Here is a 72089-nt window from a genome sequence, read left to right as displayed (position 1 = left end):
AGAAATTCACCTAATGGCACAGTATTATCAAGCATAGAAGTAGTTTCATCATAAGTATCATGCAAAGCAGAAGTGGCATCATCAATAACATGCGACATATCGGAATGAATAGCGGGAGTAGGTGTCGCAAGTTTACTCAAAACAGAAGGTGAATCAAGTGCAGAGCTAGATGGCAGTTCCTTACCTCCCCTCGTAGTTGAGGGAAAAATCTTGGTTCTTTCATCTTTCAAGTTCTTCATAGTGATCAGCAGATATAAATCCCAAGTGACTCAAAGAATAGAGCTATGCTCGCTGGCAACAACGCTAGAAAATAGTCTTGATAACCCACAAGTATAGGGGATCACAACAGTTTTCGAGGGTAGAGTATTCAACCCCAAATTTATTGATTCGACACAAGGGGCACCAAAGAATATTCTCAAGTATTAACAGTTCAGTTGTCAATTCAACCGCACCTGAAAGACTTCACATCTGTAGCAAAATATTTAGTAGCAAAGTAATATGGAAGTAACGGTAATGGTGGCAAAAGTAACAATATTGGTTTTGTAGTGATTGTAACACTGGCAACGGAAAAGTAACTAAGCAAAGATCAATATGTGAAAAGCTCGTAGGCAATGGACCAGTGATGGATAATTATGTCGGATGTGATTCCTCATGTAACAGTTATAACATAGGGTGACACATAACTAGCTCCAGTTCATCAATGTAATGTAGGCATGTATTCCGAATATAGTCATATGTGCTTATGGAAAAGAACTTGCATGACATCTTTTGTCCTACCCTTTTGTGGCAGCGGGGTCCTATTGGAAACTAAGGGATATTAAGGCCTCCTTTTAATAGAGTACCGGAACAAAGCATTAACACCTGGTGAATACATGAACTCCTCAAACTACGATCATCACCGGGAGTGGTCCCGATTATTGTCACTTCGGGGTTACCGGATCATAACACATAGTAGGTGACTATAGACTTGCAAAATAGGATCAAGAACTCACATATATTCATGGAAACATAATAGGTTCAGATCTGAAATCATGGCACTCGGGCCCTAGTGACAAGCATTAAGCATAGCAAAGTCATAGCAACATCAATATCAGAACATAATGGATACTAGGGATCAACCCCTAACAAAACTAACTCGATTACATGATAAATCTCATCCAACCCATCGCCGTCCAGCAAGCCTACGATGGAATTACTCACGCACGGCGGTGAGCATCATGAAATTGGTGATGGAGGAAGGTTGATGATGACGATGGCGACGGATTCCCCTCTCCGGAGCCCCGAACGGACTCCAGATCAGCCCTCCCGGGAGAGATTAGGGCTTGGCGGCGGCTCCGTATCGTAAAACGCGATGAATCCTTCTCTCTGATTTTTTTTCTCCTCGAACATGAATATATATAGTTGGAGTTGAGGTCAGTGGAGCATCAGGGGGCCCATGAGACAGGGGGCGCCCCCCACCCCCGTGGACAGGGTGTGGGCCCCCTGACGTTGATTCTTTCGCCAGTATTTTTTATATATCCCAAAAATATTCTCCGTGAAGTTTCAGGTCATTCCGAGAACTTTTATTTCTGCACAAAAATAACACCATGGCAATTCTGCTGAAAACAACGTCAGTCCGGGTTAGTTCCACTCGAATCATGCAAGTTAGAGTCCAAAACAAGGTCAAAAGTGTTTGGAAAAATATATACGATGGAGATGTATCGATCAAGTTTTGCTCGTGAGAGAGGCTTAGTCAACGGGTCTGCAACATTCAGATCCGTATGTATCTCGCAAATCTCTATGTCTCCCTCCTTGACTTGATCGCGGATGGAATTGAAGGGTCTCTTGATGTGTTTGGTTCTCTTGTGAAATCAGGATTCCTTTGCCAAGGCAATTGCTCTAGTATTGTCACAAAATATTTTCATTCGACCCAATGCACTAGGTATTACACCTAGATCGGATATGAACTCATTCATCCAGACTCCTTCGTTTGCTGCTTCCCAAGCAGCTATGTACTCCGCTTCATACATAGATCCCGCCACGACGCTCTGCTTGGAACTACACCAACTGACAACTCCACCATTCAATATAAATACGTATCCGGTTTGTGACTTAGAGTCGTCCAGATCAATGTCAAAGCGTGCATCAACGTAACCGTTTACGACGAGCTCTTTGTCACCTCATAAACTAGAAACATATCCTTAGACTATTTCAGGATGTTCTTGACCGTTGTCTAGTGATCCACTCCTGGATTACTTTGGTACCTCCATGCTAAACTTATAGCAAGGCACGCATCAGGTCTGGTACACAACATTGCATACATGATAGAACCTATGGCTGAGGCATAGGGAATGACTTTCATTTTCTCTCTATCTTCTGCAGTGGTCGGGCATTGAGTCTGACTCAACTTCACACCTTGTAACACAGGCAAGCACCCTTTCTTTGACAGATCCATTTTGAACTTCTTCAAAACTTTATCAAGGTATGTGCTTTGTGAAAGTCCAATTAAGCGTCTTGATCTATCTCTATAGATCTTGATGCCCAATATATAAGCAGCTTCATCGAGGTCTTTCATTGAAAAATTCTTATTCAAGTATCCTTTTATGCTATCGAGAAATTTTGTATTATTTCCAATCAACAATATGTCATCCACATATAATATTAGAAATACCATAGAGCTCCCACTCACTTTCTTGTAAATACAGGCTTCTCCAAAAGTCTGTATAAAACCATATGCTTTAATCACACTATCAAAGCATATATTCCAACTCTGAGAGGCTTGCACCAGTCCATAAATGGATCACTTGAGCTTGCACACTTTGTTAGCACCTTTAGGATCGACAAAACCTTCTGGTTGCATCATATACAACTCTTCTTTAAGATATCCATTAAGGAATGCAGTTTTGACATCCATTTGCCAAATTCCATAATCATAAAATGCGGCAATTGCTAACATGATTTGGACAGACTTAAGCATCTCTACGGGTGAGAAGGTCTCATCATAGTCAACTCCTTGAACTTGTCGAAAACCTTTCGCAACAAGTCGAGCTTTGTAGACAGTAATATTACCGTCAGCGTCGGTCTTTTTCTTGAAGATCCATTTATTCTCTATGGCTTGCCGATCATCGGGCAAGTCAACCAAAGTCCACACTTTGTTCTCATACATGGATCCCATCTCACATTTCATGGCCTCAAGCCATTTCACGGAATCTAGGCTCATCATCGCTTCCTCATAGTTCGTAGGTTCGTCATGGTCAAGTAACATGACCTCCAGAACAGGATTACTGTACCACTCTGGTGTGGATCGTACACTGCTTGACCTAAGAGGTTCGGTAGTAACTTGATCGGAAGTTTCATGATCATCATCATTAGCTTCCTCACTGATTGGTGTAGGAATCACTGGAACTGATTTCTGTGATGAATTACTTTCCAATTTGGGAGAAGGTACAATTACCTCATCAAGTTCTACTTTCCTCCCACTCACTTCTTTCGAGAGAAACTCCTTCTCTAGAAAGGATCCATTCTTAGGAACGAATATCTTGCCTTCGGATTTGCGATAGAAGGTGTACCCAACAGTCTCCTTTGGGTATCCTATGAAGACACATTTCTCCAATTTCGGTTCAAGCTTATAAGGTTGAAGCCTTTTCACATAAGCATCGCAGCCCCAAACTTTAAGAAATGACAGCTTAGGTTTCTTGCGAAACCACAACTCATATGGTGTCATCTCAACGGATTTAGATGGTTCCCTATTTAACGTGAATGCATCCGTCTATAAAGCATAACCCCAAAACGATAGCGGTAAATCAGTAAGAGACATCATAGATCGCACCATATCTGATAAAGTACGATTACGACATTCGGACACACCATTACGCTCTGTTGTTCCAGGTGGCATGAGTTGTGAAACTATTCCACATTGTTTCAAATAAAGACCAAACTCATAACTCAAATATTCACCTCCACGGTCAGATCGTGGAAACTTTATTTTCTTGTTAGGATGATTTTCCACTTCACTCTGAAATTCCTTAAACTTTTCAAATGTTTCAGACTTATGTTTCATCAAGTAGATATACCCATATCTTCTCAAATCATCTGTGAAGGTCAAAAAATAATGATACCCGCCATGAGCCTCAACACTCATCGGACCACATACATCAGTATGTATTATTTCCAATAAGTTAGTTGCTCACTGCATTGTTCCGGAGAACGGAGTCTTAGTCATCTTGCCCATGAGGCATGGTCCGCAAGCATCAAGTGATTCATAATCAAGTGATTCCAAAAGCCCATCAACATGGAGTTTCTTCATGCACTTTACACCAATATGACCTATACGGCAGTGCCACAAATAAGTTGCATTATCATTATTAACCTTGCATATTTTGGCTTCAATATTATGAATATGTGTATCACTACAATCGAGATTCAACAAAAATAGACAACTCATCAAGGGTGCATGACCATAAAAGATATTACTCATATAAATAGAACAACCATTATTCTCTGGTTTAAATGAATAACCGTCCCACATCAAACCAGATCCAGATATAATGTTCATGCTCAACGCTGGCACCAAATAACAATTATTTAGGTCTAAAACTAATCTCGGTGGTAGATGTAGACGTAGCGTGCCGACGGTGATCACATTGACTGAAGGAAATATGCCCTAGAGGCAATAATAAAGTTGTTATTTATATTTCCTTATATCATGATAAATGTTTATTATTCATGCTAGAATTGTATTAACCAGAAACTTAGTACATGTGTGAATACATAGAAAAACAGAGTGTCCCTAGTATGCCTCTACTTGACTAGCTCGTTAATCAAAGATGGTTAAGTTTCCTAGCCATAGACATGTGTTGCCATTTGATGAACAGGATCACATCATTATAGAATGATGTGACGGACAAGACCCATCCGTTAGCTTAGCATAATGATCATTTAGTTTTTTCTGCTATTGCTTTCTTCATGACATATACATGTTCCTCAAACTATGACATTATGCAATGATATGTCTCCATCGTATCTACTTTTCCAAACACTTTTGCCCTTGTTTTGGACTCTAACTTGCATGATTTGAATGGAACTAACCCGGACTGACGATGTTTTCAGCAGAATTGCCATGGTGTTATTTTTGTGCAGAAATAAAAATTCTTGGAATGACCTGGAAATCAACGGAGATTATTTTTGGAATATATAAAAAATACTGGCGAAAGAATCAAGGCCAGGGGGCCCACACCCTGTCCACAAGGGTGGGGGCGCGCCTACCCCCCAGGGCGCGCCCCCTGCCTCTTGGGCCCCCTGGTGCTCATCCGACCTCAACTCCAACTCTATAGATTCGTGTTCGAGGAGAAAAAATAGGAGAGAAGGATTCATCACGTTTTACAACACGGAGCCACCGCCAAACCCTAATCTCTCTCGAGAGGGTTGATCTGGAGTCTGTTCGGGGCTCCGGAGAGGGGAATCCGTCGCCATCGTCATCATCGACCTTCCTCCATCACCAATTTCATGATGCTCACTGTTGTGCGTGAGTAATTCCATCAGCAAATTCTGTACCAAGCATCTTTTAGATTTTCTCCCTCCCTTTGTTTAAAATTAAGACCTTCATTCTCGGGAGACAAAGGAGTAGATAAAGGACTATCCATAACGACAAGGCAAGCAAGAAAGCAACGAATGGAAAAGAGAGGGCGAATAAAACGACAAGGGTGAAGTAGGGGAGAGGAAAACGAGAGGCAAATGGCAAATAATGTAATGCGAGGGATAAGATTTTGTGATGGTACTTGGTATGTCTTGACTTGTGCGTAGACTCCCCGGCAACAGTGCCAGAAATGGCTCATTGTCGGGAGTCAAATCTTGACTTGACTTGGCGCGAATCTCCCCGGCAACGGCGCCAGAAATGGCTCATTGTCGGGAGTCAAATCTTGACTTGGCTTGGCGCGAATCTCCCCGGCAACGGCGCCAGAAATCCTTCTTGCTACCTCTTGAGCACTACGTTGGTTTTCCCTTGAAGAGGAAAGGGTGATGAAGTAAAGTAGCGTAAGTATTTCCCTCGGTTTTTGAGAACCAAGGTATCAATCCAGTAGGAGATCACGCTCGAGTCCCACGCACCTACACAAACAAATAAGAACCTCGCAACCAACGCGATAAAGGGGTTGTCAATCCCTTCATGGTCACTTACGAGAGTGAGATCTAATAGATATGATAAGATAATATTTTTGGTATTTTTGTGATAAAGAGAAATAAAAGATGCAAAGTAAAATAAACGACAATAGAAATAGCTAAGTGTTGGAAGATTAATATGATGGAAGATAGACCTGGGGGCCATAGGTTTCACTAGTGGATTCTCTCAAGAGCATAAGTATTACGGTGGGTAAACGAATTACTGTCGAGCAATTGATAGAATTGAGCATAGTTATGAGAATATCTAGGCATGATCATGTATATAGGCATCACGTCCGCGACAAGTAGACCGACACGATTCTGCATCTACTACCATTACTCCACACATCGACCGCTATCCAGCATGCATCTAGAGTATTAAGTTCATAAGAACAGAGTAATGCTTTAAGTAAGATGACATGATGTAGAGGGATAAACTCATGCAATATGATATAAACCCCATATTTTTATCCTCGATGGCAACAATACAATACGTGTTGTTTCCCTTTCTGTCACTGGGATCGAGCACCGCAAGATTGAACCCAAAGCTAAGCACTTCTCCCATTGCAAGAAAAATCAATCTAGTAGGCCAAACCAAACTGATAATTCGAAGAGACTTGCAAATATAAACCAATCATACATGAAAGAATTCAGAGGAGATTCAAATATTGTTCATAGATAAACTTTACCATAAACCCACAATTCATCGGATCTCGACAAACACACCACAAAAGAAGATTACATCGAATAGATCTCCAAGAGAAACAAGGAGAACTTTGTATGGAGATCCAAAGAGAGAGAAGAAGCCATCTAGCTAATAACTATGGACCCGTAGGTCTGAAGTAAACTACTCACACATCACCGGAGAGTCCATGGAGTTGATCTAGAGGCCCTCCGTGATCAATGCCCCCTCCGGCGGAGCTCCGGAAAAGGCCCCAAGATGGGATCTCTCGGGTACAGAAGGTTGCGGCGGTGGAATTAGGTTTTCATGGTGCTCCTGGATGTTTGGGGGTACGTGGATATATATAGGAGGAAGAAATACGTCGGTGGAGCAACGAGGGGCCCACGAGGGTGGAGGGGGCGCCCAGGGGGGTAGGCGCGCCCCCTGCCTCGTGGCTTCCTCGATTGTTTCTTGACGCCCACTCCAAGTCTACTGGATCACGTTTGTTGAGAAAATCACGTTCCCGAAGGTTTCGTTCCGTTTGGACTCCGTTTGATATTCCTTTTTTGCGAAACCCTAAAATAGGCAAAAAAAATAGCAATTTGGGTTGGGCCTCCGGTTAGTAGGTTAATCCCAAAAATGATATAAAAGTGTAAGATAAAGCCCATTAACATCCAAAATAGATAATATAATAGCATGGAGCAATAAAAAATTATAGATACATTGGAGACGTATCAAGCATCCCCAAGATTAATTCCTGCTCGTCCTCGAGTAGGTAAATGATAAAAGAAGATTTTTTGATGTGGAATGCTTTCTAACATATTTCTCAATGTATTTTTTCTTTATTGTGGCATGAATGTTCAGATCCAAAAGATTCAAGATAAAAGTTTAATATTGACATAAAAATAATAATACTTCAAGCATACTAACTGAGCAATTATGTCTTCTCAAAATAACATGGCCAAAGAAATTTACCCCTGCAAAATCATATAGTCTGGCTATGCTCTATCTTCACCACACAAAATATTTGAATCATGCACAACCCCGATGACAAGCCAAGCAATGGTTTCATACTTTTGATGTTCTCAAACTTTTTCAATCTTCACGCAATATATGAGCGTGAGCCATGGACATGCACTATATGTGGAATAGAATGGTGGTTGTGGAGAAGACAAAAAAGGAGAAGATAGTCTCACATCAACTAGGTGTATCAACGGGCTATGGAGATGCCCATCAATAGATATCAATGTGAGTGAGTAGGGATTGCCATGCAACGGATGCACTAGAGCTATAAGTATATGAAAGCTCAAAAGAAACCAAGTGGGTGTGCATCCAACTCGCTTGCTCATGAAGACCTAGGGCATTTTGAGGAAGCCCATCATTGGAATATACAAGCCAAGTTCTATAATGAAAAATTCCCACTAGTATATGAAAGTTATATCATATGAGACTCTCTATCATGAAGATCATGGTGCTACTTTGAAGCACAAGTGTGGAAAAAGGATAGTAGCATTGTCCCTTCTCTCTTTTTCTCTCATTTTTTTATTTGGGCCTTCTTTTTTTGGCCTCTTTTCTACTTTTTTTTTATTTTTCCTCCGGAGCCTCATCCCGACTTGTGGGGGAATCATAGTATCCATCATCCTTTCCTCACTTGGGACAATGCTCTAATAATGATGATCATCACACTTTATTTACTTACAACTCAAGAATTACAACTCGATACTTAGAACGAAATATGACTCTATGTGAATGCCTCCGGCGGTGTACAGGGATGTGCAATGATGCATGAGTGACATGTATGAAATTATGAACAGTGGCTTTGCCACAAATACGATGTCAACTACATGATCAAGCAACAAATATGACAATGATGAAGCGTGTCATAATAACGGAATGGTGGAAAGTTGCATGGCAATATATCTCGGAATGGCTATGGAAATGCCATAGTAGGTAGGTATGGTGGCTGTTTTGAGGAAGGTATATGGTGGGTTTAAGGTACCGGTGAAAGTTGTGCGATACTAGATAGGCTAGTAATGGTGGAAGGGTGAGAGTGCGTATAATCCATGGACTCAACATTAGTCATAAAGAACTCACATACTTATTGCAAAAATATATGTGTTATCGAAACAAAGTATTACACGCATGCTCCTAGGGGGATAGATTGGTAGGAAAAGACCATCGCTCGCCCCCGACCGCCACTCATAAGGAAGACAATCAATAAATAAATCATGCTCCGACTTCATCACATAACGGTTCACCATACGTGCATGCTACGGGAATCACAAACTTCAACACAAGTATTTCTCAAATTCACAACTACTCAACTAGCATGACTCTAATATCACCATCTCCATATCTCAAAACAATTATCAAGTATCAAACTTCTCATAGTATTCAATGCACTTGTATGAAAGTTTTTATATTATTCCTAAAAGCAAATTTCCATGTTGTTCTAAAGGACTTTCAAAATAATATAAGTGAAGCATGAGAGATCAATTATTTCTATAAAATAAAACCACCGTCGTTCTCTAAAAGATATAAGTGAAGAACTAGAGCAAAAACTATATAGCTCAAAAGATATAAGTGAAGCACACAGAGTATTCTAATAAATTTCAAATCATGTGAGTCTCTCTCAAAAGGTGTGTACAGCAAGGATGATTGTGTTAAACTAAAAAGCAAGGACTCAAATCATACAAGACGCTCCAAGCAAAACACATATCATGTGGTGAATAAAAATATAGCTCCAAGTAAAGTTACCGATAGACGAAGACGAAAGAGGGGATGCCTTCCGGGGCATCCCCAAGCTTAGCCTTTTTGGTGTCCTTGAGTTTTACCTTGGGGTGCCATGGGCATCCCCAAGCTTAGACTCTTGCCACTCCTTGTTCCATAATCCATCAAATCTTTACCCAAAACTTGAAAACTTCACAACACAAAACTCAAAATAGAAAATAGAAAATCTCGTGAGCTCCGTTAGCGAAAGAAAACAAAACACCACTTCAAGGTACTGTAATGAACTCATTCTTGATTTATATTTGTGTTAAACCTACTTTATTCCAACTTCTCTATGGTTTATAAACTCTTTTACTAGCCATAGATTCATCAAAATAAGCAAACAACACAAGAAAAACAGAACAGTCTGTAGTAATCTGTAGCTAACGCAAACTTACGGAACCCCAAAAATTCTAAAATAAATTGCTGGGTGTGAGGAATTTATCTATTAATCATATTCAAAAAGAATTAACTAAATATAACTTTACAAATAAAAATGGCAGCAATTCTCGTGAGCGCTAAAGTTTCTGTTTTTTTACAGCAAGATCAAAAAGACTTTCCCCAAGTCTTCCCAACGGTCCTACTTGGCACAAACACTAATTAAACACAAAAAACACAACAAAAACATAGGCTAGATAAATTATTTATTACTAAACAGGATCAAAAAGCAAGGAATAAAAAATAAAATTGGGTTGCCTCCCAACAAGCACTATCGTTTAACGCCCCTAGGTAGGCATAAAAGCAAGGATAGATCTAGGTATTGCCATCTTTGGTAGGTAATTCTTCAATAAGACACCTATAACCCTTAGGAGTTTCTTTCTTTTTATTAATTATCAAACTCCTAGGCACGAAATCAAGAAAATCATTTGTAGAAAATGGTTCCTTAATGATAGCAAAAAGATTGGGATGAACACTTATTGATTTTAAATCCGCAGTTTCCTTACTAGAGGATTCACCCTTATTTTTAGGAACATAAACAAGCTTGGCAATTTTAGTAGGAGGATTTGGAGTATTTTTAACGGAAGAAAAGGCGGACCCGAAGTTGGTGATAATTCCCTCAAGTTTATCGATTCTAGTAGAATCTTGATCTATTCTTTCATTAATTATGGGTTCTTTTTCCTTAAAAAATTTCAGAGTAATCCCACCTTAGATCCATATTGGGTAATTTGGTTGTGGATCTTTCTATCCAAATTCTCAATCAACTCTACAGTAGCAACTTTATTCTCAATAATTTCAAGCCGTTGCATCACATGTTCCAAAGTTAAAATAGTTCTATTAACTAAAAGAGGTGGTGGGCCAAACAAAACTATCATAGCATTATAAGAATCAAAAGTATGGCTACCCAAGAAATTTCCTCCGGTAATGGTATCAAGAATATATCTATTCTAAGGAGTGATGCCTACATAAAATTGCGAAGAAGAACGGAAGTAGATTGCTTCCTGGTAGATCTATTTTGCGCATTGAAAATTCTGTACCAAGCATCTTTTAGATTTTCTCCCTCCCTTTGTTTAAAATTAAGACCTTCATTCTCGGGAGACAAAGGAGTAGATAAAGGACTAGCCATAACGACAAGGCAAGCAAGAAAGTGACGAATGGAAAAGACAGGGCGAATAAAACGGCAAGGGTGAAGTGGGGGAGAGGAAAACGAGAGGCAAATGGCAAATAATGTAATGCAAGGGATAAGAGTTTGTGATGAGTACTTGGTATGTCTTGACTTGTGCGTAGACTCCCCGACAACGGTGCCAGAAATGGCTCATTGTCGGGAGTCAAATCTTGACTTGACTTGGTGCGAATCTCCCCAACAACGGTGTCAGAAATGGCTCGTTGTTGAGAGTCAAATCTTGACTTGGCTTGGCGTGAATCTCCCCGGCAACGGTGCCAGAAACCCTTTTTGCTACCTCTTGAGCACTGCGTTGGTTTTCCCTTGAAGAGGAAAGAGTGATGCAGTAAAGTAGCGTAAGTATTTCCCTCATTTTTTGAGAACCAAGGTATCAATCCAGTAGGAGATCACGCTCGAGTCCCACACACCTACACAAACAAATAAGAACCTCGCAACCAATGCGATAAAGGGGTTGTCAATCCCTTCACGGTCACTTACAAGAGTGAGATCTGGTACATATGATAAGATAATATTTTTGGTGTTTTTATGATAAACGGAAATGAAGATGCAAAGTAAAATAAACGGCAATAGAAATAGCTAAGTGTTGGAAGATTAATATGATGGAAGATAGACCCGGGGGCCATAGGTTTCGCTAGTGGCTTCTCTCAAGAGCATAAGTATTACGGTGGGTAAACGAATTACTGTCGAGCAATTGATAGAATTGAGCATAGTTATGAGAATATGTAGGTATGATCATGTATATAGGCATCACTTCCGCGACAAGTAGACCGAAACGATTCTGCATCTACTACTATTAATCCAGCATGCATCTAGAGTATTAAGTTCATAAGAACAGAGTAATGCTTTAAGTAAGATGACATGATGTAGAGGGATAAACTCATGCAATATGATATAAACCCCATCTTTTTATCCTCAATGGCAACAATACAATACATGTCATTTCCCTTTATATCACTGGGATCGAGCACCGCAAGATTGAACCCAAAGCTAAGCACTTATCCCATTGCAAGAAAGATCAATCTAGTAGGCCAAACCAAACTGATAATTCGAAGAGACTTGCAAAGATAAACCAATCATACATAAAAGAATTCAGAGGAGATTCAAATATTGTTCATAGATAAACTTTATCATAAACCCACAATTCATCGGATCTCGACAAACACACCGCAAAAGAAGATTACATCGAATAGATCTCCAAGAGAAACAAGGAGAACTTTGTATTGAGATCCAAAGAGAGAGAAGAAGCCATCTAGCTAATAACTATGAACCCGTAGGTCTGAAGTAAACTACTCACACATCACCGAAGAGGCCATGGAATTGATGTAGAGGCCCTCCGTGATCAATGCCCCCTCCGACGGTGCTCCGGAAAAGGTCCCAAGATGGGATCTCTCGGGTACAGAAGGTTGCGGCGGTGGAATTAGGTTTTCGTGGTGCTCCTGGATGTTTGGGGGGTACGTGTATATATATAGGAGGAAGAAGTATATCGGTGGAACAACAAGGGGCCCACGAGGGTGGAGGGCACGCCTAGGGGGGTAGGCGCGCCCCCTGCCTCGTGGCTTCCTCGATTGTTTCTTGACGCCCACTCCAAGTCTCCTAGATCACGTTTGTTGAGAAAATCACGTTCCCAAAGGTTTCATTCCGTTTGGACTCCGTTTCATATTCCTTTTCTGCGAAACCCTAAAATAGGCAAGAAAAAACAACAATTTGGGCTGGGCCTCGGTTAGTAGGTTAGTCCCAAAAATGATATAAAAGTGTAAAATAAAGCCCATTAACATCCAAAATAGATAATATAATAGCATGGAGCAATCAAAAATTATAGATACGTTGGAGACGTATCATGCAGATATTAAGTTTCCAGGTGTGGTTGAATTGACAACTCAGCTGCTAATACTTGAGAATATTCTTTGGCTCCCCTTGTGTCGAATCAATAAATTTGGGGAGAATACTCTACCCTCGAAAACTGTTGCGATCCCCTATACTTGTGGGTTATCAAGACTATTTTCTGGCGCCGTTGCCAGGGAGCATAGCTCTATTCTTTGAGTCACTTGGGATTTATATCTGCTGATCACTATGAAGAACTTGAAAGATCAAAGAACCAAGATTTTTCCCTCAACTATGAGGGGAGGTAAGGAACTGCCATCTAGCTCTACACTTGATTCACCTTTTGTTTTGAGTAAACTTGCGACACCTACACCTGCTATTCATTCTGATATGTCGCATGTTATTGATGATGCCACTTCTGGTTTGCATGATACTTATGATGAAACTACTTCTATGCTTGATAATACTGTGCCACTAGGTGAATTTCTTGATGAACAACTTGCTAGGGTTAGAGAGAATGAAATTATTGAAACTGATAATATTGATGAAAGTGATGATGAGGATTCTCCCATGCTTGTTACTAATAAAAGATATTGTTACTAATAAAAGAAAGATACCAAGAGCTAAAATTTCCACCATGCTTGCTAATTACACTTTTAAGGGTGAAATACCAAAGAAACTTGGAGATCCAGGAGTACCAACTATACCATGCTCCAATAAAAGAAACTATGTTATAACTGCTTTATGTGATCTTGGAGCTGGTGTTAGTGTTATGCCTCTCTCTTTATATCATAGACTTGATTTGAATAAGTTGAAACCTACTAAAATATCTTTGCAAATGGCTGATAAATCAACTGCTATACCTGTCGGTATTTGTGAGGATGTGCCTGTTGTTGTTGTTGTTGCAAACGTTACTATCTTAACGGACTTTGTTATTCTTGATATTCCCGAGGACGATAGTATGTCGATTATCCTTGGAAGACCCTTTTTGAATACTGCAGGGACTGTTATTGGTTGCAACAAAGGCAATGTCACTTTTCATGTTAATGGTAATGAGCATACGGTACACTTTCCGAGGAAACAACCTCAAGTTCATAGTATTAATTCTATTGGAAAAATCTCAACAATTACTATTGGAGGTTTTGAATTTCCTCTTCCTACTGTCAAGAAGTAATATGATATTCTTATTGTCGGGGATGTGCATATCCCCGTTGAGGTAACCTAGTGTTATTCCAAATTTCTCCAGTTTCATGCGATTCGGAATGAGTTTGTTAACAAGACTCGATCAACCTTGTTAGTGGATTCCTTTTGACGAGCATGAGATGGATGAAGTTAGAAAGCACAACCCTCTGTACCCTCTTTTTACTTTCTGTTATTTATATTAAATAAAGTAAAAGTAGTTTTTTCCGTCTGTTTTCTGAATTATCCTTGCATTAAAAAAATACCCCGAAAATAGAAGTTCTCCAAATGCCCTGAAAATGAAATATGATTTTTTTCCAGAATATTTAAGAATTATTGGCAATGAGAACACACCAGGGTCCAATTAGTTTTTGTTCTAGTGCTTTATTTATTGCAAATTTTTGCTGCTTAGGTGACCCTGTTCTTGAGCTTGCATGTCAAATTTATGTGGTCAAAAGTAGTTCTAATGCATGATATGGCCTCTAGGCACTTGTAGGAGTAGTTGCTATCAATTTTGTTGAGTTTGGTTCACTTTTATTTTAAGTTACTAAAAAATTTCAGAAAATATGAAGAGATTTTTGAGGGGCTCATCGAGCCGAAGCTCTAAGGATAAGCAAAGTGAAGAAAACAAGAAGCCCAAGTATAATCTCCCTCATACTATGGAGGTTCGGTCATGTGAATGGCCTTGTGATGAGTTCTTGAAAGAGGCCAGGATTTATGAAGATTTTTATTATTTGGCTGAGAATGCAGGCCCCACCGACTTCCTCCACGACCAGCACGAACAATATGTCTTACTCACCAATATTTTTGTGCAAAATTTTCATTTCCATGCTAGGAGATCACCACCTTCGGTGGAATTTTATTTATATGATGAGCATAAGGAGATGTCGCTTTTTGATTTTTGCCGGGTTTGTAGGATAACCTTTGAGGGCAGCATAGAGGAACCACATCGTAATGATGTGGAGGGATTTATTGATACAATTGATGCAGGGGAAACGAGGAAAGTTTTCGATGCAAGAATCACTAGCATACATTTTCCTGTTCTACGTTACTTTGCAATATTTGCTAGTAGATGCTTAATTGGTCGTGGGAACTGTGGAAATCTTAGTGCCCCTGATATTGTTATTTTGCGCCATGCTTTGTTTCGTGATACCACTTCCAGTTTAGGCGCTATTGTTGCTAAACGGTTAAATCTGAACCATACAAAGGGTCCCGTCTTGGGAGGCATCTTCGCCTCGCGCCTTGCTGCACACTTTAACATACCTATTAGGTATTATGAGAAAGAGGAAAAGTTGTTGCCTCATATTTTTCTAGTTTATAAGAGCATGGTAGCACATGATTTTATTGTTAAGCATAAGGAGAAGATGCTTAACTATAGACTGATATTTGATAAGAAACACTTTGAGACTATCACCTTGCCTGCTCCCTCTTTGTTCAACATATTTCCAGGCACGTACCTTGTTTTGCCGGAGGCCGTTCGGGCATACTAGAGCCTGACATTAGCTCCAGAGCCGGAACCACAATCTGATCCTCACCGTCAGTCTGTTTATCAGTGGGATCCGGAGGAGATCGCCAACCAGTGGCACCCCGAAGATCCTCCTTAGTACACCGGAGAGGGCAACTTTGATCCATGGGCATAGACCAACTTAGGCCAAAAGCCTAAGCTTGGGGGAGTACGTATTTCTCACCGACATTTTCACACACTCATGCCAGTTGTTGGTGCTCACACTTTTTCATTGTAATATCCATGCTAGTTTATTTTCTTTTTAAGCTTTCTTCTTGTGTGTCTGAAAACCCTTAAGAAAAACCAAAAAAAATAGTTGTAGCTTTTAGCTAGTTTACTTTCCATGCCTGTAGTAGTAGTAGTTAAAAAGAAAACCCAAAAAGATTTCGCGTTCTTCTTTTGCTTGTTGGGAGCTTTCCCGTGTAAATAGTTTTATTTCTTTTCTTGTTCTTTGGGGGTCGAGAGGAGAAGACCATGATGAAAATGTTGAGTGGCTCTCATATGCATTATTGTTGATCTAACGAAGATCCCATATTACCTTGTCTTCTCCCTTGAATTGAATGCTTGTAGATTCCAGCTTAGTCCAATGCACATGCACTATTATTATTATCCACACTATTCGATTGTGCAAGTGAAAGGCAATAATGACGATATATGATGAACTAATTGAGATGAGAAAAGCTGGTATGAACTTGACCTCTCTTGTTTTTGTAAATATGATTAGTTCATCGTTCCTGATTCAGCCTATTATGAATGAAACATGTTTGCAATGACAATTAGAGATTATAGTTGCTTATGCCATGCTTAATTTGCTAGGAGTTTATAATGGTTTACCTTGCGTGCCAACATGCTATTAAAATGGTTGTGATGTGGTATGATAGGGTGGTATCCTCCTTTGAACGATTCGAGTGGCTTGACTTGGCACATGTTCACGCATGTAGTTGAAACAAAATCAACATAGCCTCCACGATATTTATGTTCATGGTGAATTATATCCTACTCATGCTTGCATTCAGTGTTGATTAATTTTAATGCATGTTCATGACTGTTGTTGCTCTCTAGTTGGTCGATTCCCAGTCTCTTTCTAGCCTTCACTTGTACTAAGCGGGAATACTGCTTGTGCATCCACTTCCATAAACCCCAAAAGTTATTCCATATGAGTCCACAATACCTTCCTATATATGGTATCTACCTGCCGTTCCAAGTAAATTTGTATGTGCCAAACTCTAAACCTTCAAATAAACATTCTGTTTTGCATGCTCGAATAGCTCATGTATCAACTAGGGCTGTCTGTATCTTCCATGGTAGGCGGGTTATTCTCAAGAGGAGTGGAATCTGCTCCTCACTCACGAGAAAATGACTGGTCACCGGGATGCCCAGTCCCATGCTCAAACCAAATCAAAAATAATTGCAAACAAAACTCCCCCAGGATTGTTGTTAGTTGGAGGCACCCGTTGTTTCAGGCAAGCCATGGATTGATGCTTGTTGGTGGTGGGGGAGTATAAACTTTACCATTCTGCTTGGGAACCGCCTATAATGTGTGTAGCATGGAAGATATCGAGATCTCTCTGTTGTTATGTTGACAATGAAAGTATACCGCTCAAAATATTACTCACCTCTATTTCAAGACCGAGCTCTGGCACCTCTACAAATCCCTGCTTCCCTCTGAGAAGGGCCTATCTATTTTACTTTTATGCTGAGTCATCATCTTCTTATTAAAAAGCACCAGTTGGAGAGCACCGCTGTCATTTGCATGTATTATTGTTAGTTTACATTGAGTATGACTTGACTGGATCTCTTTTGCCATGAATTACAATTTCCAGTCAGCCCTTGATCTTCAGGGGTGCTCTGCATTTATGTTTTGCGGTCTCAGAAAGGGCTAGCGAGATACCATCTTGTTATATCATATTATGATTATTTTGAGAAAGTGTTGTCATCCGAGATTTATTATTATTGCTCGCTAGTTGATTATACCATTGATATGAGTAAACTTGAGACCTAAATGTTATTGTGAATATGGTTAGTTCATAATCTTTGCTGAAAACTTGAATGCTGGCTTTACATATTTATAACAACAAGAGCAAACAGAGTTTGTAGAAGTTTTTCTTTATCACTTTCAGTTTAAGCTTGGGGGAGTTGATACGTCTCCGTCGTATCTACTTTTCCAAACACTTTTGCCCTTGTTTTGGGCTCTGACTTGCATGGTTTGAATGGAACTAACCCGGACTGACGCTGTTTTCAGCAGAATTGCCATGGTGTTATTTTTGTGCAGAAATAAAAGTTCTTGGAATGACCTGAAAAACAACGGATATTATTTTTGGAATATATAAAAAATACTGGCGAAAGAATCAAGGCCAGGGGACCCACAACCTATCCACAAGGGTGGGGGGCGTGCCTACCTCCCTGGGCGCACCCCCCTGCCTCGTGGGCCCCCCGGTGCTCCTCCGACCTCAACTCCAACTCTATATATTCGTGTATGGGGAGAAAAAAATAGGAGAGAAGGATTCATCACGTTTTACGATATGGAGCCGCCGCCAAGCCCTAATCTCTCTCGGGATGGCTGATCTGGAGTCCGTTCGGGGCTCCAGAGAGGGGAATTCGTCGCCTTCTACATCATCAACATTCCTCCATCACCAATTTCATGATGCTCACCACCGTGCGTGAGTAATTCCATCGTAGGCTTGCTGGATGGTGATGGGTTGGATGAGATTTATCTTGTAATCGAGTTAGTTTTGTTAGGGTTTGATCCCTAGTATCCACTATGTTCTGAGATTGGTGTTGCTATGACTTTGCTATGCTTAATGCTTGTCACTAGGGCCCGAGTGTCATGATTTCAGATCTGAACCTATTATGTTTTCATGAATATATGTGAGTTCTTGATCCTATCTTGCAAGTCTATAGTCACCTATTATGTGTTATGATCCGTTAACCCCGAAGTGACAATAATCGGGATACTTACCGGTGATGACCGTAGTTTGAGGAGTTCATGTATTCACTATGTGTTAATGCTTTGGTCAGATACTCTATTAAAAGGAGGCCTTAATATCCCTTAGTTTCCAATAGGACCCCGCTGCCACGGGAGGGTAGGACAAAATATGGCATGCAAGTTCTTTTCCATAAGCACGTATGACTTTATTCGGAATACATGCCTACATTACATTGATGAACTGGAGGTAGTTCTATGTCACCCTATGTTATAACTGTTGCATGATTGATCACATCCGACATAATTATCCATCACTGATCCATTGCCTACGAGCTTTTCATATATTGTTCTTCGCTTATTTACTTTTCTATTGCTACTGTTACAATCATTATAAAACCAAAACTATTACTTTTGCTACCGTTACTGCTACTATCATATTACTTTGCTACTAAATACTTTGCTACAGATATTAAGTTTCCAGGTGTGGTTGAATTGACAACTCAACTGCTAATACTTGATAATATTCTTTGGCCCCCCTTGTGTCGAATCAATAAATTTGGGTTGAATACTCTACCCTCGAAAACTGTTGCGATCCCCTATACTTGTGGGTTATCATGCAACTCCCGAATACCGAAGAAACACCATATGTGCTATCAAACGTCACAATGTAACTGGGTGATTATAAAGATGCTCTACAGGTGTCTCTGATGGTGTTTGTTGAGTTGGCATAGATCAAAGTTAGGATTTGTCACTTCGTGTACCGGGGAGGTATCTCTGGGCCCTCTCGGTAATGCACATCACTATGAGCCTTGCAAGCAATGTGTCTAATGAGTTAGCCACGGGATGATGCATTAAGGAACGAGTAAAGAGACTTGCCGGTGACGAGATTGAACTAGGTATGATGATACCGACGATCGAATCTCAGGCAAGTAACATAACGTGACAAAGGGAACAATGTATGTTGTTATGCGGTTTGAACGATAAAGATCTTCATAGAATATGTAGGAACCAATATGAGCATCCAGGTTCCGCTATTGGTTATTGACCGGAGATGTGTCTCGGTCATGTCTACATAGTTCTTGAACCCGTAGGGTCCACACGCTTAACGTTCGATGACGATTTGTATTATGAGTTATGTGATTTGATGACCGAAGGTTGTTCGGAGTCCCAGATGAGATCACGGACATGACGAGGAGTCTCGAAATGGTCGGGACATAAATGCTCATATATTGGAAGGTTACATTCGGACACCGGAATGGTTCGGGTCGTTTCGGATAAGTTTCGGAGTACCGGGGGTTACCGGACCCCCCCCCCCGGGAAGTTATTGGGTCTCATGGGCCTAGTGGTGGAAGAGAGGAGGCCGGCCAGGGAGTGTCGCGCGCCCCCTAGCCCAAACAGAATTGGAATAGGGTTGGGGGAGGCCCCCCTTTCCTTCTCTCCTCCTCCTCCTTCCCTCCTTATCCTACTAGGAATAGGAAAAAGGAGGGGAATCCTACTTGGACTGGGGAGTCCTAGTAGGATTCCCCACACCTCGCGTGCCCCCTTGGGCCGTCCACCTCTTCCCTCCCCTCCTTTATATACGTGGCCAGGGGGCACCCCATACACACACTAGTTGATCTTTTAGCCGTGTGCGGTGCCCCCCTCCATAGTTACACACCTCGGTCATATCGTTGTGGTGCTTAGGCGAAGCCCTGCGTCGGTAACTTCATCATCACCGTCACCACGCCATCGTGCTGAGGGAACTCTCCCTTGGCCTCAACTGGATCAAGAGTTCGAGGGACGTCGTCAAGCTGAACGTGTGCTGATCGGGGAGGCGTTGTGCATTCGGTACTTGGATTGGTTGGATCGCGAAGACGTTCGACTACATCAACCGCGTTACTAAAAACTTCCGCTTTCGGTCTACGAGGGTACGTAGACACACTCTCCCCTCTCGTTGCTATGCATCTCCTAGATAGATCTTGCATGATCGTAGGTAAATTTTTTGAAATACTGTGTTCCCCAACAGTGGCATCCGAGCCAGGTCTATGCGTAGATATTATATGCACGAGTAGAACACAATGAGTTGTGGGTGATAATAGTCATATTGCTTACCAGCATGTCTTACTTTGATCCGGTGGTATTGTTGGATGAAGCGGCCCAGACCGACATTACATGACCGCGTTCATGAGACTGGTTCTACCGACGTGCTTCACACACAGGTGGCTAGTGCGTGTCTGTTTCTCCAGCTTTAGTTGAATCGAGTTTGACTACGCCCGGTCCTTGTTGAAGGTTAAAACAACAAACTTGACAAAAAATCGTTGTGGTTTTGATGCGTAGGTAAGAACGGTTCTTGCTAGAAGCCCGTAGCAGCCACATAAAAATTGCAACAACAAAGTAGAGGACATCTAACTTGTTTTTGCAGGGCATGTTGTGATGTGATATGGTCAAAACGTGATGATATAAATTGCTGTATGAGATGATCATGTTTTGTAACAGTTATCGGCAACTGGCAGGAGCCATATGGTTGTCGCTTTATTGTATTAAATGCAATTGCCATGTAATTGCTTTACTTTGTAAGCGGTAGCTATAGTCATAAAAGCAATAGTTGGCGAGACGACAACGATGCTACGATGGAGATCAAGGTGTCAAGCCGGAGACGATGGTGATCATGACGGTGCTTTGGAGATGGAGATCAAAGGCACAAGATGATGATGGCCATACCATATCACTTATTTTGATTGAATGCGATGTTTATCCTTGATGCATCTTTTTTTGCTTAGTACGGCGGTAGCATTATAAGATGATCTCTCACTAAATTTCAAAGGTACAAGTGTTCTCCCTGAGTATGCACTGTTGCTACCATTCGTTGTGCCGAGACACCACGTGATGATCGGGTGTGATAAGCTCTACGTTCACATACAACGGGTGCAAGCCAGTTTTGCACAAGCAGAATACTCAGGTTAAACTTGATGAGCCTAGCATATGCAGATATGGCCTCAGAACACTGAGGCTGAAAGGTCGAACGTGAATCATATAGTAGATATGGTCAACATAGTGATGTTCACCATTTAAAACTACTCCATCTCACGTGGTGAACATCACTATGTTGATCATATCTACTATATGATTCACGTTCGACCTTTCGGTCTCAGTGTTCTGAGGCCATATCTACATATGCTAGGCTCGTCAAGTTTAACCCGAGTATTCTGCACGTGCAAAACTGGCTTGCACCCGTTGTATGTGAACGTAGAGCTTATCACACCCGATCATCATGTGGTGTCTCGGCACGACGAACTGTAGCAATGGTGCATACCCAGGGAGAACACTCGTACCTTGAAATTTAGTGAGGGATCATCTTATAATGCTACCGCCGCACTAAGCAAAATAAGATGCATAAAGGATAAACATTGCATGCAATCAAAATATGTGACATGATATGGCCATCATCATCTTGTGCCTTTGATCTCCATCTCCAAAGCACCATCATGATCTCCATCGTCATCGGCTTGACACCTTGATCTCCATCGTAGCGTCGATGTCGTCTCACCAACTATTGTCTCTATGACTATCGCTACCGCTTAGTGATAAAGTAAAGCAATTACATGGTGATTACATTTCATACAATAAAGCGACAACCATAAGGCTCCTGCCAGTTGCCGATAACTTCTACAAAACATAATCATCTCATACAACAATTTATATCTCATCACGTCTTGACCATATCACATCACAACATGCCCTGCAAAAACAAGTTAGACATCCTCTACTTTGTTGTTGCAAGTTTTACGTGGCTATTACGGGCTTCTAGCAAGAACCATTCTTACCTACACATCAAAACTACAACGATTTTTCATCAAGTGTGTTGTTTTAACCTTCAACAAGGACCAACCGTAGTCAAATTCGATTCAACTAAAGTTGGAGAAACAGACACCCGCCAGCCACCTGTGTGCAAAGCACGTCGGTAGAACCGGTCTCATGTACATGGTCATGTAATATTGGTCCGGGCCGCTTCATCCAACAATGCCGCCGAATCAAAATAACACATTGGTGGTAAGCATTATGACAATTATCGCCCACAACTCATTGTGTTCTACCCGTGCATATCATCTACGCATAGACCTGACTCTGATACCACTGTTGGGGAACGTAGCATGCAATTTCAAAAAAATTACCACGATCACGCAAGATCTATCTAGGAGATGCATAGCAACGAGAGGGGGAGAGTGTGTCTGTGACGCCCCCGATTCAACTGTACACTAATCATACACGCAAACGTGTACGATCAAGATCAGGGACTCACGGGAAGATATCACAACACAACTCTACAAATAAAATAAGTCATACAAGCATCATATTACAAGCCAGGGGCCTCGAAGGCTCGAATACAAGAGCTCGATCATAGACGAGTCAGCGGAAGCAACAATATCTGAGTACAGACATAAGTTAAACAAGTTTGCCTTAAGAAGGCTAGCACAAACTGGGATACAGATCGAAAGAGGCGCAGGCCTCCTGCCTGGGATCCTCCTAACTACTCCTGGTCGTCGTTAGCGGGCAGCACGTAGTAGTAGGCACCTCCGGTGTAGTAGGAGTCGTCGTCGATGGTGGCGGCTGGGTCCTGGACTCCATCATCTGGTTGCGACAACCAGGTAGAAGGGATAGGGGGAAAAGAGGGAGAAAGCAACCATGAGTACTCATCCAAAGTACTCGCGAGCAAGGAGCTACACTACATATGTATGCATTGGTATCAACTGGAATAAGGCTATCATATGTGGACTGAACGGCAGAATGCCGGAATAAGAGGGGGATAGCTAGTCCTTTCGAAGACTACGCTTCTGGCAGCCTCCGTCTTGCAGCATGTAGAAGAGAGTAGACTGAAGTCCTCCAAGTATCATCACGTAGCATAATCCTAACCGATGATCCTCCCCTCGTCGCCCTGTGAGAGAGCGATCACCGGTTGTATCTGGCACTTGGAAGGGTGTGTTTTATTAAGTATCCGGTTCTAGTTGTCATAAGGTCAAGGTACAACTCCAAGTCGTCCTGTTACCGAAGATCATGGCTATTCGAATAGATTAACTTCCCTGCAGGGGTGCACCACATTACCCGACACGCTCGATCCCATTTGGCCGGACACACTTTTCGGGGTCATGCCCGGCCGCGGAAGATCAACACGTCGCAGCCCCACCTAGGCACAACAGAGAGGTCAGCACGCCGGTCTAAACCTAAGCGCACAGGGGTCTGGGCCCATCGCCCATAGCACACCTGCACGTTGCGAACGCGGCCGAAAGCAGAACTAGCCCCCTTAATACAAGAGCAGGCTTACGTTCCAATCCGGCGCGCGCCGCTCAGTCGCTGACATCACGAAGTGCTTCGGCTGATACCATGATGCCGGTTGCCCATATCTTGTCCCACGTGGCCGTTAGTGCATATAAGGTCAACGACCCAACTCAGATCAAATACCAAGATCTCGTTAAGCGTGTTAAGTATCCGCGAACGCCGAACAGGGCCATGCCCACCTCTCTCCTAGGTGGTCTCAACCTGCCCTGTCGCTCTGCCACAAAGTAACAGTCGGGGGCCGTCGGGAACCCAGGCCCACCACTACCTGGGTGGAACCACCTGCCCCTTTAGCCCCCATCTCCGAACAGTATCACAGGTAATGTAACAGTGTAAAGTATATAGTATATGCCCGTGATCACCTCCCGAAGTGATCACGGCCCAGTAGTATAGCATGGCAGACGGACAAGAATGTAGGGCCACTGATGGAAAACTAGCATCCTATACTAAGCAGTAGGATAGTAGGTAAGGGTAACAACTGTATCAACAATGACAGGCTATGCATCAGAATAGGATTAACCGAAAGCAGTAACATGCTACACTACTCTAATGCAAGCAGTATAGAGAAGAGTAGGCGATATCTGGTGATCAAGGGGGGGGGGGCTTGCCTGGTTGCTCTGGCAAGAGAGAAGGGTCGTCAAGTCCGTAGTCATACTGGGTAGCGGCGGCGTCGGTCTCGGTGTCTAGCGGAAGAAGAGGGGGGAAGAAACAATGAATACAATGCAAACAGATGCATAACGATGCATGACAAGACAAGTAACGGTGCTAGGGGTGCCTTAACGCGGTATGAGGTGATACCGGTGAAGGGGGGAAATCCGGGAAGGTATCCCCGGTGTTTCGCGTTTTCGGGCAGAGGAGCCGGAGGGGGAAAGTTACGAGTTCGATAGGTTAGGGAGGTGTGACGGACGAACGGGTTGTGTATCCGGAATCGTCTCGTCGTTCTGAGCAACTTTCATGTACAAAGTATTTTCATCCGAGTTACGGATTAAAAGATATGATTTTCTAAAGATTTTATTAATTTCTGATTTTAATTATTTATTTAAATCCAACATTATCCAAAACAGTGAATGATGACGCAGGCATGACATCATAGTGATGTCAGCAGGTCAACTGGTCGGTTGACCAGTCAAACCAGACAGGTGGGTCCAGTGGGACCCACATGTCATTGACAGGGTACTAACAGAGTTTTAAAACTAACTAAATAGGCTAATTAGTGGGTGGGGCCCGGTAGTCAGTGAGAGATTAGTGTTTAATTAACTAATTTAATTAATTAGAAAAATATCTATTTAATTTTATTCGTTTTTGACATGGGGCCCGCATGTCAGTGGCAGTAGCTGCCACGTCAGCAGTTGACTGGGTCAACCCAGTCAACTAGGACCAGCAGGGCCCGCTGGCAGTGGCCTTGGGGTGGCCCCAGGCCAACCACGTAGGCAGCGGCCGGCGTTTGGCTGCCGGCGACGTCAAAACGCGGCGGGGGCTCCCGGGCCTCGTCGGGATTTCGCTACACGGCGCCGTTCGACGCGCAGCTTGGTCCAGCCGAACGGCCACTCGATGTCGCGTCGAGTGGGGGTGGTGGTATGGCCGGACTTGGCCAGAATCGGCACCGGCGACGAGCAGAGGCGGCGGCGCGTACGGGTGCTCGACAGAAACGGTGCTATGGAGCAAGGTAGGCCGCGTGGGAGGGGGCGTTCGGTCGAGAACGAGGAGCTGCATCGAACCGTGGCGGGGGCGTGGCCGAAGGAGGGCCGCAGCGTCACCGGCGACGAGCGGGGCGGACGCCGGCGTTCGGCCGCGGTGGGGAACGCCTATGTTGGCCACGGTAGGACCAACGGGTGGTCGCTCCGGGTTCCTACTGTGATGCTGAGCACGATAGGCATGAGCCCGGGACCAAATGGTCACCGGACGGCTGCCGGCGACGAGCGCGTGCGGCGATGCGCTCGGGCAAGTTGGGGGGGGGGGGGCGGCGCGTCCAACTAGCGAACGGCGTCGAGAGAGAGAGGGGAGGGAGCGGGGGCTCACCGTGCGGCACACACGGTGGCCCTTGGCGGCTTAGTAGCTGCAGAGGGCGTCGCCGGAGTTGGGGATGAGCGGCGGCGAGGCGGAGGAAGAAGACGACCTCGCCCACGACGCTGCGACGTTGCGGAGCTCGAACCAACGGTCGAGGACGACGAGGAGGGTGACGAGGGAGACCGGCGACACGTTGGCGCGGTGCAGGGAGGACAGTGGCCACGGCTACATGACGGCCACGGCCATGGAAGCGCTCGGACGGGGGCGGATCTGAGGAGCGAGACGGAGGCGGAGATCGAGGAGGAGAGCAGGGGGGCAAGTGGGGAGGGGAGCCCGAGGGGGCGCGGCGTCGGCGCCCTTATCCTCTCCAGGGGCCTGTAGCGGCGCGGGGCAGCGAGCTAGTCCGACGGCGACGCGGGCGCGGTCGGAGGAACAGTGGGGGCGTGGGGAGGAGGTGACAGAGGTGGGGAGGTGGCAGCTGGGCCACCTGGGCCGGCCGGGTGTGGGGGAATGGGCTGAAGCCCAGGGGGTTTTCTCCTTTTCTTTTTTTTGTTTTTTTGTTTTGTTTTATCTATTTGCATTTCTGTTTTAAAACATTTTAAATTATTTAGACATTTTATAAAAATGTGTTTGCTCCACCATAATTACCTTTGTAATATTTGGCAACCACCGAACATTTTTGTTTCAATTTTTGAAAACTTTTATTGTTTGCCTTTATTTTAAATTTGAATTCTGAACTGGGTTTCGAACTACACGGGTTTATCAATAGTAACCGAGGTGACGTGGCATCATTAGCGGAGATTCACTGTAGCTTAATTATCCGGGCGTTACAATTCTCCTCCACTACAAGAAATCTCGTCCCGAGATTTAGGAGGTAGAAGGAAACAGTGCGGGGTATTCATCACAAAGACGATCCTCGCGTTCCCAGGTGGCTTCGTCTTCAGAGTGATTCGACCACTGGACCTTGAGGAACTTGATCGCCTTCTGACGTGTGCGGCGTTCAGCTTGGTTGAGAATGCGGACCGGATGCTCTTTATAGGAGAGGTCCTGTTGCAATTCAAGCACTTCATGATCCACTGCTCGGATTGGGTCCTTGAAGCAGCGTCGGAGTCGTGACACGTGGAACACATCGTGAACCTGAGAAAGGTTCGGCGGAAGCTCCAGTTGATATGCCACCTTTCCATGCCTTTCGAGAATAGTGAAAGGACCAATATAGCGGGGAGCTAGCTTTCCTTTGATCCCGAAGCGGTGTGCACCCTTCATTGGTGTAACTCGAAGATAAGCCTTTTCGCCAGGTTGATAGACCATGTCTTGGTGATGACGGTCATACTAACTTTTCTGACGTGACTGAGCAGTCTTGAGATTCTCGCGAATAATGCGAACTTGTTCTTCGGCCTTTGGATAATATCCGGACCGAAGAGTGGACGTTCCCCAGTTTCTGACCAGTTCAGAGGGGTTCGGCACTTTCGTCCATATAATACTTCGAAGGGGGCCATCTTCAGACTAGCTTGATAGCTATTATTATAAGAAAACTCAGCATACGGGAGAGATTCCTCCCATTTCTTGCCGAAGGAAATAACACAAGCTCGAAGCATATCTTCAAGAACTTGGTTGACACGTTCAACTTGCCCTTGTGACTACGGATGAAACGCAGTACTGAAAGATAAGTGAGTCCCCATAGCTTCTTGGAAACTTGCCCAGAATCTTGAAGTGAATAAGCTGCCACGGTCTGAACTGATAACCAGTGGAATACCGTGAAGTGAAACAATTCTGGACATGTAGAGAGTAGCAAGCTGACTAGCAGTGATTGTCTCTTTGACCGCCAGAAAATGGGCAACTTTGGAAAGCCGGTCAATGACGACAAGAATAGCATCATTACCTTTCTGCGATTTGGGAAATCCAGTGACGAAGTCCATTTCAACACGGTCCCATTTCCATTCAGGAATAGAGATAGGTTGCAGAGCTCCAGCAGGCCTTTGATGCTCTGCTTTGATTCGGCGACAAACGTCACACTCAGCAACATAACGAGCAATGTCCTGCTTCATATTGGACCACCAGAATCTTTGGCGAATATCCTGATACATCTTCGTACTACCAGGATGGATGGACAGAGGCATATCATGAGCTTCTTGCATAACCCTTTTAGTCTTATCCAGGTTTTTCTTTGAACATGGTACCACTAGGCGGCCTTTGAAATACAAGGCGCCATCGTCGGCAATAGTGAAGAATGAGGGCTTTCCTTCTGCTAGATGGCATTTAATCTTATGGACTTCAGAGTCATAACCTTGAATAGTCTTTATACCAGCTACGAGATCTGGTACGACAGCCAGGGTATTTAGAGAACCCTTAGTAACAATAAGAAGATTCATCTTGCGGAACTCCAGGGGAGGGGGAGCGAGTGCTCCAGGAGGAACAATATGGAGGTTCAGCTTTCTAAATTCTTCGACAAGCGAGGGCTGCACTTTGTGAACCTGGAGGTGGTTGCAGTAAGACTTGCGGCTCAAGGCATCAGCCATTACATTAGCCTTGCCGGGGGTATATGATATACCCACGTCAAAGTCTGCAACAGTCTCCATCCATCTTTGCTGACGGAGGTTCAGATCTGGCTGAGTAAACAGATACTTCAGACTTTGGTGACCGGTGAAGATCTCGCAACGATTACCGAGAAGGTAGTGTCGCCACTGCTTCAGTGCATGAATGACAGCAGCAAGCTCGAGGTCGTGAACTGGGTAGTTTTCTTCGTGAGGGCGCAGTTGAAGAGAGGCATAAGCAATCACTCTGCGCTCTTGCATTAGGACACAACCTAATCCTTGACGGGAAGCGTCGCAGTAAATGACGAAGTCCTTCTTACTATCGGGTGGAGCAAGCACGGGGCCAGAAGTCAACTTGTCTTTGAGCGCCTGGAAACTTTCCTGACACTTGTCTGTCCATTCGAACTTGACACCCTTATGCAACAGATTAGTCAGAGGCCTGGCAATCTTGGAGAAGTTCTCGACGAATCGACGACAATAGCTGGCGAGACCGAGAAAACTTCGGACTTGCTTGACATTCTTCGGAGGAGTCCAATCGAGAATAGCATGAACTCGTTCAGGGTTGATGGCAATACCATCCTTGGAGATGACATGCCCAAGATAGGTTACTTCAGGGAGCCAGAATTCACACTTGGAATACTTAGCATACAGTTGATGCTCTCGAAGTTTTTCCAGCACAAGACGAAGATGTGCAGCATGTTCTTCTTCGTTCTTGGAAAATACAAGGATATCGTCCAGATAAACCACGACAAACTTGTCGAGGTAATCCATGAATATATAGTTCATCAGACGAGAGAAGGTGGCGGGAGCATTCGTTAAGCCGAATGACATGACGGTGTACTCGTATGATCCATACCGAGTCACGAAGGCGGTTTTTGGGATGTCCTCCTCACGAACACGGATCTGGTGGTAACCCAACCTCAAGTCGAGTTTGGAGAACACTGATGAGCCAGCCAGTTGATCATAAAGATCATTGATCCAGGGAAGAGGATATTTATTCTGAATGGTAGCTTGGTTTATAGGACGGTAGTCTTGGACTAATCGGTTTGTCCCATCCTTCTTCTTAACAAAGAGAGAAGGTGCTCCCCAAGGAGAGCAACTTGGGCGAATGAAACCTTTGACAAGAGATTTATCGATTTCCTCCTTAAGCTCAATGAGTTCATGCGGCGGCATCTTGTAGGGTCGTTTAGCTATAGGGGCAGTGTCGGGTTTCAAGTCGATGATGAATTCGACAGCTCTAGCAGGGGGAATCCCTGGAAGTTCTTCTGGGAAGACATCTTGGAATTCACGAATGACGGGAATGTTTCCAATTCCCTCGAGTGGTGCAGCGTTCAATGCATTCAAGGCATAAAGACGTGCCTCGGCATTCTGAACTAGATGAGCTTGGTAAGCAATTATTTCATCAGTAGGGTGTAGCAGATGGACGACCTTAGTGGCGCAAACTATAGAAGCAGTATGCGCTTTCAACCAATCCATTCCCAGAATGAGGTCGATGCTACAGGACTTCAGTACGATGGGAGAGGCAAGGAATTCCAATCCTTCAATTTCAACGGGAACATCGTGACTAACCATAGAGGTTTGACACTGGCCCGCAGGAGTGTGTACCACAATCGCAGTGTTCATCTCTTCGTATTTAATGCCATGCATGAATGCAAACTCAGCTGATATGAATGAATGTGATGCTCCCGTATCAAATAAAACAGATGCTGGTACTGAATTTACGAGGAGTGTACCCATCACGGTAGCAGGCTGGTCTAGAACTTCATTGAGATCAACGTGGTTGGCATGAACACGACCATAAGACTTGGCATTGTTGTTGCGAGGCTGGTTGCTTCCACGGCCAGCTGTGTGGAGGGCCAGTTGATTCTGGTTCTGATTGCAATCCCTAGCACGGTGACCTGGCTGACCACACTTGTAGCAGAGACCATTATTGGGAGTGGGAACAGGAGCTTGTGGTGGTGGAGCTGGAAGTCTTGGCTGCCTAGTTGGAGGAGCAGGCAGACGAGGTGCAGCATAGGTCTGCCTTGGGGCAGGTGCATTCGGCTGGTACATGCTATTGGGAATCCATATCTTGCGCTTCTGCGAAGATGGGCCCGAAGATGAGCCCGTGTCACGGTTGCGCCTGTGAGAGCTCTGGTATTCCTGCAGACCAGTTTCGACATTGATGGCTTTGTTCACCAGAGTGGCGAAATCAGCAAAGTCATGCACTAGAAGTGCGAGCTTGATGTCAGCTTGAAGGCCATCACGGAACTTCTCATGTCTGCGTGCATCAGTTGCAATGTCCTCTTCAGCATAGCGGGACAAGTCCAGAAACTCCCGCTGGTAAGCTTCCACAGTTTTGTTGCCTTGGGTGAGGTTGCAGAACTCACGCTTCTTTCGGTCCATGACTCCCTGAGGAATGAAGCGAGCACGGAAGGCAGCTTGGAAGTCTGGCCAGGTGATGATTGTTCCAGCTGGCAGAGTACGCCTGTGGTTGTCCCACCATTGAGCCGCGGGTCCTTTCAGGAAGAAGGAAGCAAAGGTGACATAGCTGGCAGGGGCTACATCAGCAGACTCCATCTCATAGGTGATGTCACGGAGCCAGTCGTCAGCATCCAGAGGCTGAGTTGAGCTGCAGTACACGGTTGGGTTGAGGCGCATGAAATCCTGCAGAGTCACTTGGGTTGGCTGCTGGTTCATATTGGGGCGAGGAAACTGAGCCATAATATTCTCCATGAACTGACGATTCAGCTCAAACTGTTGCATCATCCCAGCCATGTACTCAGGCGGTGGTGGGGCGTTGCCACCACGACCACGACCACGACCACCTGGTCTAACCATCCTGCTAATATATAACAGTGGTAGTTCAGCATTGAGAAATTTGCAAAGACAAGAATCATTCATGACGAAACATGCACAACGAAAGCAGCACGATAGATACTACATAGTAGTCGGCATATCTTACAAAAGAGATCATGCATAGAGTTCGTTACACAGTGTTCAGTACATAGGCTAAGACATCATAGGCGGCACACAGGCTCGCGGCGAATGCATCTAACACTAATAAGCAAGTCTACGTCAGTCCCATGCGGTACTGCGGAGGTAGGTGTAGCCCGACAGCTGGTAGTGACGCGAAGGGAAGACCTCCACGCGAGTAGCCTGGGGTCCGCGGATACTCTGGTGTGGAACCCGATGCGCAGGTGGCAGGAGAGGACCCAATGCAGGAGAGTAACCTCCCACATCTGGCCAGCCGACGCCCTGGGGCATCACGGTCCGGGCAGGGTAGATCGCAGAACGCGACAGATCACCAGAGCGGACAGAGGGGTGCAACAGCGTCAGAGCACGATACAGGTGCTGACGGGTGGTGTATAACTCGTGGCGAAGAGCTCGGTTAGCTCTATCCGGCCCATCAGCATGCAGAACCAGGTTCTGATGGTAGAAGGGCTCTCGGGTGACAGTGGAGTAGGCAGTAGTGTAGTATCCCTCCGCACCAACATCTGATGCGATAGCAATGTGCCTGAAGGGGGAGGTGTCCAACTCCTGATACTCTCCACGGAAACGTGTCAGAGCAGCATAAGCAGCATCGTGGACCGCCATATCGATAGTCACTCCAACACCATGAGCAATGTGCAGCACAGTAGTGGAGTCATACTCCCGAGAGTAGAGGTGGACGATGGCACGGTACTGCTCTTGGTTGAAGTCCTGATACTCCTCATAGACGGTGTACTCAGGGTGCCAGCGATAACCCAGATAGGTCATCATCTCAACCAACACAGCAGGTGATCCTGAGGCACCAATGGCCGTCGTGTGGCGCACGACCTGCCTCGTGGGTTCCATCTGAAAACAAGGATGTTTTCACAGGAGTCAAATGACAATGTGGATAATGTTCAAATACTACTCTAAAGAATAACTAGGGCTTATCCACTTTGGGGTGAACATGGTCACGGGATCCTAGTGTTAGAGTTAGTAAAATCGTTCAACCCGAGTAGGAGAGAGTTCAGAGTCCCAGAGTAAGGATCGAGGAGTAAAAGATCCTAATACCACCCAGATGGTGACGTGGGCCCGTAAGGCACACAACCATGTTAGTAAAAGTTTTGTAATGTCTAGACTCAACTTCGGCCAAGGAGTGTGGAAGGGGGATTCCTATAGGCAGTCGGCTCTGATACCAACTTGTGACGCCCCCGATTCAACCGTACACTAATCATACACGCAAACGTGTACGATCAAGATCAGGGACTCACGGGAAGATATCACAACACAAATCTACAAATAAAATAAGTCATACAAGCATCATATTACAAGCCAGGGGCCTCGAAGGCTCGAATACAAGAGCTCGATCATAGAAGAGTCAGCGGAAGCAACAATATCTGAGTACAGACATAAGTTAAACAAGTTTGCCTTAAGAAGGCTAGCACAAACTGGGATACAGATCGAAAGAGGCGCAGGCCTCCTGCCTGGGATCCTCCTAACTACTCCTGGTCGTCGTTAGCGGGCAGCACGTAGTAGTAGGCACCTCCGGTGTAGTAGGAGTCGTCGTCGACGGTGGCGGCTGGGTCCTGGACTCCATCATCTGGTTGCGACAACCAGGTAGAAGGGATAGGGGGAAAAGAGGGAGAAAGCAACTGTGAGTACTCATCCAAAGTACTCGCAAGCAAGGAGCTACACTACATATGTATGCATTGGTATCAACTGGAATAAGGCTATCATATGTGGACTGAACTGCAGAATGCCGGAATAAGAGGGGGATAGCTAGTCCTTTCGAAGACTACGCTTCTGGCAGCCTCCGTCTTGCAGCATGTAGAAGAGAGTAGACTGAAGTCCTCCAAGTATCATCACGTAGCATAATCCTAACCGATGATCCTCCCCTCGTCGCCCTGTGAGAGAGCGATCACCGGTTGTATCTGGCACTTGGAAGGGTGTGTTTTATTAAGTATCCGGTTCTAGTTGTCATAAGGTCAAGGTACAACTCCAAGTCGTCCTGTTACCGAAGATCACGGCTATTCGAATAGATTAACTTCCCTGCAGGGGTGCACCACATTACCCGACACGCTCGATCCCATTTGGCCGGACACACTTTTCGGGGTCATGCCCGGCCGCGGAAGATCAACACGTCGCAGCCCCACCTAGGCACAACAGAGAGGTCAGCACGCCGGTCTAAACCTAAGCGCACAGGGGTCTGGGCCCATCGCCCATAGCACACCTGCACGTTGCGAACGCGGCCGAAAGCAGAACTAGCCCCCTTAATACAAGAGCAGGCTTACGTTCCAATCCGGCGCGCGCCGCTCAGTTGCTGACATCACGAAGTGCTTCGGCTGATACCATGATGCCGGTTGCCCATATCTTGTCCCACATGGCGGTTAGTGCGTATAAGGTCAACGACCCAACTCAGATCAAATACCAAGATCTCGTTAAGCGTGTTAAGTATCCGCGAACGCCGAACAGGGCCAGGCCCACCTCTCTCCTAGGTGGTCTCAACCTGCCCTATCGCTCCGCCACAAAGTAACAGTCGGGGGCCGTCGGGAACCCAGGCCCACCACTACCTGGGTGGAACCACCTGCCCCTTTATCCCCCATCTCCGAACAGTATCACAGGTAATGTAACAGTGTAAAGTATATAGTATATGCCCGTGATCACCTCCCGAAGTGATCACGGCCCAGTAGTATAGCATGGCAGACGGACAAGAATGTAGGGCCACTAATGGAAAACTAGCATCCTATACTAAGCAGTAGGATAGTAGGTAAGGGTAACAACTGTAGCAACAATGACAGGCTATGCATCAGAATAGGATTAACCGAAAGCAGTAACATGCTACACTACTCTAATGCAAGCAGTATAGAGAAGAGTAGGCGATATCTGGTGATCAAGGGGGGGGGCTTGCCTGGTTGCTCTGGCAAGAGAGAAGGGTCGTCAACTCCGTAGTCGTACTGGGTAGCCGCGGCGTCGGTCTCGGTGTCTAGCGGAAGAAGAGGGGGGAAGAAACAATGAATACAATGCAAACAGATGCATAACGATGCATGACAAGACAAGTAACGGTGCTAGGGGTGCCCTAACGCGGTATGAGGTGATACCGGTGAAGGGGGGGGAATCCGGGAAGGTATCCCCGGTGTTTCGCGTTTTCGGGCAGAGGAGCCGGAGGGGGAAAGTTACGAGTTCGATATGTTAGGGAGGTGTGGCGGACGAACGGGTTGCGTATCCGGAATCGTCTCGTCGTTCTGAGCAACTTTCATGTACAAAGTATTTTCATCCGAGTTACGGATTAAAAGATATGATTTTCTAAAGATTTTATTAATTTCTGATTTTAATTATTTATTTAAATCCAACATTATCCAAAACAGTGAATGATGACGCAGGCATGACATCATAGTGATGTCAGCAGGTCAACTGGTCGGTTGACCAGTCAAACCAGACAGCTGGGTCCAGTGGGACCCACATGTCATTGACAGGGTACTAACAAAGTTTTAAAACTAACTAAATAGGCTAATTAGTGGGTGGGGCCCGGTAGTCAGTGAAAGATTAGTGTTTAATTAACTAATTTAATTAATTAGCAAATTATCTATTTAGTTTTATTCGTTTTTGACATGGGGCCCGCATGTCAGTGGCAGTAGCTGCCACGTCAGCAGTTGACTGGGTCAACCCAGTCAACTAGGACCCGCAGGGCCCGCTGGCAGTGGCCTTGGGGTGGCCCCAGGCCAACCACGTAGGCAGCGGCCGGCGTTTGGCCGCCGGCGACGTCAAAACGTGGCGGGGGCTCCCGGGCCTCGTCGGGATTTCGCTACACGGCGCCGTTCAGCGCGCAGCTTGGTCCAGCCGAACGGCCACTCGATGCCGCGTCGAGTGGGGGTGGTGGTATGGCCGGACTTGGCCGGAATCGGCACCGGCGACGAGCAGAGGCGGCGGCGCGTACGGGTGCTCGACGGAAACGGTGCTACGGAGCAAGGTAGGCCGCGTGGGAGGGGGCGTTCGGTCGAGAGCGAGGAGCTGCATCGAATCGTGGCGGGGGCGTGGCCGGAGGAGGGCCGCAGCGTCACCGGCGACGAGCGGGGCGGACGCCGGCGTTCGGCCGCGGTGGGGAACGCCTATGTTGTCCACGGTAGGACCAACAGGTGGTCGCTCCGGGTTCCTACAGCGATGCTGAGCACGATAGGCATGAGCCCGGGACCAAATGGTCACCGGACGGCTGCCGGCGACGAGCGCGTGCGGCGATGCGCTCGGGCAAGTTGGGGGGGGGGGCGGCGCGTCCAACTAGCGAACGGCGTCGAGAGAGAGAGGGGAGGGAGCTGGGGCTCACCGAGCGGCACACACGGTGGCCCTTGGCGGCTTAGTAGCTGCAGAGGGCGTCGCCGGAGTTGGGGATGAGCGGCGGCGAGGCGAAGGAAGAAGACGACCTCGCCCACGACGCTGCGACGTTGCAGAGCTCGAACCAACGGTCGAGGACGACGAGGAGGGTGACGAGGGAGACCGGCGACACGTTGGCGCGGTGCGGGGAGGACGGTGGCCACGGCTATGTGACGGCCACGGCCATGGAAGCGCTCGGACGGGGGCGGATCTGAGGAGCGAGACGAAGGCGGAGATTGAGGAGGAGAGCAGGGGGGCAAGTGGGGAGGGGAGCCCGAGGGGGCGCGGCGTCGGCGCCCTTATCCTCTCCAGGGGCCTGTAGCGGCACGGGGCAGCGAGCTGGTCCGTCGGCGACGCGGGCGCGGTCGGAGGAACAGTGGGGGCGTGGGGAGGAGGTGACAGAGGTGGGGAGGTGGCAGCTGGGCCACCTGGGCCGGCCGGGTGCAGGGGAATGGGCTGAAGCCCAGGGGGTTTTCTCCTTTTCTTTTTTTTGTTTTTTTGTTTTGTTTTATCTATTTGCATTTCTGTTTTAAAACATTTTAAATTATTTAGACATTTTATAAAAATGTGTTTGCTCCACCATAATTACCTTTGTAATATTTGGCAACCACCGAACATTTTTATTTCAATTTTTGAAAACTTTTATTGTTTGCCTTTATTTTAAATTTGAATTCTGAACTGGGTTTCGAACTACGCGGGTTTATCAACAGTAACCGAGGTGAAGTGGCATCATTAGCGGAGATTCACTGTAGCTTAATTATCCGGGCGTTACAGTGTCCATGTACCCTTGTAGACCGAAAGCGGAAGCATTAGATTAACGCGGTTGATGTAGTTGAACGTCTTCGCGATCCAATCGAGCTAGTACCGAACGTACGACACCTCCGAGTTCAGCACATGTTCAGCTCGATGACATCCCTCAAACTCTTGATCCAGCAGAGGTTCGAGGGAGAGTTCCATCAGCACGACGGTGTGGTGATGGTGATGGTGATGTGATCTATGTAGGGCTTTGCCTAAGCACTACTACGCTATGACCGGAGGAGTAAACTATGGAGGGGGCACCGCACACGGCTAAGAGAACAATTGATGTGCTTTAGGGTGCCCCCTGCCCCCGTATATAAAGGAGGAGGGGAGGAGGCCGGCCACAAGGGGCGCGCCAAGGAGAGGGGAGTCCTACTAGGACTCCAGTCCTAGTATGATTCGGCCCCCCTTTTTCCTTCTACCGGAGGGGGGAAAGGGGAAGGAGAGGGAGTAGGAGAAGGAGAGAGGGGTGGCGCCCCCTTCCCTAGTCCAATTCGGCCTCCTCCCAAGTGGGGGGCGCACCAGCCCCTTGAGGGCTGGTTAGCCTCCCTCCTATGGCCCATATGGCCCATATCTTTCCCTGAGGGGTTCCGCTAACCCCTCCGGTACTCCGGTATGTACCCGATACACTCCAGAACCCTTCCGTTGTCCGAATACTACCTTCCAATATACCAATCTTTACCTCTCGACCATTTCAAGACTCCTCGTCATGTCTATGATCTCATCCGGGACTCCGAACAAACTTCGGTCACCAAAACACATAACTAATAAATACAAATCGTCATCGAATGTTAAGCATGCGGACCCTACGGGTTTGAGAACTATGTAGACATGACCGAGACACATCTCCGGTCAATAACCAATAGCGGAACCTGGATGCTCATATTGGTTCCTACATATTCTACGAAGATATTTATCGGTCAAACCACAATAACAACATACGTTATTCTCTTTGTCATCGGTATGTTACTTGCCCGAGATTCGACCGTCGGTATCATCATACCTAGTTCAATCTCGTTACCGGAAAGTATCTTTACTTGTTCTGTAATACATCATCCCACAACTAAATCATTAGTCACATTCCTTGCAAGGCTTATAGTGATGTGCATTACCGAGAGGGCCCAGAGATACCTCTCCGATACTCAGAGTGACAAATCCTAATCTCGATCTATGCCAACTGAACAAACACCTTCGGAGACACCTGTAGAGCATCTTTATAATCACCCAATTACGTTGTGACGTTTGATAGCACACAAGGTGTTCCTCCGGTATTCGGGAGTTGCATAATCTTATAGTCAAAGGAATATGTATAAGCCATGAAGAAAGCAATAGCAATAAAACTTAATGATCATTATGCTAAGCTAACGGATGGGTCTTGTCCATCACATCATTCTCCTAATTATGTGATCCCGTTCATCAAATGACAACACATGTCTATGGTTAGGAAACTTAACCATCTTTGATTAACGAGCTAGTCTAGTAGAGGCTTAATAGGGACACTGTGTTTTGTCTATGTATCCACACGTGTACCAAGTTTCCGGTTAATACAATTATAGCATGAATAATAAACATTTATCGTGATATAAGTAAATATAAATAACAACTTTATTATTGCCTCTAGGGCATATTTCCTTCAAACATGCCCTGCAAAAACAAGTTAGACATCCTCTACTTTGTTGTTGCAAGTTTTACGTGGCTGCTACGGGCTTCTAGCAAGAACCGTTCTTACCTACGCATCAAAACCACAACGATTTTTCGTCAAGTGTGATGTTTTAACCTTCAACAAGGACCGGTCGTAGTCAAACTCGATTCAACTAAAGTTGGAGAAACAGACACCCGCCAGCCACCTATGTGCGAAGCACGTCGGTAGAACCAGTCTCATGAACGCGATCATGTAATGTCGGTCCAGGCCGCTTCATCCAACAATACCACCGAATCAAAGTAAGACGTTGGTGGTAAGCAGTATGACTATTATCGCCCTCAACTCTTTGTGGTCTACTCGTGCATATAACATCTACGCATAGACTTGGCTCAGATGCCACTGTTGGGGAACACAGTATTTCAAAAAAAATCCTACGATCACGCAAGATCTATCTAGGAGATGCATAGCAATGAGAGGGGAGAGTGTGTCTACGTACCCTCGTAGACCGAAAGCGAAAGCGTTTAGTAACGCGGTTGATGTAGTCGAACATCTTCACGATTCAACCGACCCTAGCACCGAACGTATGGCACCTCTGTGTTCAACACATATTTTGCACGATGACGTCCCTCGAGCTCTTGATCCAGTTGAGGACGAGGGAGAGTTCCATCAGCACAACGGCGTGGCGACGGTGATGATGAAGTTACCGGCACAGGGCTTCGCCTAAGCACTACGACGATATGACCGAGGTGGTAAACTATGGAGGGGGGCACCGCACACGGCTAAGAGATGTCTGTTGTGCCCTTGGGGTGCCCCCCGCCTCCGTATATAAAGGGGGGAGGCGAGGAGCCGCCCCCCTAGGGGCGCGCCAAGTGTGAGGAGTCCTACTAGGACTCCCTAGTCCTAGTAGGACCCCCTCTCCCTTTTTCCTTTTCCAGAGTAGCAAAAGGGGGGAAGAGAGAAGGAGTAGGAGAGGGAAAGGGGGGAGCCACCCCCACCCCTTGTCCAATTCGGATTGGCATGGGCGCCACCTCCTTGGCCGGCCCTCTCTCCTCCACTAAGGCCCATGATGGCCCATTAACTTCCTGGGGGGGGGGGGTTCGGTAATCCCCGGTACTCCGAAACTTAACCGAAACTTCCCGAAACCATTCCGGTGTCTAAATGTAACCTTCCAATATATGAATCTTTACCTCTCGACCATTTTGAGACTCCTCGTCATGTCCATGATCTCATCCGGGACTCCGAACAAACTTCAGTCATGAAATCACATAACTCATAATACAAATCGTCATCGAACGTTAAGCGTGCGGACCCTACGGGTTCGAGAACTATGTAGGTATGACCGAGACACATCTCCGATCAATAACCAATAGCATAACCTGGATGCTCATATTGGCTCCCACATATTCTACGAAGATCTTTACCGATCAAACCGCATAACAACATACGTTATTCCCTTTGTCATCGGTATGTTACTTGCCCGAGATTCGATCGTCGGTATCATCATACCTAGTTCAATCTTGTTACTGACAAGTCTCTTTACTCATTCCGTAATGCATCATCCCGTAACTAACTCATTAGTCACATTACTTGCAAGGCTCATAGTGATGTGCATTACCGAGAGGGCCCAGAGATACCTCTCCGATTCACGGAGTGACAAATCCTAATCTTGATCTATGCCAACTCAACAAACACCATCAGAGACACCTGCAGAGCATCTTTATAATCACCTAGTTACATTGTGACGTTTGATAGCACACAAGGTGTTCCTCCGGTATTCGAGAGTTGCATAATCTCATTGCCAGAGGAACATGTATAAGTTATGAAGAAATCAATAGCAATAAAACTAAACGATCATTATGCTAAGCTAACGGATGGGTCTTGTCCATCACATCATTCTCTAATGATGTGATCTCGTTCATCAAATGACAACACATGTCTATGGTCAGGAAACTTAACCATCTTTGATTAACGAGCTAGTCAAGTAGAGGCATACTAGGGACATTCTGTTTGTCTATGTATTCACACATGTACTAAGTTTCTGGTTAATACAATTCTAGCATGAATAATAAAAATGTATCATGATATAAGGAAGTATAAATAACAAATTTATTATTGCCTCCAGGGCATATTTCCTTCAGGAGGCTGAGTCACATGCTGCTTGACGGAGGATGCCCTCCATGCCCACATCTTCGCAAAGAGTCTTGCCCGGATGGTCCATGCCCTCGGAAAGGAGCAATCTCAGGCGGTCCGTGCCCTCATCGGACGACCCTATAAAGAGGAGAAGGACGATGCCGACTACATATCGGACAACTCGAGAAGTGAGCAGATTCGGCTCGATCCATATTGCATCTTCTATTGTTATTTCCGCGACAGAGACTATAAGGGCAAGGGCAAGGGTAGCAATGTGTGAACTTCCTCCATAACTGCGGTATTTAGAACATGTCAATTTTTGAATGTCCGATGGCATGTATGATCAACTATTCATATGCTATGTGTGCGATCTAGGTGAACTATGATACGTCTCCAACATATCTATATTTTTTTATCGTCTCGTGCTATTATATTATTAACCTTGGATACTTTATATGTATTTTTATTCTATTTTATATCATTTTTGGGAACTAACCTATTAAACCAGTGCCTAGTGTCAGTTGTTGTTTTCTGCTTGTTTTTTGGTTTCCAGAAAATCAGTACCAAACAGAGTCCAAACGTTACGAAACTTTTTGCTGGTTTTTATGGACAAAAGAGACCCTATAAGCTTCAGGAGGGACCAGGCGGCAAGCGAGGAGATGGCAAGGCAACAGGGTGTGCCCTGTTACCTTGTGGGCCCCAAATGGCTTCGTCTAACCTAATTCCACTTCTATAAATTCTTAAATATTGGAAAAGCAACAGAGAGCCACCTGAAACACTTTTTCCGCCGCAGCAATCTTTTGTTCTTCTGCAATCCCATCTGGAGGCCTTTTTCGGTACTCTGCCAGAGGGGGGATCGATCATGGATGGCCTCTACATCAACCTTGTCGCCCTTTCGATGACACGTGAGTAGTTCACCACAGACCTACGGGTCCATAGCTAGTACATGTACCTAGATGGCTTCTTCTCTCTCTTTGATCTTCAATACAATGTTCTACTCGATCTTCTTAGATTTCTATCCTATGTAATCTTCTTTTGCGGTGTGTTTGTTGGGATCCGATGAATTATGAGTTTATGATCAAATTATTCATTGAAAGTAGTTGAGTTTTTTTTCTAAACTTTATTATGCATGATTGTGATAGCTTTGTATTTCTATCCAATCTATCTGTTTGGTTTGGCCAACTAGATTGATTTATCTTCAGTGGGAGAGGTGCTTTCTAATGGGTTCAATCTTGCGGTGTCCTCACCTTGTGACAGAAGGGGTAACGAGGCATGTATTTGTATTGTTGCCATTAAGGATAAATGATGATGTTTATTCATATTGCTTGAGTTTACTTTGTCTACATCATGTCATCTTGCTTAAGGCATTACTCTATTTTTCATGAACTTAATACCGTAGATGCATGATGGATAGCGGTCGATTGGTGGAGTAATAGTAGCAGATGCAAGCAGTAATCGATGTACTTATCACGGACATGATGCCTATATTTGTGATCATTGCCATGAATAAGATCATAACTATGCATTTTTTATCAATTGACCAACAATAATTTGTCTACCCAACATATGTTATTGTTTCAAGAGAGAAGTCTCTAGTGAAAACTATGGCCTCCGGGTCTACTTTAATCATATTGCTAAAACCAAAAATACCTTGCTGCAATTTTATACTTTTTATTTTACTTTTCTTTTTATGTATCTACCAATACAAGATTTAATCCTCGCAAGTAACGAGTTCAGGGGATTGACAACTCTCTTGCCCGTGTTGGGTGCAAGTATTTGCTTTTATGTGTGTAGGTATTGAAGATGAGAATTTGCGTGGTTCCCTATTGGTTCGATAACCTTGGTTCTTATCAAGAGAAATACTTCTCTGCTACTATATTGCTTCACCCTTCCTCTTCTGAGAAAATCCTAACGCAGCTCACAAGTAGCAAACTACACATGCTTATTCTACGTTGCATTAGAGTGTATTGATTAAAGGATTTGCTGTGAAGGAGACGGTTATGGACGTGAACATTTGAGGGTAACCGGTCATTGTCCATCAATGTGTTGGTAGATATATAGGCCTGGATTTCCCCAATCCGATTATAGTAGATGCTCTAACAAGTAACATGTTGTGACTTATGGAGATTATAACTAAAGGGGGGCCATTATGTAGGTAATGCAACGGCCATCATTGTCGATTGCTATCACTTGCATATGAGTTCAGTTCAGTTCGGTTTGAATACTGTCCTCGAGAAGCAAATGATGTTGTACATGAATTAACTTATCCTGCTAGATTTAGTTTTTGTAGTGAGTGGATTGATGATCCTCCGAATGTTTTACTTTCTTTGCTGGATGTAGTTAGCATTATCACATGCAAACAGCAAGTTTTAGGACCAGTTGTTTTGGCAGTTTAAAAAATAAGCCACCTCCTCCCCAGCTTTTCCTATAAGCCATCTCTCTTATTCATTGGGACTTCTAAACTAGTTATGGAATAATTAATTTAGAAGTCTCAACAAATTTTGGTATGGCTTATTTTTTAAGCTGGAAGAGGCAGCTTATTTTTTAAGCCGTCTAAAAGAACTGGCCCTTAGTCGTAGGAAAAAACAAGCAACATGTCATATATTTTTTTTGAGAATGTGGTCATATTTTCAGATATAGAAAAAACTGGACGGCGTACAGCCGTCCGATCACGTCGACCTTTTTCTTTGAATGCAATCCGATCACGTCGACCTTGTGGTGCCCGCACACCACTCTGGGAAAAAAATCGAACCAAGCCACGAGAAGGGACGGGCCACTACCATGGCGGCCGCGTGCTTCCACCTTCGCCTCTGCCCCCGCTTCCGCGCCTTCGCGTCCTTCTCCTATCGCCCCCTCCTCGCTACCCACCCCACGACCCTGCCCCTACGACGCACCGGGCCGGCTACGCCGCTCGCCGCCCGCACGCGCCGCGGGTTCGGCTCCTCCACGGCCGCCGCCCCGCCCAACGAGGATGACGACTTTGCCACAGGTTAGCAGCCGCTTCCAGGAACTCTTCGATACTCGGATTGTAGCTTCCATCTCTAATTCTCTTACTAAGTTGTTGTTATTGCACGGTGTAGCTGCGGACCTGCGGTTCGAGCCGCCGCTCAAGGTAGTGCAGTACCCAGACCCCGTCCTGCGCGCACGCAACAAGCGCATCAACACCTTCGACGACAACCTTCGCTCCCTCGCGGACGAGATGTTCGATGTCATGTACAAGTGAGTCTGACGTAGAACCTTGTCCCTTTTACCTTGCTCTGCTGTGCGCACCGGAGCTGTTTGATGAAATTCACATGAGGTTGCCGTGCCACTTTCTTTACTAAATATGCACGGTATTGTTAATTTGAGCACCACTGGCTTGTAGAAGTCCATATAGTGCTCTGATTTTTGCCTCTTCCTGTATACACTGACTTTCCATACACCCCGAGAGTCGCTAGGTGGTTAGGGACCTTGACACTATCAATCGATAGACAAGAGATGCACATGTGTGCACATCTCCTATGTTCTCTAGTATTTTATAGGCATTGTTCTTGTCAAATTAGCAAATTGAGGCGTCATTTATACTCATGAGGCTATCTGAGGCTGTGAGTCCTGGAATGGTCAGGTAGTTGTGCATGAGTGCACATGGTGCTACTGCTATAATTAATAGTTTTTTTTATCTGGGCTATATGTCATATTACTCATTTACTTATGGTGGACCTGAAATGCCTTAGTCATCTTCTAGTGGGTGCAAACATCCAATCATAACCTGCTCATAGGCCTCTCCGCTGTTTTTAGAAAGGATTGACCTGGTTTCATGCTACAGGACTGATGGCATTGGTCTCTCGGCACCACAAGTTGGAGTGAACGTGCAGCTCATGGTATTCAACCCAGCTGGAGTGAAAGGGGAAGGAGAGGAAATTGTCCTTGTCAACCCAGTAGTTTACAAGTTCTCGAAACGCTTGTCAGTCTATGAAGAAGGGTGCTTGTCGTTCCCTGGAATATATGCCAATGTGCTGGTGAGAGTAGCCTTTATCTTTGCTCTTATTAAGATCTAAGTTGTTGGCTGTGTCTGTTCACCTCTTGAGTTACTAGGAATTACTGGTTGCCATCCATTCTATGGAGGACATACGGTTGAGTCAATTTTATATTTTCGAGACAACTTTTCAACATGTGCACAAAACCCAGGTGCTATGGTGGAATAAACATTTAACTGATAACTAGATCATACCCTGCGCGTTGCTGCAAGAATCAATTGAAATACATTTTAAGTAGATTTAGTTGTATGTGATATAAATTTTAAATTAAGAATATAACTAAAATTTGAAATACTATATTTTGGTTAGATTTAGTTCTTTTCGGATAGGAAATTTAAATTTGTAATATAAGAACTAAATTTGAAATACATATGATTTACTATATTTAGTCATTGAGCTGAGTCTTTTCTCATGCATATTTGTATGTTGAGACTGGGCCTTTTCCATGCATGTGTGCATGTTGAGGGAAATAGATTAGTGGGGGCTAACTATTTAGATATAGAAGATATGTGCAGAAATAACTTATGTGGAAAAGCACACGGATTAGCTAGAAAGATACATCTTTCATGTGTTGAATTTAATATTTGTCTCATTTGTCATGTGTTGCTTAATTCCAAATTCTGTATATTGTTATAGAAAAAATCCACTTTACAACCCTGAACTATTGCAGGAGCCAGGAGTTCATTTTTCAAACTTGAACTGTAAATCTGGTTGTTTGAACATTGAACTCTTTAATGAGTTTACTTTATCCCTGGCTCTCTCAAGTGGTTTTGTGCTGACTGAGAGAACTCGTGCCATCATCTTGCCATGTCAGCAACTTAAGTGAAAAAAGTAAGAATTAAATAATTCAGACAATAAAAGGAAATAATAATAATAATAATAATAATAATCAGTTTTTTGGAAAGATGTCTAACTTCCAAGCAATTCACAAATAGTAGAAAGTCAATCAGAAAAACCAGATTCTCTTATTTTTTAGTGAAAGAAAAAAAAGCAGATTCAGTAGTTCTCAGATGACATGTAGCTAAACTTTTTTTAGTGTCAGTTTGAAAAACCCAAGTTCCAAAAAGGTTTTTTTTGGTAGTCAAACTGAAAAAAGATTCATCAATAGTCAATCCAAAAAAACTTCTCCCCGAATTTCCTAAATAGTTCACTTTTTGTAAAAATAGATACAACCTCCGATCCGAATTAATTGAGACAGCCTCTATGCAATGTCCATTTTACATTGTATAGAGGCTGCTTCAATTAATTCGGATCGGAGGGAGTATTATTTTTACTGATTTCTTGATTTTTTTTAATGTTTTAATTAAGTTGCTGACAAGGCAAGAGTAAAGTGATCCACATATCTGCCCTATGTCATGTCAGTCTGCGCAAAACCACTTGGGATAGGGCCAGGGGTAAACTGATTCAAGAGTTCAAGATTCGAAAGTAAACTTCTGCAATTTCAGGGTTAGAAGGTTTTTTTTTTTCATTTTTATAATCACCAAGAAATATTAGTGATATTTATCAGCCACATAGCCATCTGAAATTAAACCTGTACCAGCACTCTAAATATAATTTCAGTTTGCATTAACTTTAAAGCAAGTATGACCTGCATGGCTGCATTACTGCAAATAGATTGTGTTTTCACAAGTCCAAATTGCTACTGAAAAAACCTGAGTACATGAGATTTAGAGTTTAAAGCTTGTTAACATAGACCATACTTATTATCTTAACTATCTATATTATGTCACTAAGCGTTCATATATATGACAAAAGTATCAGATATCTAACAAATGATGGGAGTAGATAAGTTAGGGAATGCAACTAATATCCACCTTTGTTGATCCTATCATAGTACTCTTTATATTTAGTATTTGCGTTCTTCTGAAAAAGGAGGATTTTACTAATTTATGGGATATGGCATTTGCAATTATCTTTCACCACTGTGCTATGCAGAGACCAGACACTGTTAAAATTGATGCTCAAGATGCTAGTGGAGCAAAGATCAAAGTTAAATTATCAGAACTATCTGCAAGAGTTTTCCAGCATGAGTTTGATCATTTACAGGTATGAGCTTAACCTTGATCAAACTTAATTTTGTCATGTATTTATGTAAGATTTTTGAATTAAATCGTCCACTAGCCAACTAAATGAGTTCATTTACAGGTATGAGTTCATTTATGTGAATGACATATTCAATGGCCAACTAAACTTTACTTCACTGTCCATGTTACTTTTGATCCAACAAACCAATTGGGTCTAAGGACACCTCAATTTACGTAATGAAGGGCTTATATTGGTGTGTGAACACATTCAGCACTATAGTCACATGACCACTCACCATCAACTTGTGGATTTGCAGGGAATCCTTTTCTTTGACAGAATGACTATGGATGTTGTTGAGAGCATACATGAGCAGCTGAAGGTTAGTAGCTGTGAATCCGAAGTTGGTGTAGTTACACTGGGAATATCATTTGATATTAGTTATTGTGCTTATATGCTCTCTCAAAAGCCAGCAGTGTTGTAATTATTGGAATAGTGGGGCGCTGCAAATAAGACACTAATGTCCCTCCAAATTTTGCTTTTCTTTTGGGAGAGCATAGAAGCACTAATTTGCTTGTTATCAACAGGGCTGTTCATGATGAAGATATGATCCTTTTTTTTGTAAATGTGTTAGTCTTTCTTGGTTGGAGTTTTTTTTTAATGCTTTATTGGCTGGAGTTACATGACTTTGGGTTTTTGGTTTGTTAAGGTTTGGTATATTTGCTGAATGACATGGCATAATATTTCTTGAAGCATGTGCGCGTGTGTTTATGATTTGTTATGCCGTATCTCATTTTGTAACTTTGCTTACGCCTAGTCGAACTTTCTCATTTCCAATAGAGTCTGGAGGACAAATACGTGGAAATAACAGGACAAGCAAGCCCTGAAACCATATCAAACTACAGAGGGACAAAGGATGTCGTTAGTTTTTCAAGATGATTGCGTCAGTCTTCTTCATCTTAAACATGCCTGGTTTGTGTGTCTTTTCATGCTCTATTAAGCAATTCTGAAATCTTTGTCTGCTACTGTACAAACAGGTTCTGCAAACTTTCCAAGTGCATCATCAAGCTGAGCTACAAATTCAAGTGTTTGTGGAACTGTTTGTTGGTGCATACACTGCTGTCATTCTAGTTTTGGCAGTTTTGCTATGTCTAGTTATGTACAACATTAATGAAATTGTACACAGAAATTTCACTATTTATGAATGAAGCATTATTTTCCAACAATGAATATCTGAATAGTATTTTGCATGCTATGATATTGGGGATATACTGTACTTTCTCTCTTTCCACGAGATTGTGTTGACCTCTTCTTTTCTCAAAATTTAAAGTACAAAGCAAAGATTACATCCTGGCCGTAGTTGTAACAACCAAATAACTGAGCCATGAATGTGTATTTTATACAATGGCAAGTTCATAGCCTTTAACTGGATAATGCGCAGTGATGTTAGTGCATCTCTTGCATTGGCCAGCATGTATTATACGTACTTGAGAACACATCATATGCTAGTATATCTTTGTATAACATGGCTGTATGGCCCCATGTATTTTGCCATTATGTTTGTTTCTGGCATAGCAATATTTATATCAAACAATGCACTAAGAAATCCTAATCTTTCCGTGGTGGCAAATCTGGTGCAATGAAGTCCATGCAAACATGAAACTTCTTCACAAGCTGTTTGATCAACATAAATAAGGATTATTGGGGAAAGTGTTGCTTGAAAGCACATTGGTAGTAATATCTCAATAAGAATGGTGGTTGTGGTATATTTTCATGTTTATCAATTGACTTACTCCCTCCTTCCATCTATATAGGGCCTAATGCGTTTTTCGAGGCTAACTTTGACCAAATATTAGAGCAATAATATATGACATGCAACTTACACAATGCACACCGTTAAATTCATGTGTGAAAGGAGTTTTCAATGATATAATTTTCACATTGTGCATGTCATGTACTATTAATCTTGTCAATAGTGAAAGACGGTCTTAAAAAACGCATTAGGCCCTATATAGATGGAAGGAGGGAGTACATTGAGTTTACATGTGTGCTAGCATTATGTATGATGAAATTCCCTAATAATATGGTTTGATGTGATCTTCATACAAAACTCTACTTTTAAATAATAATCTGTTATAGTTAAGAAATGTGGTTAATGTAGATAGTTACATCCATTCCAAAATAGATGTGTGAATTAGTCTTGGTATTTAAATATTGTAATTTTGCTTCCTGATGGCAGCACTTTATTTATTTAGTGTTGGTCGTGATAATTTAGAGATGGGTATATAAGCTGTATGGGCCAACTATGTAAAAGTTAATGCCTTAGCTCATCCGAGTGCATGGAACTGACAGGCAATTAGATTAGAAGTTATAATAATGATGGAAAGACAGTAAAAATGCTTATGCGTTAACATGTTGGCTGTCCACCTAGAAGTGAGATCACATTGTAAGGTTCAGTAAGTGTTGCACCAATCTACGTATCTTCCATTATAGCTTATATTTGTTGTTCCCTTATTCAAAGATAGCTGATTCTCGCCGAGTTATAATGCTAGAAAGATGGTAAAAATGCTTATGCGTGATCATGATAACCTACTCCCTCCATTACTTAATATAAGACGTTTTTTAGTTACGGAGGGAGTAGTTAACAAATGGTCACTTCTCTGTCATGTTCTAATGGTTAATTTGCTTTCACTCATTCTATTTTTACACCATTATTATCTAATTAAGTTGATCTATTTGAACTTTTTTTTTCTATCCGTCCGTCAAAATCTTTCTAGCTAAATCTAAAAACACACACATTTCCTTTTCGCGCTGCACTGCTACATGTCTTGAATACAGAATGTGTATGTTGCAAATGCTTTTAGCATTTGTTGCTTAGAAGCTGGATGTATTGTACTTGTTCATTCTTCTAACAGTTCATTTTAATATCATTTTTCTGTTCCTTCTGCCCAAGTGCCAAAACAAACTTTTCCTTCGATTAATCAATCAGTATACTTTGTTGGTCATCTAAACATATTATATTGTAGCAATCTGTTTCTGAATCTTAATTGAGTTATTGCATATTGTACATTCAACATTGTCATTGGGATTCTTGGGTCGTTAACATTTGCTTCACCTTTACAGATGCTGGCACTGTTTTTATTAAATAGTAGGGTGTAGCAATGTGCAAAAGTGCTGTACTATTATTTTTTAACACTTAATACTTTGTATTAGCATAGAATAACATGCGCTATATTTTTTCAGCTCACACATATAATCTGCCTGCCTGCCCATTTTATATGAAAATATCTATGTTTCCTTTACCACAAACATGACACACTTGCTGTGATAACAAAACATAAATTAACTGTGTATATATGCACATGACGAAGCAATGGTGCAAAGGGTCGGAAGCATCACAACGACCACTCATGAATAAGCACCAACTAATGGATGAGGATACTATCTGTGTTTCAGCATATGTCATGGTATGTCTGCAAGTTGTTCCCAGCAGGTTTTCCAATCTGCAGACAAGCTATGGGAGGGATGGTTGGAGTGAAGAGTTCCCCAAAAGCTTGCCAACAGAATGGATTGTTTAGGTGGTAGTGGGCTATTTGCACGGGTTTAAGTTGTACTCCGGTAAGTGTGATCCCTGAACAAGGTGAGCTGTCACTGCATGCAAAATGGAGAGGCTTGATTGTAAATGTCCCTCTGATGTTCTCATACTGAACGCCTGATACTGCCACTGCTGATGTTTGATTTGTGCAGGTTCTTTTGTCGCAATAGAACTGGTCTATCATAATAGGTGTTTGAACTTCGGAGACTTGTATGTTTGAGAACCTTATGTCTTGAACCAGTCCTATACCACCCTGCAAGGAGAATTCAATTGGTTTAGCTCAGTAGGTATTATGAGTTTATTCTGCATGCTCTTTCTTTAATTATTGATCTTACCTGCCAGGTCTTGATTCTGACACCAGTCATTGTTCTGAACATGTTGACATCTCTTACTGTTACATTAGAGACGCATGCTTTTGTGTTGTCCCGGCCTAGTCCACCAATGCTGATTCCATGGCCTGGTCCACAATTCACATTGTGTATGTATATGTTGCTACATCCTGTCTGGATGGAGATGCAATCGTCACCTGCATGGAACAAGACAAAAGATGCCATGTGATCTGTGCTATATACTCATTGTACTACTTTTGTGTAACTGCAAAAGATGCTTCGATACGATTCGCCACCCTTTTCCAGTGTACCCTAAGTCTGGAACTGTCCGCCGCACTGCAGAGCTTGCAGAACAGAGGGACATGCTTTCAGTTGATCATATGCCTTATATTATAGTTTGTTGGAATATATAAATTGTCTTGTGTTCTCAAATTCTGGTTGAAGATATGTTTCACGTGGACACGTGTTGGCAAAAAAAATTGCTGAACATAATATGAATGCATGCTAGATTGGCAAAACAAAATTCTTCTTGAAGTTAGTCATAAAGAGGAATTACCGCAAGCCAAGTTGGTATGATGAATGCTGACATCTTTGGAGTTCTGCAGGTGTATTCCGTCGGTGTTGAGACTGTTCTCAGGGGAGGATATTGTCAGGTCGTGGACCAGCACCCCTTGACAGTTGTCAAACTTGAGATGGCACTGTGAGCTGTTGACAATTGTGATGCCAGCCACTACGACATTTGAAGAACCATAGAACCTCAATGCCTGCATCAGAGTATGGAATCAAAACTGCCAGATGTTTGTTTTGGTATACAGTACTGAATGTGCACTAAAGATAGTGATCTTACCGTAGGTTTAACCCGTGACATCCTTTCAAGCTCCTGATTGTACTGCTGGAATGTATCCAAGGTTAGTGATTAATAGACCAACTTTTGAATTGAGTGATCTAGTAATACTAGATGGTCGGGTCTTACTGTGTCGTCATCCTCATCGTCATTTGGGTCTGAGTAGGTCCACCACTGTTGCCCCCTACCATTTATGGTGCCACTGCCTTGAATTGATAACCCACTTAGTTTGGTGAATTCAAGCCATTGAAGCAAGCCAGAACCCCATGCTTTAGCATTTGTTGGGGCTAAGATCGTCCCTTCGAGCTGCAAAATTAGCACATCATTTAACCCCGTTATGTTTTTGTCTTTCACCTTTGCCAGATTGGAGTTTGTTTCTCTTTGTACACATGAAAATTTCGTTTCATTTCTATTTTCAAACATCCCACCACTTGAAACCTGCCGCGGCGTGATCTTAGACGTAGAAATAATTTAAATTACTCCCTCCAATCCTTATTACTTGTCGCTCAAACAGTCGAACGGATGTATCTAGATGTATTTTAGTGCCAGATACATCCATTTGAGTGACAAGTACATAAATATAAGACGTTTTAGAGACTTGTATGGTCACTCTAAAACATCTTATATTTGTGAACAGAGGAGGTATCAATGTGGCATTGGAAATGTTTTACGGTCTTAAACATGAAAACACTTCGAATTATTTTGATATATCAAATGTAGCATTGGAATCTGTTACATGCTCATAACATCAAGAGATCATTTTCCCTGCATATGTAAGAGTACATAGGAGTTGTGTTGTTCAATGCAGGTACATATTTGTATGTTAGTATGTTAGTATAGAATCTAGAAGAAAGGGAGGCAAGGGGAAAGCTTTCTCAGGTGCATATTTGGCATTAGGTGCAGAATTACCTGGAAAAGAATGTTTGGTTTGCAGTAAGGCCCAGAAAAGGAGATTGGCCCAACAAGGAACTCTAGTTCTGATGGTACGAGAACTGTAGACGCTCCCAGCTTGCACGCAGCAGCCCACGCTGCTTGAAAAGCCTGCATGCACACTAATTTATTAGAGGTTTGTTCTCAAAAGACTAGACTAAGCTAATCATAGTACTCCTATATAGTTCCACTGTGCCCCTATGGTTTTGTCGGAGTGAAACTATCCTAAACCGTACCCAGAAAATGAGGATTTCTTTTGGCTGAAAAGAAACCCAAGTACACTGTTAAATGTTGGTTGAAGCTTAATTTTTGGAAACTTTCAATGCATCTCCCAATTTCCATGAATTTAACCACCATTGATTTTTATTTTCTGGTGTGTATTTTGGATTTCAAGTATGCCTCTACATAAAACATTTCAATCTTTTTAAGAAAAAAATTACTGGTTTTCCAGAACTATATAACACTAAAAAAAGGTATAGTTGGTCGATCCCAATTTTTGCCATCGATATGTTTCCCGCGTGCAAACAATATTTTGAAAAAATATCGATGTTTTTCTTGCGAACCCTGAATATATTCTTCAGTTTTTTGTTAACCCTGACTTGATGCCCACTTTGTTCACCAAGAGAACGTGATTCCTCAAAAAGGGGAAGCCGTACCAGCTTGAAGTGTGGACATGTGAAGGACAGAACAATCCAAAAAGAAACAAATAAAATTTCCGGCAAGCACAGGCAGTCATGCAAATACTGACTACAGAAAGGTATGTCACTAGTGACAATTTCCTGCGGCTCTGCACTGGAAATCATGTGAGAGTAGTCGATGATCATGGATCATAGGACAGTAATCATGCGTGGGTAATGGGCAGTGCAAAATGGAATTGGCAGTGAGAATTTCTGAGTCGGGGAATGCATGATGCTACACAAGTTAGCGAATTTTCTCTCGATAAAACAGCAATTTGAGGGGCAGTGATGTTGACCAACCTTTGTATCGTCTGAAATTCCATCACCCTTGGCTCCGAAATCAACCACGTTAAACACCGCGCCCGGTGAGGCTGAGGCCACAGGTGGTGGCTGCGGCGGTGGCTGCCTGCCCTTTCCACAGCTTGGAGATGGAGGCTGTGGACTTGTATGTCCATTGCCTTTGGCAGGGCTCGGCTTGGGGCTCGGGCTCGGGCTCGGACTTACAGGTACATTGGGGCTTGGCTGGTATGGCGTCTGGTGTCCTTTGCCAACACCAGGGGGGGCTGGTGGCGGGCTTCGCCGGTTGCCCCCGTGCTGCCGGTGGGAGCTGCCCTTCTTTGCCTTCCCTTTCTTCTTGAGCAGAGAGGAGCTCGGCGAGCTCCTTGGCCTCCAATGCTTGCCTCTCCTCGCGTCACAGACATCAATGGTGGAGCATAGAGCAAGCAAGACAAGGAGAAGCAGGAGGCCGAAGCCTTTTACTCTGAGCTTCATCCTTGTGTCTGTTGTACCTGTTGGCTAGCTGTGTGGAGAGTGTTTGTACGTGCTTGGGGAGTAGATAGATAGACAGCATACACAAGAGGTGTGGATTGCTTGTGAGGAGGGAAAGACAGAGGCTTCTCTTTAAATAACAAGCTTCAGATTCAGGGCGGCCACGTTTGCGCCTCCCTCTCAAGATTAGATGAAAATGAATGCGGGAAATGGGGCCCCAACTCACGTGCATGCAAAGGTCTTGTAGCTGCACAGGGAATTGGTAAGTGATGTCTTCTTGTTGCTTATGCTCCTCGCCATGATCATGTATGCTTGGCAATTTGTTTACGGCGGTTATTCAGTGAGAACTTGTCGGTGGTGAACCACATCTATTATGACATATTCAGTAATCTCTCTCTGCTATAATCACATCTATACCCTTTGCTCCGCATCTTCTTTGACACCGATTTACTGGAACAGGAATGAAGCATACGATTTATTCACGAGCAGATTTTGTGGGGAAACAAAACGGCCGTTCTCCTTTATATATATCCTTCCCTGTGGTCCAAGAGATCACGTGCAATTAGAGCGCTAGTATGTCCAGTTTGGCAGCTAATCCAAGATCCATATGCATTATGGAGGATACCAAGGTGATGCACAAACCCAGAGTCTATATATTGGCTGCCTTCATATTGTGAGACTCACTTGTCAATAGGACATTAGGACATCCTTTTTTTTTATTGACCCTGCTAAAATGTCCTTTTCATTCAAAATCGCCATATCAATTGTGATTATGCTGATCGGCCCAATATACGGAATTACTAACGCTCACATGCATCTCGCTGAACCAAAATATTTTTTGTTCTGTTTACAGCTCTAAGAAACAAGGAGGGAAGCAAGTAAAAAAAAAGTCATCTCAGGCAAGCCTAACAGCTCATTTGCTTTGCAGAATTTAGTCAGTTTACCCAGATGGCTATGAATGTGCTTTACCCGGCATCCTCGGCGGTTTTGCCCCCGTGTTCAATGATAGACATGGTTGTCCGTACGTTTAGGCCTCTTTTGGTTCATAGGATAGGATTATCATAGGAATAGGAATCTTGTAGGAAATGAGATGACATGTATCTCAAATCCTATGAGTAGGAATAGGAAACAAGATGTCATTTGATTGACACCAAAGAAATTTTTCCAGAGTCTAGGCTCTTTTTTATTTTTCTATGAAATGTGGAGGATAGGAACCAATCCTATGTAGGAATTGAAATCCATTCCTATGAACCAAAGGGCTCTAAAGGAAAAAATCCTATAAGAATCCTATCCTCTAGAATTCCTATGAAATTCCTCTAAACCAAAGGAAGCCTTAATCTATAGAGGTGCCATGCCAGATCCCTGCTTCTTTGTTTTTAAGCTGTGGAAGATTGATGCGTCTCTGCCATGCCATGGCTGTGCACGCAGTGCAGTTATGCGTATGTGCCCACTTTTCGATCGGTTGCCAAAACCAAAGGCAGACATGTGATCGATCACTGACGGGACGAGCTAGCATCTAGCCGAGGCGGAGGCTAGTCCGTTTCTGAACCAAGCATACGTACTCCCGTGCCCGTGGCAGCCAACGGTTTTGAGCTGCTCGCGCACATCAACCTTGTACGTGAAGGTGAAGGTGAAGCTGGTGGGAACGAAGCCCACCGAATTAACGTGTGGCCATGAACAGGGCAAGAGGGCGCGGTAGAAGACGAGCGCGCGGACTGGCGCGCACATGCCCGGCTCACATGGGGGCAACGGTCACGGGCGGAACGCAAGAGCCGCGCGTTTGTCCGCGCATCGCCCGGGCCGCAACCGCTGCCTGCCCGCATGCGGACGCCGTCGCAATCTCCGATTCCCTTCTCCCGTGCTCCTTGTCCAATCATTCATCCATACATCCATCTCCGCCATGCCGCTCATGGCCGTGCATCCATCGCTTATTAATACAGTAGTTGGCTTCCAAAATAGGTTGCCCCGCTCGGTCGGTGACTTGATCAGCCGTGACCTCTCCCCTAGGACAATGGTCGATGCCCACATTTTCAGCGCTATCTCCGTCTCCAAGACGATCGATCTCCACAGCCTACACGTCTCTTAGTGGTTGTTAGGCTAACAAAGATTAGCCATGGGATTATACAGAACGTGTTTTTAGCTGATGTTTAGCAAAACCGGTTTTACAAATTATTTTATGTAAAACCAGTTTATAGAAAAATATGTTTGGCTTACCTCTTGAGTCCTGACTCCTCCCGTGACCTTCCCTCGATAAAATACTCTTGCCGTGACTTTCTCTTTCTCTCTTACTTCCTCGACTCGACCATTGGAGACAGTACGCAGGCTCCAACATTCATTCCTCCTCTGTTTTCGGTCCTCAGAGCATTACTAGTAGAGCCCTCAAACCCTCAAACTCCTAAAAATAACTGTTTTTTTTACAGTTTTCGTCAAAAAAAAGCCGTAGACTAGAATCCCTTAACCCTCAAACCCTTAAATTTTTGTAAAGGTCCAACCCTCAAACCCTCTCCCAATCCTCAAAAATAAGGGTTGGGGAGCAAAATCTACCCCAACCCTCATTTGGCGGTTATACTCGCGCGGGAGGGAAAAATCCTTCCAACTCCCGCGCCCACGCCCGCGACCGCCGCTGCTAGTCACCCTCGTCGCCGGCGGCCGCCCCGTCGACCTCCCGCGCGCAACGACAACGTCGTTCATGGGGAATATTCCGTTATAAGGGTTGGGTTTGAGGGTTCTAATCTTTGTCCCTGTTTTTCAATCCGTAAAAGTGCACAAAAAAAATCATTTTTGGACCCTTAAAACGCTAGTGAGGGTTCGAGGGTTTGAGGGTTCTACTAGTAATGCTCTCAGTCCCTCAACGCCATTACTCGCCTTCCCTTGGACCGACCTTGGACGACTCCACGCGCAGCCGCCAGTACGTGCTTCACTTCTGCTCATACTAGTCAAGTACGTATACGACCATCACGGGCGTTGGGTACTCGCATGAAGTACTCCAGGTCTCGGTGTTCTACGTGCCATGTACCCCATACATGTCGAGAGACTCGAGGGAGGTGCAGTCGTCCTTGTCCAGCATGAGCTCGCGCGCGCCCTTGCTGACCATGCGGTTCCAGGAGCTCGCCGAGGGTGCCGTCGCCGTCGGGGCGCTCCTGGCCGCCATCTCGTATGTGGTCTTTATATACACCGACCAGCCGGTGACATGCCACAGGTGACGCACATCACCGATGGCGTCGATACATCATCCTAGCTCCGGCCGCGAGCCAGCGGAATCCTGGGCGCAAACGCAGCGACGGCCATGTCGTGGCCGGAGGACGAGCACGACTACTCGAGGAGCATCCCTACCAGACAGCGGCACGTCGATGCGTTCATGGCCATAGCCGAGGCTGGAGGATGAATCGCGAGGAGTATCATATCAGGCAGCGGAGATGTGACGCGGCGTCGGCCATGCCGTGGCAGGTTGGAGGACGCCGATTAGTTGCGATGGAGTATATGCAAATCAAGCTTTTACAAAAACGACCAATAGTCGTTTTTCTATAAACGCAGATTTTGAGGTTTTCGAAAATCAAGTATTCCAAAAACGCAAATTAGTTAGAGCATCCAAACGAGATTTTATTCTGTTAGCCTCTGTTCTTGGTTTATAGAGAATTTGTTTTCTATGTACCACCTATCCAAACAACCCCTTAGGAAGAGTTTGGTAGCCCACATATACCTCAGCGAGGTCTGCGTGGAATTTTTTTTGGCCCGTTTGGCTATCCGCATTAACTGTAGGGTCTGCATAGCACGAACTTTAAAGCATCTCTGGGGCTGTATCTAGAGGAAAGCTCAAATCGGTCGTTTTTGTGAAGCCAGGCCCAAGCGGTGCAACCCTGGTCATGTGGGCGTGGGCGGTTGCACGCGTGGATGTGGTCTCGAGACGTCGCTTTGTTTCGTGAGGCGTTGTTATAAATTACCCTCACCTCCCTCACCGCTCTCTTCCCTCTTCCCCACTCATACCGGCGGCGGCGACCACCAGAGCGACATCAGGATGATCCAGGACGGCGGCTATGATCGGAGCGACTGCAGAACTCCATCGGAGCGCATCGGCCATGGCGGTAAGTCCTTGCCCTGTCTCTAGATTTACTGCTTTCTACTCGGGTTAGATTTGATTCGAGCACACAATTGGAGAGGGGATTGAACATGGGGTGGGGATTGGATTAGGGGAAACACTGCCGATGAACACTCCAATCCATCGATTATGCACCGACGCTGTTTAGGGTTCATAGGGTCATTTTTCGATTACATCGGGGGTGGGGATTGGGGGTACAAACTTTTTTGTCTAGCCGCGACGACTCTGGAGTCGCGTCGAGCGGCGGGGGGCATAGCCATCTTCTTTTCTTCCTCATCGTCTTCGCTATCATCGTCTTCATCAAGAACTATGGGTCTTGCACGGTTGCCTGCCGTCGGCACCCTGGCCACCATCTGCACCGCGTCGTTGTCGTCCTTCGGCGACACAAGCGTCCTAGTCCAGTACGCCGCGGCATACTGGTCTTGAGGCATGCAATTAATCAACATGTGGATGTTGATTTCTGGTCTGCATTTGTTCAACCAGACCAAAATGCACGTAAACACACGTGATGTGATTTTCGGGTAACTGGTACATTTTGTGAAGGCAAGACAGAGGCCAATAAAGAAGCCCTGAATCCACATGCCCTTGCTCACAAACAATCACCGCCCCTGCACTGCACTGCATTGCACCCGGCGCCAGGCGTACTGTGCTGTCGCGGAGGTTCGCCAACACGTAACACGTAGGAGGAGTATGTGGCTACACGTCTGGCTTTTCCTTACTGTCGCGTTCGCTACGGTCAGCTTCGTATCGTATACACTCTCGCCTAATCGTCATTGATTTCTGCACTCGTCCTATTCCTTTATTGCACCGCTGCAGAATCCATTTGCAAGAATCTAATCTACGCTCAGATAGTCCTGGCACCGGTCCTCCACCTTCTCTTCTTTATACATCCGCATACGGCAGGTGTCTGATTTATACGCACGCAAGTGTGTCCTGGTCACGACAGCAGCATTGATAATCTGATTGATACAGCACTGCTGTACATCAGTATTATTATACTCCGGAGTACTTCGTTGTAGTTCATCTAAGATGGCGTATACAAATGGGTGGGGAGGCACACCCCACAAGGCACAGCTGCTCTCTGCACATGTAGTTACTATAGTACAGTATGCAGTAACAAGCACTCGAGTGGTCACTCATCAGGCTAAGCCTCACAGGATGCACTTTTATCGCTAGCGGCAACCTGCTGGTTTGACGATAAACCGGCATTTAGCAGCAACTGCTCGGTGAAAGACAAATACTACTGGCAGGAACGGGGTCTGACGTCCACTGCTTAATTCTCAAGGCAAACAACATACTAATACAGACATTCAGATAAATACACCTCACAACTTGCTAGTGAAACGACAGACTGAACGCTGGACGTAGAATACTACAAGTTGTTGCAAATGGAGTACGTAGATTTGCAAGCTGTCGAGGCCTGTCGGCCTGACAGTCTTGGTACACAAAATTACAAATGAGCAAGCTCCTACATTTTTTGATAAAGGGCCTTTTTATTATCTCATAATACGGCATTAAGTGGATATAAAATCATAATGAGCAATACCCGACCTTTGATAGGTAAGATGCACACGATCAAACATTCAAGGTTCAAGGGCGGAGCCAGGCATGAAGCCAACGAATATTATGCCTCATAGATTATATAATAATTTATATTCATGTATCATTCTCATTTAACTTTGCCTGGGAACATAAGTTTTTTTTGGCTGCCGGAGCGTGTGTAGCAATAGCTAATATTGATCAATAATTCCACTTAAACGCCAAGAAGACGAATGTGATGATCAAACTACTCTGAAATATGACATGAGATGCCGTGCTATTAAACATTGTCATATGAGAATTTAAGATATATGAACAAGATTAGAATTGAGAGAGATTAGTAGGTGGTGCGATGTGTTAACCTCGGTAAGTTCGTTGGCTAGCATGAATAATTGGTGGGTGAAGCAGCCTGCATTGCCGTATGAATCAGATTAGATTTTTTTTTTGAGGCAAAGAATCAGGTTAGATGGAAGAGCAGAGATAGGCAGGCGGCGAAGGCGTCGGACGGCAGCGGTTCAGCGCTAATCTAGCACGCCCTAATCACCGACAGAATGCTCAACGCCAAGAGATTTAGCGGAGGCCCATCGTACAATCTACCTTGGCATGAACTTAGAAAATGACTAACCAGTGGGCTTGTACATGGGCCTTTTTCCTTTCTCTAGTATTCGCGTAACGATCGAGGGGGGGCCAAGGACGTTGTACCTGCAAATCTTATCGCTAATTAACTGCTGATACGAGATGTCCGCTCGATCGTTAGGGGGGGGGGGGGGCAAACATCCACAGTCTAAAAAAAATAGAAAAATGTATCGGCAAGGTCGTATAGGACAGACATTGTGCCTAGCGAAGGAGGTAGTGGCTAGAGACGGAGATTATGTTGCGACCATGTTAGGTAAATATCTTTCTCGGCACCCGCTCCACCCGCATACGCACCATCCTGAACATATTTTGATACTTCATTTGATGTAGCGTAGACCTTATACGAACGTACAACAACAAAATCTGCAAAGGAGAGGCGTTTTTGGCATTTAAGTTTTTTTTGCTAAGCTAAGCTCTTTGGCCTAATTTTTCCGCCGTGTGCTAGGGTTTGTTCTAGGGTGATGGGAAACGAAGCATGAAAATCAAAAAAAATTCTAGGAAACACCCAATGTCCAATCTAGTAGATGCATAGCAACGAGAGGGGAGTGTGTCTACATGTCTTTGTAGACCGAAAGCGGAAGCGTATATAACGAGGTTGATGTAGTCATACTCTTAGCGATCCAATCATGATTCAAACCGATCTAGCGCCGAACAGACGGCACCTCTGAGTTTAGCACACGTGCGGCTCGGTGACGTCTCCTCCTCCTTGATCCATCCAGCAAGAGAAGGGGGAGAAGTGGATGGGATCTCAACCAACACGACGGTGTGATGGAGATGGTGGTGGAGTTACTCCGGCAGGGCTTTGCCAAGTCGTACTGAGAGAATATGGTGGTAGAAGGCAGGAGGGGCTGCGCCAGGGTTTAGGGTGTGTTGGGGATATAGTTACTAGGTATGACCCGCCCAGGAGGGGCCGGGTCAACCCCAATGGCGGGTTACAAAAGAAGCCCGGTAATATTCAAGGTGATAGTTTGTTAAAGACTTATAGAAGACCTAAGCCCAGAGGCGGCTTAAGGCCCAATATTGTAAACCGTCGTATGTAAGGAAAGACTTGTAAAGAAAGGCATATAAAAAAAGTCACTGAGTCGGACACGTTTTTTGAGCCAGCCGGGACTCTATAGGCCGCCAGGCGTCAATCCATGTATATAAGGGGACGACCCGGCGGCGGCTTAGGACAAGAAATAACAACTCGAAGCCAGGACAAGCATATTCGCTCCCTGGTCTTCGAAACCCCAACAATTCCAACACAACTAGATGTAGTCTTTTACCTTCATCGTAAGGGGCCGAACTAGTATAAATCTCTCGCGTCCTTTGTCCCGATTAACCCCTTTAAGCTTCCTAATTGCGATGGTCCTACGACTAAGTCCTTTTTCTAGGACATCTGCCGTGACAATTCCATGACAGTTGACGCCCACCGTGGGGCCAGCGCACGGTGGATTTGAGTTCTTGAAGGGCAATTTCGAAGGGCTCAAGGGATACACTGTGGGCCGGATGACCAAGAGTCGTCGCGGCAAGCTCTACATCGATGACGAAGGCTGGGGCCCCGAGGCCGGCTCAATTGAGTACGGGTACCGGGTCCCCTTTGGCGGAATCCATGTCTTCATCGGCCGGATCGGTGAATCAGGCCCTGAGCCGGACGTCTGCACCAACCTCATTGAGATGGCTCAGCGTGCGAGATCCGCTCGGGCCCGGCCTGCCGTGAAGCATGCCTTCATGGGTTGCATCCATGGAGTTGAATTCTCTGAAGGATTAGTGGACGGTGGTGAGACGGCCATCTATTCTGACGGTGAGTCGTCCTTAGGCGAGACAGATTCTTTGTATCAGCTACAGGATGGCGTGCTTGGGGGCTGTTCCGATGGCAGCAGTATTCCGGACCTCTCTGAGCCGCCGAATCGAGCCGGAGTTTTCATGGCTGGCACTCAACCCAGTCAGAATTCCACAGCAGCAACAACAATAACCTCCGGGTCGGCAGCAGCCGGGTCAGGAGACCCCGCGCGCCCACCGACTCAGATGCTAATGGACCTCACAGATAAGTTGACGGCTCTGTTGACTGCTGTAGTGGAGCCGGTGGATAGAGTTCAGCATGACGCAGAGGTAGCACGGCTATGCGAAGAGATGGCACAGGCCAAGGAAAATTTAGCAGCAGAAGAGGTCAGGATGGCCGCGGAGCGGGCGGCTTCGGATGCTCGTGCTCAGCAGCTTCAAGCGGAGACTTTCCGGCTCTCGGTGGATCTGAACGCATCGAACGAGGTCATGAGGAGAAGGCACCAGAAAACCCAATCATGTCTGCCTCTGACGTACGATCCTAGGAACCTTTTCCATACACCCGGGGCTGGTGCAAGTAACCCGCCGGAGGCAAATCGGATCACGACACCCGGGCCTGGGACGCCGTTTCAACCGCGGGCCATGGAACGACCTCGTATGGATACTGCTCCGCCTCATTATACACCAATACCACCGGGTCATTTTTCTAACCCTTTGGAGAATCGCATTGCTGCGTCGGCTCGTTTGGCGGCTCTCCCGATGGAGGGTGACTCTCCGACAGCAATTGAAACGCGAAGGGTAAGAGAACTTCTTCAGACGGCTCTGGCACAGCATGATGCGTACTCTTACAGTCATGACAGAATCCATTCAACCCCCCGCCCAAGCCGGAGCCCGAGCTATAGCAGGCATATGGACTCAGCCGCTATGTCGAGCAACGCTCAATGTCGTAACCAACCGCGTAGGCATGAGCCGGCGCAGGGTGGAGCCCTTAACTTGGCGGATCAGGAGAGAATCCGTCAAGAGGCTGAGCGGGCGACTCAGCTGGCGGCTGAGAAGGCGACTCATCAGGCTTTTCCGGCTTATCCGGCAACCTCTGTCGAGGCAGGAGTAGCCACAAGAACAGGAGGTGTCCCTTGCCTAGTGCCGGCTATATGTAATGAGCGCTTGCCAAAAGACTTTAAGGGGCCTCGTAAGGTGCCTAATTACACGGCCGACTTACAGCCTGGGGCATGGATTGAAAGTTATGAGATGGCAATGGAGCTGTTGGAGGTCAGCAATGCAGCAATGGCTAAGTATTTCACTATGATGTTGGATGGAACGGCTCACACTTGGTTGAAAGGGTTGCCATCCAATTCCATCGGCTCATGGGCGGAGTTAAAGGATCGGTTCATTTAGAACTTCAAGGACACCTGTAAACAACCTATGTCAATCATGGACCTGACTAATTGTAAGCAAGAGGAAGGTGAGTCCACGACCCATTGGGTGCGTCGGGTCAAGGAGATAATACATTCATCTGATAAGATGGATGCCGACTCTGTAGTCTTAATGTTGGAGAAAAATTACCGTTTTGAACCTCTGAAACAGAAGCTGGGGCGGCTCAAGCGTGACTGTAATGACATGGGCCAGTTGATGACATCCCTCGTCAAATATGCTGATTCTGACAGTACCAAGGATCCCATGTCTGATGAAGAAAAAACAGGGAAGGGAAAGAAGAACGACAACGGAAAGGGTCACCAGCATAACCCGGCAAATTAAGGAGGTAATAAACGTAAGGCTGACGAGTTTGTGGCTAACACCAATACACAGGGCAACAACCAACGACGCAAGGGTAGGCCGCCTCCTCGGTCAGGCGGGTCAGGTCCCACCCTCGAGCAACTACTGAATGAACCTTGTCCAAGACACGGCACCTGGGAGAAGCCAGCCACCCATCTATGGAAGGACTGTACGATCATGAAGGCATTAAAAAATTCCAACATGTTTGATGGTAGCCACGGGCCTGGCGGTGGTTCAGGCGGAGGCGGCTTTCATGGCCCGGGCGCCGGTTCAGGAGGAGGCAGTTTTCACGGTCAGGGCCATCCGGGTAACCAGGGTGGTTATAATCAGCAACCCGGCCAAAGTAATCAGCAGCAACAGTCCAGGTATCAGAGTAATCCAAAGCAGTTGAATAGTGGGCAGTACCATGTATTTACCACTAGTTTATGCAAAAGGGACTAGAAGCTTCATAAGAGGGCTGTCAATGCTGTTGAGCCGGCGATTCCACGTTATTTGAGGTGGTCAGAACAACCTATTGTGTGGAGTAGGGAAGATCACCCTCCCCGGATTGATAATCCGGGTCACTTGGCCTTGGTGGTGGCACCTCAGGTGGGTGGATATAAGTTCACTAAGGTGCTGATGGATGGAGGCAGTAATATCAACATCCTCTATTATGAGACGTTTCGTTGGATGGGGTTGATGAGAAGAGTCTTAAACAATCCAACATTGTTTTTCATGGTGTTGTGCCTGGTAAATCGGCATACCCAGTTGGTAAGATTGAACTGAAAGTAGGCTTTGGGGATGAATATGATTCCTGAGCTGAGAAGTTAACTTTTGAGGTGGTTAAAATCAAAAGCGTGTATCATGCTCTGTTTGGACGACTGGCTTATGCCAAGTTCATGGCTCGACCGTGTTATGTGTATCTGCAGCTCAAGATGTCGGGTTATAAAGGCACCATCACAGTACATGGAAGCCGGAAAATAGCCCTGGAATGTGAAGAAGGTGATGCCGCTTATGCTGAGTCTGCTTGTGCGACAGAGGAGTTGAAGTTTTATAAATATAATGTTGACCCGGCAGATATGACGTCTTTGAAGAAGCCAACTACGGAGCACGAACCGGTGTTGAAATTCAAGTCAGCTGATGACACCAAGATGGTTGATTTTGTGCCTGGCGACTCATCCAAACAGTCCATTATCAGTGCTAACTTGGATCCAAAATAGGAAAGCGCGCTCATTGAGTTCATCCGTGAGAACCGGGACATCTTTACATGGAAACCTTCTGACATGCCGGGTGTCCCGAGAGAACTCGCTGAGCACACTCTTAATATTGATCCGAAGTTTAAGCCGGTCAGGCAGTTTCTTCGATGGTTTAACGAGGAAAGGCGCAAGGCCATTGGAGAAGAGGTGGCCCGACTCTTGGCGTCCGGGCACCCAGAGTGGTTGGCTAACCCGGTGCTTGTACTCAAGAAGAATGGCACCTGGCGTATGTGTGCGGATTACACCGATTTGAACAAGGCTTGTCCGGCTGACCCTTTTGCTCTCCCTCGTATTGATCAGATCATTGATGCTACGGCGGGTTGCGAGCGTTTGAGTTTTTTGGATGCATACTCAGGTTATCATCAGATTAAGATGGCAGTTAAGGACCAGGATAAAACAACTTTCATCACTCCGTTTGGAGCCTTCTGCTATGTGTCTATGCCTTTTGGGCTTAAAAGTGCCCAGGCGACTTATCAACGGTGTGTGCAGAATTTCCTTCACAATCAGATTGGGCGTAATATTCATGCTTATGTGGATGATATAGTGGTGAAATCCAGAGAAGAGGAAACCTTGGTAACAGATCTGAAGGAGGCCTTTGATAACCTCCGGGTCTACAAGATGATGCTTAACCTGGCCAAGTGTGTTTTTGGAGTCCCAGCTGGCAAACTCTTGGGTTTTTTGGTGTCTAACAGAGGTATTGAAGCTAACCCGGAGAAAATTAAGGCAATCACATCCCTGGCCAAACCGGTGTGCATCAATGACGTTCAACGACTGACGGGTCGCGTTGCTGCTTTGAGCCGGTTCATAAGCCGGTTAGGGGAGAAGGCAATGCCTTTGTATTAGATGATGAAAAAGACGGATGACTTTGTTTGGAGTGATGCTGCAAACTCTGCTTTTGAGGATTTGAAAAATAGCTTGCTGAGCTGCCGGTTCTTGCTGCTCCGGTTGAGAAAGAGCCGTTATTGTTATATGTAGCTGCTAACTCATGTGCGGTCAGCGTGGCCATTGTTGTGGAGCGCAAGGAGGCTGGCAAGGAACATCCGATCCAACGGCCGGTTTACTACGTCAGTGAGGTGCTCATTGAATCTAAACAAAGATATCCGCACTGCCAGAAGCTTGTTTATGGGGTGTTCATGGCAAGCCGGAAGCTTAAACACTACTTTCAGGGTCACCCAATCACTGTGGTTAGCTCTGCTCCTCTAGGGGACATCATTCAAAATAGAGAAGCCACAGGATGAGTCGCCAAGTGGGCTATTTAACTTGGGTCTCATGGTTTAAAGTATATGCCATGCATTGCAATCAAATCTCAAGCGCTGGTTGACTTCATTAATGACTGGACAAAGTTGCAGATGTCAGAGGAGAAACCAGACAACACATATTGGACGATTCATTTTGATGGGTCCAGACAGTTGGAAGGCTCGGGGGCTGGAGTTGTTTTAACTTCTCCTCGAGGGGATAAGTTTTGTTATGTGTTGTGATTAATGTTTCCTTGTACTAACAACACAGCAGAGTATGAAGCCTTGCTCCATGGTCTTCGAATGGCTAAAGAGATGAGCCTGAGCCGGGTCCGGTGCCTTGGCGATTCAGATTTGGTGGCCCAACAGGTGTCAGACAAGTGGGATTCCAAGGATCCTCTCATGGCGGCTTATCGCCGTGAAGTCGACGCTGTTGCAGGACATTTTAAGGGTTATCAGGTGGAACACATTGACCGTAGGAAGAACGAAGCGGATGATGCTTTAAGCCGGTTGGGATCTCAGCGTAAGTCGGTGTCACCTAACACCTTTTTAGATGTTTTGCATAACCCGTCTATTAAGTTACCTACAAAGGAAGATTTGGCCGTTCCTGACCCGAAGGCACAGTTGGTGGCGGCTCTTCACGTCATTCCAGATTGGACAGTATCGTTCTTGGCTTACATGACCCGGGGCGAGTTGCCAGAGGATGAGACCCTGGCCCGACAGATAACCCGGCGGTCCAAGTCAATGACGATTTCTGACGGAGAGTTATACCATCGCAGCGTCACTGGAGCGATTCAGCGTTGTGTTTCTCCTAGAGAAGGCCAAGAAATACTTCATGAGATCCATGAAGGGGATTGTGGTCATCACGCCGGGCCAAAGTCTCTTGTGGCCAAAGCTTTTCATCATGGTTTTTATTGGTTAACGGCTCACGCCGATGAAGAGGATCTGGTCAGTAGATGTGATGGATGTCAAAAATTTGCACGACGAGCGCATGTGCCGGCTCAAGAATTGCGGATGATTCCAATCACTTGGCCATTTGCAGTCTGGGGGCTTGACATGGTCGGACCTTTCAAAAGGTCCAAGGATAAAACGACACATCTTTTAGTGGCAGTTGACAAATTCACAAAGTGGGTTGAGGCAGAGCCAGTGAGTAAGTGTGATGCAGCCACGGCGGTTCAGTTCATGAAAACGGTGATTTTTCGCTTTGGTTTTCCACACAGCATTATCACTGACAATGGCACTAATTGTCCCAAGGTGCTATGGAGGAGTTTTGTCAAAGAGAGCACATCCGGCTGGATGTTTCTTCCGTAGCTCACCCTCAATCTAATGGGCAGGCTGAGAGAGCAAATCAGGAAATTTTAAAAGGTCTCAAGCCCCAGCTCATGGTTCCCTTACAACGGACGCCGGGTTGTTGGGTAGAGGAGTTACCCTCGGTGTTGTGGAGTATCAACACCACTCCTAACAGGTCTACAGGTTATACACCTTTCTTCATGGTTTATGGAGCGGAAGCGGTGCTGCTTAGTGACATCCGCCATGACTCGCCTCGTGTGGCGGCTTACGTTGAAGCTAATAACGAACAAGCCCGACAGGATGCACTTGACTTGTTAGATGAGGAGAGAGACTTAGCAGCGACTCGATCAGCAATTTATCAACAGGACCCGCGCCATTATCACAGCCACCGGGTTAAGTCCAGGACTTTTCAAGAAGGTGACCTGGTGCTTCAGCTCATCCAGGATCTGTCAGATGCACACAAGCTATCCCCGCCTTGGAAAGGACCCTTTGTGGTCAGCAAGAATTTAAACAATGGGTCATATTACCTCATCGATGTTCGAGAACACAAAGACTCACGTAAGTCGGAGGAGGAGACCCGCCGGCCGTGGAACATTGCTCAACTTCGTCCATACTACACCTGAGCCACCGGCTCTCGTCATGTACATACTTTGACATTGTATATATTATGATAAGTAATAAAGTAGGAACTATGTCCTTTTCCTCTTCAAAGATCATATATCTTTACTATTTTCATGACTATTAAGGAGCTGATCATATCTGAATTTAGCTTAACCTTTCTGGTCCGTCTTATGATCATATTCGAATCTAGCTGGAAACCTCATGATCACTTGGGGGCTTCCTGTTCAAACATAGGTCGTATTCGAACCAAAGAGAATATAGCTGTCGTAACCCTCTTGATCGGCTCAAAGCCAAACTCACTAGGGGGCTTCTTGATCATATCCGAATCATATATTAACCCCTTTTGGGTCCGACTTGGATTGTATTCGAATTAGGGTCGTTAAAAATCTCTCAAGGTCATTTGGGGGCTTCCTGTTCAAACATAGGTCGTATTTGAACCAAAGAGAACATAGCTGTCGGTACCCTCTTGACCGACGCAACGCCAAAGCCACTGGGGGCTATGTGATCGTATTCAAATCTTAGCTTAACCCCTTTGGTCCGGTTTACTGATCGTATTCGAATCAGAAACCCCCAACTTTCAGTTACAAAGTTAATTTATATTGTTTGAAATCTGCTATTTGTCTTACTGGTCTTTGTTGTCTCAAATTTAAAGGATCAGCACGGTTTTTTCACCGGCTTGATTATTTGACAATAAGCCGCAATGCATGATAGTCATCAGGCATACAGAAGTATTGACTTCTCAAAAAAGGACTGGGTCATCAACCTCATCACCTGGGTCATATAAACCTGTGGTCCAGATGCAAAGGATACAGGTATGACTGTTATTTATGAACAATTCTTTCTATGTTTTTTCGTTAATCAAAGGTTGTTTCAACCTTGTTTAGTTTCACGTCTGTTTCTGTTTTTTCTACTATGATAAAACCATTGGTCATGTACCAGGTGTTCTGACCCGTTCGGTGCTAAACCACCAAGCCAGTTTTTTCCTTTTCTCCAGGAACATAGCTGAAATATTACAGAGATAACCATAGATGTGACGCATATATTGGCATCAGGAAGCAAAGAGTCACACACGACATCTTATGCACGATGGCATAGGCAAAATATGCAGTTGTTTGAAGCTAAATCTATTACAAGGCTTTAAAGAGCCCACAAGATGATTATCACTCTCCCCTCGCCGGTTCACCTCCTTCTGCTGATTGGAAGCTGGGATTGGACCAGTCAAAGCCGTTCACGGCAATGAACTCTGCTTCATCATCAATCAGGCCAGCCGGATCAACTTCCGAAGCAAACGTATATTGACGAACCAGTGAGATAAGATCTGTCACCTTGTAAGAGGGAGTCGCCATCTTCTTATTCTCCAAATCAAAACCCGGCTGATATTTGTCAATGTTGGTCTCATCTCAAAGAACGGTAGCTTGAGGTCGAACTCCCCTCACGCAGGCAATGAAGTCATCTTGCTCAAATAAGGTCCCATCTTCCTTCACGGTAGGGTACCCCTCAGCTACATCCGCCGGGTCTAGATCTGGTACCCAGGCTTTGGAGCGACTCAGGGCAGTCAGGGCTCCAGCTCTGGCGCAGGATCGTTTGACCTCTTGAAACCTGGCGGGTAAGATTGACAGTTTCTTCAAGACATCGCTCAACCGATTGGGTCCTTGGTTGGCAGGGGAGATGGTAGCAAGAGCTCGTTGAGCGCCAGTATACAATTGCTCTACCAAGGTATAAACCACCTTCAGTTTGGTCACACTATCTTGACTCGGATTTTTTCTTCGCGGACCTGTGAGTGTTTTAAACAAAGGCTCGGCAGGTGGCTTATATTTCGGGTCAAAAGAAGGTATAAGTGATTAACACAGATAACTTACCAAAGATGGCGGAAACCATTTGAGACATCTGGTTCTTTAGACCGGTGAGCTTTGTGGTAACCTCCTCAAGAGCCGCTTCAGCTTTTTCAGCACGTTGGGTCAACAACGTCTTTTCTTCGGCCCAGGATTTCTTGTTTGCCGTCAAACTGGTCTTCAATTTTTCTGTCTCAGAAAGACTTAGTTGGAGTTTAGAATCAGCAGCTTTGATTTCTGCTTCTTGCTCCGCCAGCCGGGTCTTTGCATCAGTTAATTGGGAGCCCAATCCAGATAAGGCGTTCTACAAAACATACACAGGTGTGTCAAGGCTTAAACTAAAGGTTCAAGTCTCAAGTGCTATGCACCGCAATACCACTTGACACTTGGGGGCTAATGTCTGCCAAAGCAAGTTTTTATGACTCTTATATATTTCAAGTCCCAAGTGCTTTACAAAGTAACAACACTCGGCACTTGGGGTCTAATGCATGATATTCAGAAAGTTTCTTAAGATTAAGCCGGATTGCAACATTTATTAGGACTGGTAAAAGGCAGTTATGAAGTTAAGTACCGGTTCATTTATGATACATTGAGCCGGCCCTTGGGGACTACAGGTGAAGTTTGCACTACTTTGTTGGACTTTTGAAAAACTTAAGAAAGAAAGTATCAATCTATATCATAAAGTCTACAGATCATTCAGGATCATCATCTGAAGACTTGGGGGCTGGCAGAGTATAAGTAAACCGGAGAACATACCTCATACTTCAGCTACAATTGCTTGACCATCTCAATTTCTGACTCACGGCTGGAATGAACATGACCGAGATAGCCGGACAGTATGTCACCAGCATTCAGATGAGCATAGTGAGAGATATCAAAACACACTTTCTGCTTCTCCAAAGCTTCTTGTTTCACAGTGTGCCGGGCTAACACAGTGGGGGTCCCCGACTCAACAAATCGGCTACCAGTAATAAATACGTCAGTATCCGAAGTTGTTGGCGGGTTAGCTGAACTAGATGGTTCAGTGTTAGCTGGGTTAAGAGTGATCTCATCGGCTGACAACTCAGGAGCCAATTGAGTATCAATAGCCGGGTCTTCTGGTGCTTCAGTTCGAGGGAGGGAATTGGTATGACTGGTTCAGGTGCAAGAACTGACGGGTCTTCCGCCGGTTTAGTCACCTTGGCCTTCTTGGATTTGTCTTGACCACTAAGAAAGATGTTATGAGACAGTTAGTACAATGATGCAGTTTGAAAGACACAGAGGAAAGATGATTTTTTCCTTACCCAGGGGCAGTGTCGGTGTCAAAACCGGCGGATCTCGGGTAGGGGGTCCTGAACTGTGCGTCTAGGCCGGATGGTAACAGGAGGCAAGGGACATGAAGTTTTACCCAGGTTCAGGCCCTCTTGATGGAGGTAAAACCCTACGTCCTGCTTGATTAATATTGATGATATGGGTGTTACAAGAGTAGATCTACCACGAGATCAGAGAGGCTAAACCCTAGAAGCTAGCCTATGGTATGATTGTATGTTGTGATTGTTGTCCTACGGACTAAAACCCTTCGGTTTATATAGACACCGGAGAGGGTTAGGGTTACACAAGGTCGGTTACAAAGGAGGAGATATCCATATACATATTGCCTAGCTTGCCTTCCACGCCAAGTAGAGTCCGATCCGGACACGAGACGAAGTCTTCAATCTTGTATCTTCATAGTCTAACAGTCCGGCCAATGGAGATAGTCCGGCTGCCCGGAGACCCCCTAATCCAGGACTCCCACAGTAGCCCCTGAACCAGACTTCAACGACGACGAGTCCGACGCGCAGTTGTCTTCGACGTTGCAAGGCGGGTTCCTTCTCCGAATACATCACAGAAGAATTTGAATACGAGGATAGTGCCCGACCCTGCAAAATAAGTTCCACATTTCACCATAGAGAGAATAATGTTTTCGCAGATCTAATCCGCTAGCTTGTTTTGGCAACATGATGTTACGTCATGGCCCAGTGATTATTTGAACCATTCCTTTTAACCAGTCCCGCACATAACGCGAGGCAGTTTTTCGACACGTCTTGCCAAAGCAGAGATCGTGTCCCCTTATTACGGGATTCTCATCAATACGGGCGTGGGTAACCCAACCGCGCCATCAATTGCGGCGCTTGGGAGATAAGCGAGTTTTACCAGGCAAGTGGGGACGCTTAATTTTGTCCGCCCATATAAAGGGATAAGGATTCACCTTTCTATCCACGCCTTCTTCCTCCTCTGCTCATCCGCTCCCGCACACTCGAGCTCTAGCGCCCAAGCTCTCACTTCCATCTCAACCTTCTCCAACCATGTCCGGAGCGGGAGGCAAGTGGATGGTCTCCTCCGTCACGGAGGGAGACGTCAAGAAACTGAGGAGAGCCAGATACCTGCCCGACGACATCGCGCACCGGCTCCCAGATGAGGGACAACTCATCCCCACCCCCGAGCCCCATGAGAGGGTGGTATTCCTCACCCATTTCCTCCGCGGAATGGGATTCCCTCTCCATCCCTTTGTCCGGGGGCTCAT

The 72089-nt window shown here is 45.1% G+C and overlaps 2 protein-coding genes and 1 long non-coding RNA gene across 4 annotated transcripts; 2 read left to right on the top strand and 1 right to left on the bottom strand.

The window, feature by feature from the left end:
* Positions 1-43061: 43061 nt before the first annotated feature.
* PDF1B (peptide deformylase 1B) lies at positions 43062-47612 on the top strand. Its single transcript, XM_048693846.2, has 7 exons — positions 43062-43337; positions 43429-43567; positions 44154-44346; positions 46300-46410; positions 46706-46768; positions 47227-47329; positions 47424-47612. The coding sequence occupies exons 1-6, from the start codon at positions 43130-43132 to the stop codon at positions 47323-47325; spliced, it is 813 nt and encodes a 270-aa protein (XP_048549803.2). The 5' UTR covers positions 43062-43129; the 3' UTR covers positions 47326-47329; positions 47424-47612.
* A 2027-nt stretch (positions 47613-49639) lies between these two features.
* LOC125544216 (polygalacturonase At1g48100) lies at positions 49640-53939 on the bottom strand. 2 transcript variants are annotated; one of them, XM_048707818.2, is made up of 7 exons: positions 53062-53939; positions 52064-52195; positions 51284-51460; positions 51158-51202; positions 50867-51074; positions 50317-50507; positions 49640-50234 (listed from the first exon to the last, which is right to left on the bottom strand). In XM_048707818.2, exons 1-7 carry the CDS (start codon positions 53530-53532, stop codon positions 49839-49841), a joined length of 1620 nt encoding a protein of 539 aa, XP_048563775.2. In that variant the 5' UTR covers positions 53533-53939; the 3' UTR covers positions 49640-49838. The 2 variants fall into 2 exon arrangements, with proteins under 2 accessions (XP_048563775.2, XP_048563776.2); XM_048707819.2 differs by having other exon boundaries at positions 51158-51199; positions 53062-53575.
* Positions 50945-54703, top strand: LOC125544218 (uncharacterized). The gene is made up of 4 exons (XR_007299327.2): positions 50945-51084; positions 51163-51218; positions 53989-54158; positions 54383-54703. It is a non-coding gene; the product is annotated as an uncharacterized LOC125544218 (long non-coding RNA).
* Positions 54704-72089: the final 17386 nt, after the last annotated feature.

This window comes from Triticum urartu, chromosome 3A, assembly GCF_056163025.1.
Source record: "Triticum urartu cultivar PI428250 chromosome 3A, HENAU_Tu73, whole genome shotgun sequence".
Classification (NCBI taxonomy): Eukaryota; Viridiplantae; Streptophyta; class Magnoliopsida; order Poales; family Poaceae; genus Triticum; species Triticum urartu.
The sequence above is the reverse complement of the archived record's forward strand: the minus strand, read 5'-3'. Positions and strand labels throughout refer to the sequence as shown.

Coding starts and splice junctions, on each gene's coding strand:
- PDF1B (XM_048693846.2), top strand. CDS start 43,130: ATGGCGGCCGCGTGCTTCCACCTTCGCCTCTGCCCCCGCTTCCGCGCC. Junction 43,568..44,153: donor ATGTTCGATGTCATGTACAA/GTGAGTCTGACG, acceptor TTCATGCTACAG/GACTGATGGCATTGGTCTCT. Junction 46,411..46,705: donor ATGAGTTTGATCATTTACAG/GTATGAGCTTAA, acceptor GTGGATTTGCAG/GGAATCCTTTTCTTTGACAG.
- LOC125544216 (XM_048707818.2), bottom strand. CDS start 53,532: ATGAAGCTCAGAGTAAAAGGCTTCGGCCTCCTGCTTCTCCTTGTCTTG. Junction 52,196..53,061: donor GAATTTCAGACGATACAAAG/GTTGGTCAACAT, acceptor GTGTGCATGCAG/GCTTTTCAAGCAGCGTGGGC. Junction 51,461..52,063: donor AACCAAACATTCTTTTCCAG/GTAATTCTGCAC, acceptor CTAATTTTGCAG/CTCGAAGGGACGATCTTAGC.